Raw genomic sequence first — 65,117 nt, forward strand, 5'->3', positions numbered from 1 at the left:
TTACTAATTTGTTTGAGAAGTGGGGATATTTGGTCTGTCCAACCTGGCTACTTGTGATAAAAGTCTGTCTGTGCCTCAGAACCCCAAGTACCTGGTCTCAGGAGTTCATTGTCCGTGCTTTTCAGCAATTTTTTAATTGCTTAACTATGAGTTGGCTAATCTAATACTTTAATTTCACCTTTTCTGCAGGGTTCAGCTAATGTTGGGAAATCTGCATTCATCAGTGCTTTACTGAGTAAGTCAATGCTATTTCCCTATTAAGTGGAAATTTAAATGAGAGAAAGCGTGAGCAACAACTTGTATCTAGGGAATCCAGTTTCAAAGATAATAGGAAGGTCAAACTCGAATTATAACTATAAATTGTTCCAGAAGCATTATCTTCATCTTCCTTTTGAGTTAGGTTCATATCTTCCTTGACGTTAGACTTCACAGTGGGAGCTGATCAAATGTTTCGGTTTATTTATTTACTAATAATCCAACCCTGTAAGAGGGAAAACACACACAAACCCTCAAGCAGGATCCTTCTCTTCATTGATGTTTAAGATCCTTTGCAAGTCTTGTCCACTTCTTCCCTTTTTTTTAACTTGCATTCTTCTATACCTCAAGTCATTTAAAGAGATTTTTATTTTTACTTTTATTTCTTATTCGTTTTTCCCATAGTAATTGTTTGCCCAATCTTTTAATATTTGGTTATTGTTTAACATCAGAAACAATGGCACTTCGGGATCCAGCTGCTGCTGCTGCTCGAAAATACAAACCAATACAATCGGCTGTTCCTGGAACGACCTTAGGTCCAATTCAGATTGATGCTTTCCTTGGAGGAGGGGTATGCTGTTTTAGTCAGTACTTATATGTACTCTAGGATGCTTCCCTTATGTAAATACATTTTGTGTTTTGATAGTGGTTTTGGTGACAAGTTATAGCCTCTAATGGGCAGTAATGAAGTTTTTTGCTCTTATATTTGTTTAAATTAGTGTTTTTTCCAAGCCTATAACTCAACCTCTTTTTCTGCAGAAATTATATGACACACCTGGAGTTCATCTCCACCACAGACAAGCTGCAGTGGTTCATTCAGAAGATTTACCTGCTCTTGCCCCTCGAAGTCGTCTCAAGGGTCAATCTTTTCCTGTATGTACTCATCCAAATAGACTAAAACACTAGCCTTCCAACACTACACCATTTGAAGTTTATTAATGGCTTTTGACTGTGCTGTACCAGAACTCTAAGGTGGCCTCTGAAAACGGGATGGCAGAAAAAATCCAATCCAATGGCTTGAATGGATTTTCAATTTTTTGGGGAGGTCTTGTAAGAGTTGATATTTTGAAGGTTATACTCTGATCTTTTGGATTCTCTGTAGTCAGACTGATTTTCCTTGCCTGACATTTTTCTGGACTTAACATGCTGCAACTGTCGGTGCTTTCAGGTTCTCCCTGAAACATGCTTAACATTTTATGGTCCCAAGGCTCTGCAGATTCATGTAGTACCCACTGATAAAGCTGATGAGTTTTACCAGGTAATCGAAATTTGGTCTGAGTAATTATCACTCATGACTCATGCTTGTTTATCATTTACCATTCTTCTGGTGAATTACTTGCTGTGGGATCCCGTACTGTTTATTTTGGCATGGTTCAATGAAGACAGGAACGCTCATAAGGTTCTTTGTTTAGCCAAGTCAAATCATCAAGGGTATATACTTCTTTGTCCTTGGCTATTATTTGTCTTCGCATTTGACTTTCTTTTTATCTTGTAAACCAAATAGTTTTATTAACACTCTCTGTTGAACAATCTAAGGTGCACCAGTTATATGAATTAAATTTGATGGTGCATTAATAATCTTTGTGTGGTAAGATATTTTTTGCGTGTCATGCTGCACATAAGCTTTATCTTAAACTTCCTAGTGCCACTGAGTTTGAAGCGCAAATAGTTGTCCTGTGGTCATAATATGTGGACATCAACTCATACTAAGTGGTACTTCATATGTTGGGCAAAAAAATGTCATTTGGAAGACTTCATTCCCCCCCCCCCCCATTCGTTTATGTCCGCTGGATGTCTGGGTGGGCTTTTCATATTGCATCATTCAGAATTTACCATCTACTTTCCAGTGCTAATAAAGAGGCTTTACCTGCAGAAAGAACTTGGAGTTCTTTTGACACCTCCAACTGGAAAAGAGAGAGCACGAGATTGGAGAGGACTTGAATTAGAGCAGCAGTTGCAAGTAAAATTCGAGGAAGTGGAAAGGTTTAATCTACACTAATAATTGTTTGAAGACCTTTGGTTGCCTTTGCTTTGTAAAGCGGTCATCTAAGTCTATGAGTTTGTTCTTACCTTTTCCTTTGCGTGGACAGGCCTGCTAGTGATGTAGCTATATCGGGTCTCGGATGGATTGCTGTGGAACCAGTAAGCAAATCACTTAGGCGGTCCGATATAAATTTGGAAGAAACTATCAAAGAACTGCATTTAGCTGTGCATGTACCAAAGCCAGTGGAGGTTTTTGTCCGGCCTCCTTTACCAGTAGGCAAGGCTGGAGCAGAGTGGTATCAGTATCGAGAGTTGACAGAGAAAGAAGAAGAATTGAGACCAAAATGGCACTATTAGTGGCTGTGCCTCTTTGATGTGGTCTGTGCAATCAATGTGCACTGTTGGATAGATAAATATGTCATATTTTATTACAAATTTTGGAAATGTAACTTAACCGAAAATCTACCAACTTTGAAAGAAATTCGAGCTATTATATATGTAAAAAAAATTCCCTGCCAAGCTGGTTGTTGAAAGTCTTCTTTAAAAAAAAAAAAAAGTTGTTGAGGGCTGACCAAGTTGATCCCCCGTTGGATTTATCTACCTCTGCGCTTGACATTGAAATCTCTGTACCTACTTCGTCACATCCATCTGTAGCAAATCAGCCTTGATTATAAAATATTACGTAAAATAGATCTGACATTGACCGACTTTTCCAAACATGATAAACAATTTAACTCTTTTAAAGAAGAAAAAACCTGCTGGTTTTTGCCGCGCAGTTGATAAGAGGAGAGGGTAAAAATGCATCAGAGAACATTGTGGCCTATGATTTATTATTACTCTTTGGAATGGAAGAATGTAATAACGTTTTTGTTCTCCAAACAAAAACCAAGTGAACTGGCCTTGGGGAATTTTTCATGGATACATCTGACATTATACAACGACATAATTTAACTGGCTCGAAGGGGCTTTGACATCATTTTTATATATAAAAAAAAAGAAATAGTAAATTGACCTTAATGTCTTTAAAGATAGAAATTATAAGGCTAGGGGCTTTTCCAATCTTTTTATTTTCATATGGTTTTTTTGTCATTAATGCACCACATGTAGGCGGCTTCTACACCTTTCAGGTGACACGTAAGCAGCCTTTCAAGTCATTAAATGGGGCATTTCGTTGCGGTGTTTGATTCGCAGCAACATTCCTTTCTAGAGTGGGTGATGTGTGTGGCTAGAAAGTCGTCGTTTATCGCTGATAGCTTCTTCCTTTTCTTTCTTTGGCTTCTCTCTCTCTCTTCACATTGATTTTCGGACCTATCCTCTAACTTTTCAAATCAACCCTTTAATTGATTTTCCTTCACGTTTGATTTCTTTTCTTCTAATTACTATTTGCTCAATTTTTATGATTATGTAATTGTAATTTTTTTTTTAATTTACCCCCCTTCAATTTTTTAAATGGTCAAATCTCATTATTTTGGTTGTTATTTTATTTTTTTTAATTTATAATGATTTTTTGAAGTTGATTATTTTTTCAATTTCATCTTTTTTTTATTTTTTTCAATACAAAATTTGATCCCCATAAGATTTTAAATTGATATTTTCTTTTTATTTTTATTATTTTATTTTTTTCTTATGAAAGATTTTAAAATTAATATTTTATTCTTATTTCATACTTTAAATTTATTGGAAATTAAACTTTATAATTAGATTCAAATTAGAATTTTATGTACATTTCAAGTTTGAGATATTAACTTAAATTTATAACATTCGTTTAAGTTTATTTTTTTTTAAGTTTATATTTTTCTGATATTACCCCTTAATATTTATTTGAATAGAGATTAGGCTCAATTATTATTATTTATTTTTTTTTGGCTTTCCATGAGGTTTTTCTTAATTTTAATTTTAGCAATGGCCTTGTCTAGCTGATAAAAATACTTGTCTAGTTCGCTGGACCAATTAAAAATGACAAATAACAAAAACAAAAATCATTTTCCCGCTTCTTCTGCTCTAAATTTCAAAATGTATTCAGAACCCCTCCATCCAAAAAAGAAAAAAAATCTGCACACAAACAAACCTCTCCATTTCTCTCCGATCCCAACTAACTGATTTCCCGGGTTTCTCAACTCGGAAACCCTAAACCGTCCATACCACCACAATTCCATTAACTCACAGTACACAATTAAACTCCCTTTTCAAATCCAAGGTTTTTCTCTTTCAATTAAGAATGTATGTAAAGGAGATATGTTTAGAGGGGTTCAAATCTTACGCAACAAGAACAGTTGTACAAGGATTTGACCCCTTTTTCAATGCAATCACGGGGCTGAACGGGTCGGGCAAGTCGAATATTTTGGATTCGATTTGCTTTGTCTTAGGTATAACTAATCTGCAGCAAGTTAGGGCTTCGAATTTGCAGGAGTTAGTGTACAAGCAAGGACAAGCAGGGATCACTAAAGCAACAGTGTCAATCGTGTTCGATAATTCTGACAGGAGCAGGAGTCCTCTTGGGTACGAGAATCATTCTGAGATTACTGTTACAAGACAGGTTAGTTTTCTTCAAAAAATAAATTAAGGGTTTATAATATGAGGGCTTGGTGATTTTTTGAGAGAATGAAGTATTTTTGTGCAAGTAATAGCTATTCTTGTCAGAGGCGAGAGAAAGGTTTGGTTTTGTTCACGCAATCACACATTCTGATTAATAAGAGTTTCTCATTCATAAACTAAATAAATAAACATTTTGCAAGTGGGTTTTTATGGTGAGCCTGGTCAGCTTCCATAGGCCTTGTTTTAAATGAAAAATTATGGTTCCGTATGTTTTGCTGTATTTGGTGATCGCTTCAAAGACCAAACTAGAATGTTACAGAAGTGAACAATATACTTTAGACATGAGAGAATGGCACTGATACCTGGTGATTGCGTATCTTATGCTCAATAAATAAAGGCTGGTGGTTATCACGAGGTTATCGAGCTACTCATGGAAAAAAAGACACTTTCATGGTCATGACTCTTTGAATTTAATTCAACTTGTGTGCTTTGATGGGGTTGATTTGATATGTGAAGGATTTATATTTGTATTTGCAGATTGTGGTTGGTGGAAGGAACAAGTATTTGATCAATGGAAAGCTAGCCCAGCCTAGCCAAGTTCAAAACCTTTTTCATTCAGTGCAGCTGAATGTTAACAATCCACATTTTCTCATTATGCAAGGACGTATTACTAAGGTCTTAAATATGAAACCTCCAGAGATCTTATCTATGCTTGAAGAGGCTGCTGGGACAAGAATGTATGAGACAAAGAAAGAGTCTGCATTGAAAACACTAGAGAAGAAACAGAGCAAGGTGGTTGAAATTAACAAGCTTCTTGACCAGGAGATACTTCCAGCTCTGGAAAAGTTGAGGAAGGAGAGGATGCAATATATGCAATGGGCCAATGGCAATGCTGAATTAGATCGACTCAAAAGGTTTTGTGTTGCTTATGATTATGTTCAAGCAGAGAAAATCAGAGACAGTGCAGTTGGTGAGGTGGAACAAATGAAGGCCAAAATTGCTGAGATTGACCATAATGCAGATCGAATGCGGGTGGAAATACAACAAAAGGAGACCGAAGTATCAAAACTGACTGCTGAAAAGGAAGCCAGTATGGGTGGGGAAGCAAAAACTCTGTCAGAGAATGTAGATGTGCTCGCTCAAGATCTTGTGCGAGAGGTATCTGTGTTGAATAACAAAGAGGATACTTTAAGGTGTGAACAGGAGAATGCTGAAAAGGTGATGAGGCAATGCTTGCTAATTTGGATGTTTATTTCTATTTTATGTGCTCTAGCTTTGTGTATTTGCTTCTAGTAATTGTTTAAGTTTTCTTCTTGTCTTTTTGTTTTTTAATGATTTTTTCAATGACCTGGGAGTTTTCATATCACATTTACATGGCACTTTGATGCTACCAGATTGTTCATAGTATTGAAGACTTGAAGCAGTCTGTAGAAGAGAGGGCCACTGCTGTTAAAAAGTCTGAAGAAGGAGCAGCTGATCTCAAAAAGAGAGTTGAAGATTTTTCCAAGAGTTTGGAAAATTATGAGAAGGAATACCAAGTGAGTATTCATGCTTGCTTATTTACTTCATTTTACTCCATTGAAACAGATAGCTAATGCATTTTATGAGCAAACCAAGTAATGAATTGAGAGAGTTTTAGTTGCCATGGATAGGGTGTACTCGCTGGGAAGAGCAGTGGTGATGAAGAGAAATGCCTTGAAGATCAACTGGGTGAAGCAAAGGTTACAGTTGGAAATGCTGAGACAGAATTGAAACAATTGAAAACAAAAATTAACCATTGTGAGAGAGAGCTGAAAGAGAAAACACATCAGTTAATGTCAAAGTGTGAAGAAGCTGCTGCTGTACAGAATGAGCTTAGTGCTAGAAGGAAAGATGTGGAAAATGCTAAATCGGCAATGGAATCTCTTCCATATAAGGAAGGCCAGATGGAAGCTTTACAGAAGGTCTGCTTGCTTCCTCATGATGACATTTCGCCTTCAGCACCTATACATTTCCTTATAGTTAAATGCTTTTGTTAATCAAAACTTTTCTTCAGGATCGTGCATCTGAATTGGAACTAGTGCAGAAGTTGAAAGATGAAATACGAGAGCTTTCAGCGCAACTATCAAATCTTCAATTCACATACCGGGATCCTGTGAGAAACTTTGATAGGTCAAAAGTAAAAGGCGTGGTAGCTAAACTTATTAAAGTAAAGGACAGATCCACAATGACTGCCCTGGAGGTCAGGAATGCATATGTCTCATAATTGGTTTTGTCACAAAAAAAATTTGTATGAGTAAGCTCTTACTTGAGTTGATTATCAGGTTACTGCAGGTGGAAAGTTATTTAATGTTGTTGTAGACACTGAGAGCACTGGAAAAACAACTTCTTCAAAATGGTGATCTCCGTAGAAGAGTCACAATTGTCCCCTTAAATAAAATTCAATCACATACTGTACACCCTAGGATTCAGCAGGCTGCTGTTAGATTGGTTAGTTGTTGCTTTCACTACCTTTCCATGATTTAGTGCCATTGTTTTGTTCTCCTTATTTGATTTTTATCATTGTATTTTCAGGTTGGCAAGGAGAATGCAGAACTGGCACTTTCTTTGGTTGGCTATGATGAGGAATTGAAGGTGTGTCACCCCAGGCCTGCTCATCACATCAAGCGTGTCCACTTCATGCTTCTCATTTATAGTTTGTTGGTTATGTTGATTGTGGAAGATCCACAAATTATTCATGCCGTGAACGAGCCATGTCATGCAATTATTTGTGCACATTTTTTAATCTACCTCTACCTCTATCTGAATCTAAATCTCCTGTCTCTTCGGTACTGTTTCCCTTCCACTTTTGATTTTTGCTGCAGACTGCTATGGAATATGTTTTTGGTTCAACATTTGTTTGCAAAACCATGGATGCTGCAAAGGAGGTATGGCCATCTTTGCTAAAGGACTTGAAGTTTGGGGGGGGGGGTGTATTGTGATAACCTTGACCATTTAGAACCATTATCCTAAACTTTAGTCCACTATTACAGTGTTCCTGCAACTTTGTTTCTTCTTTGCTTATAGTTATAGATACATCTTTCTTCCCCATCATTCTCAGAGCAAACTTTACTTAAAAACTTCTTCTTAGGTTGCTTTCAGTCGAGAAATCCGCACTCCTAGTGTCACTCTTGAAGGCGACATCTTCCAGCCAAGCGGTCTTTTAACTGGCGGAAGCCGCATGTAAGTTGCTTTTTAGCTTACTCTTACAGATGAAATTCCTTACAGTCATGAACATGATGTGAAAGACCTTTTCTTTTGATTTGTCACCTAAATTTTAATTGTTTTCTTTTTTCTATTATTTGCTCCACCAAACCACAGCTATTGTTTATTTAAATTTGCATTAAATGAAGCTTTCAAGGTTATACACATTCTTTCTGTCACAAGGGTGGAGGCTATCTGTTAAGGCAACTCCATGAATTGGCAGAGGCTGAATCAAATCTTCTACTACATCAGAGAAGGTTATCTGAAATTGAAGCAAAGGTAGAGTTCATTCCCTTTCGTCATGCATAAAAATGAAAGGAATAGAAGAAGATAATTATTGTACTTGTAAAGATATTTATTCCCTTTGTTCAACATGTGAAGGATGCTTTCTTACTTCACATCACGTGGAATCTATCTGTCTATTTGAACCATTTATATCCTTTCTGAAGCGATCAATGGGCATATTGATGCACTATGTGTTGAATAAAATATGTCTCACTTAAAGCGATGATTAGAAATTGATGGTAGGATTTGCTGGAAACTTTTCCTCATTAAATGTTGATACAAGTTGCTCCATCAGCTGCTTTCTGATATGATTCCTATGTTGTAAATCAACTCTACTCCCTAACTATTATTTGTTTATTATGCCAAATTTGAGAGTTAATGCTGTGATTGATACATGGAGGATGCTGATTTGTGCTTCATTTTCCTTATGTAATAACACACCTTTCATTATCATTTTTAATAGTTTTGAGTTTTGACATTCAAGATTCACATTGCTTCTCATCTTAAAATTGCAGATTACAGAGCTCTTGCCAGTTCATAAAAAGTTTGCGGACCTTAAAAAACAGCTAGAACTTAAACTGTATGATCTTTCGTTATTTCAGGGAAGGGCTGAGCAAAACGAGCACCACAAGGTTTGTAATTTTTTTTTATTTCCTTCATAGCGTGTCTTAACCGGTTTATTTTGGTCATCATGCTGTCCCCTTCAGGTGTCAAGCATAAGTTCACTTACATTTTTTAGTTCTTGTTTGCTGGTTTGTTTTGTGGGGAAATAGCTTGGTGAAGTGGTAAAGAAGATTGAACAGGAGCTTGAAGAAGCAAAGTTTGCAGCCAAAGAAAAGGAAATTTTGTATAATGAGTGTGTTAGTGTAGTTTCAAAGCTTGAGAAATCAATCAAAGAGCACGATAATAACCGAGAAGACAGGCTCAAAAACTTGGAGAAACAAATTAAGGCTACAAAAACACAAATGAAGTCAGCTTCAAAGGACCTCAAGGTAGGTTTCAATATTGCTGATCTTTTACTGGACTTTTTGTATGGAATTAATCTGCTATTCTGCATATTTTATACCTTTTTAAATTGTCGCAACTCCATTATTTCTCACACCGCAATTAATTTCCCCTAGCCAAAAATCCTGATCAGCAATACTGTAGTTCTTCATGCCAGTTACTTGTGGAATTTATGATGCATTAAGCCTTTATTGGACATCAATATCCATTTGACCTTTCATATGTTTGTCTCATCAATTTGAACTTATAGTCCCTTTCCAGAAAGTATATGTGGAGATAAATCTAGTTGGACGTGTACTTTGGGACAGTTGAGGAAAGGACACTTGCTTGGATGGAGGAAAGAAAGGAAATTAAACCATTTTTTTGGCAACTGGAACTTGAATCCTATACATGCTGTCTTTTTTAGTCAATTCGGTGATTACTTAATAGCTCTTTAACACCTCATGCATACTTTTTCTTGCTATTAGGGGCATGAAAATGAAAGAGAGAGACTTATCATGGAACAGGAAGCTGTCGTGAAAGAACATGCATCTTTGGAGAGTCAATTAGATTCTTTGAGAACACAAATCAGCCGTCTCAATTTTGAAATAGAAGAACAGAAAGCCAAGGTAAACTTGGATATCTGATTTGGAAAATTTGTCAGAGCCTGCTGTACATTTTATTACAATTTTCCTTCTTCTTGCAGGTTGCTTCCACACGTAATAATCATGATCAGGCTCAATCTGAGCTCGATTCAATCCGTCTAAAGATGTTGGAATGTGATTCCCAAATTAGTAGCATTCTCAAGGAGCAGCAAAAACTTCAACATAAACTTGGTGAGACAAAGCTTGAAAGGAAGAAGTTGGAGAATGAGGTAATTTGTTTAGAGCCCTCCTTATGTACTGTCCAAACTGTGACATTTTATTTATGCATTTCTAAATTTATGCAATATGTAATGTTTTGAAATTTATAAGATAGGTTATTACAACAAAGCCCTTGGAGGCTTAAAGAGAGGGTATAAATGATTGAAGGGTATTATGGTAATTGAACAAAAATTGATAAATATAAATAGGAAGTAAAAAAAAAAAAAAAAAAAAAGGGAAAGTGTGATCTGAAATATTCAGAAACGTGAAAGAGAAGGGAGAAAGAAGAAGAAGAGAAAGAAAAGAAGGGAAAATAAGGGAAAAAGGAAGGGATTTGGAGGAAATAAGTGAAAAAGGTAAGATTTAGGTTGTTTAATATGTATAATATGTTAATTCAACTTTAATTTCAGTTTTGATGAATGTTAGGGTTTTGAGAATTTGTGTTTTGGTTTAAATTGATGAATTAAATTGAATGATGGAGGTTGATTGTTGTGTTTAATTGATTATTAGTTGATTTTGAGAGATTGAATTGAAGGATAATGATTTTGAGTTATGATTTTGTTTAAATGGTGAAATTGTGTAAGAAATCAGGGGAGAACAGTGGGGTTTCTGTTAAAATTCTGGATTGGAGGTTGAAGATGATGAAAATTCAATTTGGTCCCTCAATTTCCGAAAATTACAGTTTAGTCCCCGAACTTTGGAAAATTACATATTGGTCCCTGGAGCATATTCCGAGATTCTGAACAGAATAACATATGAATTATGGACAGAATTACTGTAATAGATAAGATAATTTCAAACTTTCAATTTAGTCCTCCAATTTGACAAAAGGTACAATTTGACCCTAAAAATTTAGTAAAATTCCAGAATGATCCCTGAAGCATAATGATACATCCTGGGCAGAATTGAGGATTAATTGAGGTCAGAATTTCAGTATATTCATGGATTTATGACAAATTTCAGTTTGGTCCTCCATTTGATAAAAGTTACAATTTGGCCCTAAACTATGGAAAAATTCCAGATTAGTCCCTAGCTGTAATATTAGCTTTTGCAGATTAGTTTGATGAATAATTAAGGGTTACTTAGTGAATTATTACCAATTTTATTAGTTGTTTTTATTATGGATTAGATTTCGGGAAAACCGTTAGATTTTGGGTTTTTGAGAAAATTAACTAATTAAATTTAAAAACATATAGGGCTATGGAATACACCCTTAGTTAAGTGTATTAAATAGGTTAAATGTTCTTTCGAGTCGTTCTTGAAAATATTTCCTTTGTATTCAGATAATCCTGATATTCTACCGACGGGACGTCAGTAGGATTTTCTTCAGTGTCTGCTTTTGGCTTCTATTTGCTTTTGAGTCAGGTGAGTGGATAATTTTCCATATGCATGAGAAATACTATAAATATTTGATTTGTTAATATGAATTGGATCATGCTTCTTGATAATATATATTGATTATTATCCTTGTTATGATAAAGCATGATCAATTATTGAATCTGAATTCTTGATATGAACCAGTATGTATTTTGAAGTGAATTCTGAATTGATAGCTCCTCATTTGATTGATGTCATGAGTTGAGCTTTGAGATATGAATATGTTTGTTTGATTATGATTATGAGCCTATGGTATGTCAGTCAGAATACCCATGCTAACAGGGTAGTGTTAGTCTTTGTGCACATCGTATCTGAACCCTAGTTGGTCGGGGGAGTCACCAACCTGTGTGGACTGATCATCCCACAGTACGGAGCCTCATGCTCATTGCATTTTGATTTTCTGACGAGTTCTACCATATGATATTCTTGTTATGGCCTATTTGATAAACCTTCGTATAAGAACTAAAGCCATACTTGTATATATATTTCTCATTGTTATATTACCTCGTGTGTGTATATTGAACGTTATCTACTCACTGAGTTGTTGAACTCACCCTCTCATTATTTATTCTTTTCAGGCTTATAGCTTGATAGCGGGTTACTTTTGTTGAACCTTCCGAACCTGCTTTTGGTTGTAATTTGTATCTTTCTTTTTTATGTCAAGTTAGTGCTCCAAAAACTATGAAATTATATTAACTCTTGTATTAAAACAATTAATTATATTATGAAGTTAGTTTTGTTATTAGTGCTGTGTTGAACAACTCTGATTGAGTTTTGAAGGATAAGATTGTATGTAAGTTTGGGTTCGCATAGGTTTGGAAACCTTGGAGGGGAACCTTGCCTATGTGCCGGTCATTGGATCCGGGATTCGGGTCGTGACAAACTTGGTATCAGAGCTTTTAAGGTTAAAGAAACAATAATATAATTAATTTCATAATAAGTGGAGCATTAGGATCCGTATTGTCTTGTTTTGTTGTTTTTTGAAATTTTAAATTCTCATCAAAGTATGTCTTCTTCCTTGTGATAGATATGATATCCTAAAATTCTGTGATAATCATCATGCTATTGTTCTAGCATGACTTAAGTGCTCTCACTTTTATTTTAGGAAATGCCGAGGAATAGATGAATAACTGATACTATTAGAGTAAATGACAATAAAGATGATGTCCTTATTGTGTAGTTTAGAATTGTGTAGTTTAGAAATGCAAGGTATAGGAGGTAGGGCAGTACATCCGCACCTCAACATGTTGTTCCTGTTTGATATTTTGAAGCAAAAGTTTTGTTTGATACGGGTGCAACTCATTCGTTTGTGTCCCCATATTTTTCCATGAGGTTAGATAAACAACCAACCTTGTTAAAATCCCCCATTTCAGTCTCCACTCCCTTGGATGAGTTAATATTAGTAAAGTATGTGTATCTGGATTGTGAAATAGAGATTGAAGATAAGATCTTTATGGGAGACTTAAATGTCTTAGATATGGTTGATTTTGATGTGATTTTAGGAATGGATTGGTTGGCTAAGCATAGGGCTTCGGTAAATTGTTGGGGTAAGAAAATAATGTTTGATCTAGATCAAGAAGTTGGGTTGGTATTTCAAGGAGATAAGATTGAGTCTCCATCAATTATGTTGTTGGCTATCTCGAGGAAAATGGCCCGAAAAGGGGTACAGTGCTACCTAGCATATATAGTGGATGTAGAGAAAGAAGTTCCCCAGTTAGAGGAAGTCCCTATAGTAAGAGAGTTTATCGATGTATTTCCTGATGACTTACCTGGATTGCCTCCGTATAGGGAGATTGAGTTTTGTATTGATTTGGTTCCGGGTACCGAACCAATATCAATGGCACCATATAGAATGGCGCCAGCAGAATTGAGGGAGTTAAAGGAGCAGCTGCAGGATTTGTTGGATAAAAAGTTTATCCGACCAAGTGTGTCCCCTTGGGGAGCTCCGGTGTTGTTTGTGAAGAAGAAAGATGGGTCATTGAGGTTGTGTATAGATTATAGGCAATTGAATCGGGTGACAGTTCGAAATAGATACCCACTCCCTCGTATAGATGATTTGTTTGATCAGTTACAGGGAGCTCAATTCTTTTCTAAGATCGATCTTCGATCTGGGTATCATCAGTTGAGGATTAGGGAGGAGGACATTTCAAAGACAGCTTTTAGAACTCGGTATGGTCATTATGAGTTCTTAGTGATGTCTTTTGGGTTAACGAATGCACCGGCAGCTTTTATGGACTTGATGAATAGAGTGTTTGGCCAATTTATTGATCGATTTGTGATAGTTTTTATTGATGATATTTTGGTGTATTCGAGGTCTAGAGAGGAGCATGAGCAGCATTTAAGAATGGTGCTTCAAACTCTACGAGATCATCAGTTGTATGGCAAGTTCTCAAAGAGTGAGTTTTGGTTGGAGAGTGTAGCATTTCTTGGGCATGTAGTGTCAAGGAATGGGATTGAGGTTGATCCTCAAAAGATTGAAGCAGTTAAGCAGTGGCTTAGGCCTACTTCGGTGACAGAGATTAGAAGTTTTTTAGGTTTGGCTGGCTACTATCGGAGGTTTGTGGAGAACTTTTCTCGAATTTCTGCACCATTGACTAAGTTAACGCGGAAAAATGTTAAGTTTCAGTGGTCTGAAGCTTGTGAGAAAAGTTTCTTAGAGTTGAAGGAGAGATTGACTACAGCGCCTATTCTAGCAGTACCATCAGGTTCTGGTGGTTACACAGTGTATTGTGATGCTTCGAGAGTGGGGTTAGGATATGTTCTAATGCAACATGGCAAGGTTATTGCCTATGCTTCACGACAGCTAAAGAAGTATGAACAGAACTATCCTACACATGATTTAGAGATGGCAGCTGTAATTTTTGCTTTGAAGATTTGGAGGCACTACTTGTATGGTGAAACTTGTGAGATCTTTACAGATCACAAGAGTTTGAAATACATCTTTCAGCAGAGGGATCTAAACCTGAGGCAGAGGAGATGGATGGAACTGCTGAAGGATTATGATTGTACCATACAATACCACCCGGGTAGGGCAAATGTAGTTGCCGATGCTTTGAGTAGAAAATCATCAGGGAGCTTAGCTCATATTCAGGAGGTACGAAGACCTCTGATTAGGGAGCTGCATGAGTTAGTGGATGAAGGAGTCAGATTTGATCTTAGTGAAGCTGGAGCAATGATTGCTCATTTTCAGGTTAAGTCAGATTTGTTTGATAAGATAAAAGCAGCTCAGAAGAAAGATGATTCCCTACTCAGGATTCGAAATGAGGTTGAGCAGGGTAAAGCTGCAGGTTTTGTGATTGGTGATGATGATGTGCTGAGATATAGGGATAGGCTTTGTGTACCTGATGTTGATGATCTGAGGAGAGAATTGATGATAGAGGCACATCAGACAGTTTACACAATGCATCCACGTTCCACCAAGATGTATAAAGATCTTAAGGTGTGTTATTGGTGGAATAGGATGAAGGTTGATGTAGCAGATTTTGTTTCTAGGTGTTTGACCTGTCAGAGGGTAAAGGGTGAACACCAGAAACCTCCTGGATTGTTGCAACCATTGTTGATTCCAGAATGGAAGTGGGAGAGGATCACAATGGACTTTGTGACAGGATTGCCTAGAAGTCAGGAGGGTTATGATTCGATATGGGTGATTGTTGACAGGTTGACAAAATCAGCCCATTTTCTGCCAGTTAAAATTACTTATGGATATGCAAAGTTGGCGGAATTGTTTATTAGTGAGATTGTACGGTTGCATGGAGTGCCAATCTCGATAGTGTTTGATAGAGGTCCACAGTTTACATCGCGGTTTTGGGTGAAATTTCAAGAGGCTATGGGTACTAAGGTGCAGTTGAGTACAGCTTTTCACCCTCAGACAGACGGTCAGTCTGAGAGGACTATTCAGACCTTGGAGGATATGTTAAGGGCTTGTGTTATGGATTTTGGAGTTAGTTGGAGTAAGTTCCTATCATTAGTGGAATTTGCTTACAACAACAGTTATCAGGCTAGCATAGAGATGGCACCTTATGAAGCTTTGTATGGCCGAAAGTGTAGATCACCGGTTTGTTGGTTTGAGGTTGGTAAGAAGAGGCTAATGGGACCGGAGTTGATTCAGATTACCTCAGAGAAGATTGAGGTAATTAGAAAGAAGCTTCAAACAGCTCAGAGTAGACAGAAAAGTTATGCGGATAGAAGAAGGCGTGACTTAGAGTTTTCAGTGGGTGATTGTGTGTTCTTAAAAGTATCACCTACAAAAGGAGTATTCAGGTTTGGGAAGAAAGGCAAGTTGAGTCCTCGATTCATTGGACCGTATGAGATTCTGGAGAGAGTTGGAGCAGTTGCTTATAAGTTAGCATTACCACCAAACTTGTCTGCTATTCATCCAGTATTTCATGTTTCCATGTTAAGGAAATATATGTCAGATCCATCACATGTATTAGAGGTTCATCCCATTGACTTGAGGGATGATATGGTTTATGAGGTGCAACCGGAAGCTATAGTCGACCGACAAGTGAGGAAGCTTAGGTCAAAGGACATAGCTTCAGTGAAAGTGAAATGGAAAGGCCATTCACGTGAGGAAGCGACATGGGAGCTCGAGGATAAGATGCGTGAGGAGTATCCTCATCTTTTCGATAATCTCGGTAAGTATTCAATCTTTTCTATTAAGTTTCGAGGACGAAACTTTTATAAGGTGGGGAGATTGTAATGTTTTGAAATTTATAAGATAGGATATTACAACAAAGCCCTTGGAGGCTTAAAGAGAGGGTATAAATGATTGAAGGGTATTATGGTAATTGAACAAAAATTGATAAATATAAATAGGAAGTAAAAAAAAAAAAAAAAAAAGGGAAAGTGTGATCTGAAATATTCAGAAACGTGAAAGAGAAAGGGAGAAAGAAGAAGAAGAGAAAAGAAGGGAAAATAAGGGAAAAAGGAAGGGATTTGGAGGAAATAAGTGAAAAAGGTAAGATTTAGGTTGTTTAATATGTATAATATGTTAATTCAACTTTAATTTCAGTTTTGATGAATGTTAGGGTTTTGAGAATTTGTGTTTTGGTTTAAATTGATGAATTAAATTGAATGATGGAGGTTGATTGTTGTGTTTAATTGATTATTAGTTGATTTTGAGAGATTGAATTGAAGGATAATGATTTTGAGTTATGATTTTGTTTAAATGGTGAAATTGTGTAAGAAATCAGGGAGAACAGTGGGGTTTCTGTTAAAATTCTGGATTGGAGGTTGAAGATGATGAAAATTCAATTTGGTCCCTCAATTTCCGAAAATTACAGTTTAGTCCCCGAACTTTGGAAAATTACATATTGGTCCCTGGAGCATATTCCGAGATTCTGAACAGAATAACATATGAATTATGGACAGAATTACTGTATAGATAAGATAATTTCAAACTTTCAATTTAGTCCTCCAATTTGACAAAAGGTACAATTTGACCCTAAAAATTTAGTAAAATTCCAGAATGATCCCTGAAGCATAATGATACATCCTGGGCAGAATTGAGGATTAATTGAGGTCAGAATTTCAGTATATTCATGGATTTATGACAAATTTCAGTTTGGTCCTCCATTTGATAAAAGTTACAATTTGGCCCTAAACTATGGAAAAATTCCAGATTAGTCCCTAGCTGTAATATTAGCTTTTGCAGATTAGTTTGATGAATAATTAAGGGTTACTTAGTGAATTATTACCAATTTTATTAGTTGTTTTTATTATGGATTAGATTTCGGGAAAACCGTTAGATTTTGGGTTTTTGAGAAAATTAACTAATTAATTTAAAAACATATAGGGCTATGGAATACACCCTTAGTTAAGTGTATTAAATAGGTTAAATGTTCTTTCGAGTCGTTCTTGAAAATATTTCCTTTGTATTCAGATAATCCTGATATTCTACCGACGGGACGTCAGTAGGATTTTCTTCAGTGTCTGCTTTTGGCTTCTATTTGCTTTTGAGTCAGGTGAGTGGATAATTTTCCATATGCATGAGAAATACTATAAATATTTGATTTGTTAATATGAATTGGATCATGCTTCTTGATAATATATATTGATTATTATCCTTGTTATGATAAAGCATGATCAATTATTGAATCTGAATTCTTGATATGAACCAGTATGTATTTTGAAGTGAATTCTGAATTGATAGCTCCTCATTTGATTGATGTCATGAGTTGAGCTTTGAGATATGAATATGTTTGTTTGATTATGATTATGAGCCTATGGTATGTCAGTCAGAATACCCATGCTAACAGGGTAGTGTTAGTCTTTGTGCACATCGTATCTGAACCCTAGTTGGTCGGGGGAGTCACCAACCTGTGTGGACTGATCATCCCACAGTACGGAGCCTCATGCTCATTGCATTTTGATTTTCTGACGAGTTCTACCATATGATATTCTTGTTATGGCCTATTTGATAAACCTTCGTATAAGAACTAAAGCCATACTTGTATATATATTTCTCATTGTTATATTACCTCGTGTGTGTATATTGAACGTTATCTACTCACTGAGTTGTTGAACTCACCCTCTCATTATTTATTCTTTTCAGGCTTATAGCTTGATAGCGGGTTACTTTTGTTGAACCTTCCGAACCTGCTTTTGGTTGTAATTTGTATCTTTCTTTTTATGTCAAGTTAGTGCTCCAAAACTATGAAATTATATTAACTCTTGTATTAAAACAATTAATTATATTATGAAGTTAGTTTTGTTATTAGTGCTGTGTTGAACAACTCTGATTGAGTTTTGAAGGATAAGATTGTATGTAAGTTTGGGTTCGCATAGGTTTGGAACCTTGGAGGGGAACCTTGCCTATGTGCCGGTCATGGATCCGGGATTCGGGTCGTGACACAATAGGTGAAAAGAATGGAAATGGAGCAGAAAGATTGCTCTACGAAGGTAGACAGATTGATAGAGAAGCATGCCTGGATTGCTTATGAGAAGCAGCTATTTGGGAGAAGTGGGACTGATTATGAATTTATGTCCCGCGATCCCACTAAAGCAAGGGAGGAACTTGAGAGATTGCAAGCGGAGCAATCAGGGTGTGTAACTTGCAAAGTTTTCAATTTGTGATTGCTCTAGTTATTACTGTAGTATCACTACTAATATTGTTATCTTTTGTGTCAAGAACATTTTTTTATCAGCCTGAGACCTTGAACCTTTTGATTCTCTGTCACATTTTCTTTTATCATTTGCAGACCAGAGAGCTGATTTCTTTTTCTTTTGTCTTTTTTTCTTTTATTTTTTATGCTGTATTTTTCACTGCTATGTAGGCTTGAGAAAAGGGTGAACAAGAAAGTTATGGCAATGTTCGAAAAGGCAGAAGACGAGTACAATGATTTGATGTCGAAGAAAAAACATTATTGAGGTTGTTTACCCTGAATATACAAGCATTGCTGTACCTTAGCTTTTCTATACTTGTGCTAATTTTGTGTTTACCAGAATGACAAGTCTAAAATCAAGAAGTGATTGAAGAGCTAGACGAGAAGAAGAAGGAGACTCTCAAAGTTACATGGGTTAAAGTAAACAAGTGAGGGTTTTTTTTTTCCTCAATGCAAGATTTCTTGCTTCTGATGTGGTGTTTTGATTTTACCCCAGCACTCAATTGTTTTCAATATTTGTGATGGATGTTCTGATTCTGGATTTTACAAATATGGCCATACACATGCTTAAAAATTTCAATATTTTTCAGTGACTTCGGATCTATCTTTTCCACTCTATTGCCGGGCACCATGGCAAAGCTAGAACCTCCTGAAGGTTTGCAGTTTCCTAGACGGTCTTGAGGTTCGTGTTGCTTTTGGAAGTGTCTGGAAACAGTCGTTGTCAGAACTAAGTGGAGGCCAACGCTCTCTGCTTGCTCTATCTCTAATCTTGGCATTGCTTCTCTTCAAGCCAGCTCCACTTTATATTCTAGATGAGGTATACTTAACTAAAATATTGCATTAATTTTTTTGGCTCTTGGAGAATTCCCCTTAACCTTTTTTACCCTTTTAGACACGTTGGATTTATTACTAAGTATATGTCATATTATGCCAGATAACTCCATACTTAATTTCCATAATAGGTAGTATAAGAAAGAGAACATTCTTTTTATAGTGGCTTTGTTGACAGAACATTGAAAGGCACTCAATGCTTGTGTACATCAAAAACACACATGCACAGGAACAAACTCACGATTTTTCTATGCCTAGCTATTTTATGGAATGCTTATGGTTTTATTTTTTTGTTGGCCTCATGCTTGCTGGATTGTAATAGAAAGTTTTTACAAGATTGATTTGTCAATGATCTGATTCTTGAGGTTGTTGACAGGTTGATGCGGCTCTTGATTTAAGCCACACACAGAACATAGGGAGAATGATCAAAGCTCACTTCCCGCACTCCCAGGTCCAGTGGTTCTCTTCCGTGTTTAATGATAAATGAAAAAAATTCTAACACTGATAGGGCTTCAAGTCTGAGTTATAACCAGCAATGGTCAATTTCTTTCCTGAAGTTCATCTTTATTCTTAAGCCTACTTATATCTTAAAGTTCTTTCGTTTGGATTGTGTATTGTAGTTTATCGTGGTTTCACTGAAAGAAGGCATGTTCAACAATGCTAATGTTCTTTTCCGGACAAAATTTGTGGATGGTGTTTCCACTGTACAGAGGACTGTTGCCGCTAAGCAGAACAAGTGATTGCTTTAATATGGTCAGGTTCAATTGGTTATATTGCTTTAGTGGTACTTACAATCACTCTTTTATCGTTTACAGGGGACCTTATTTTTTTCAATTGATGTTGCTACTGATTATACTTCGGCAGATAGTGTAATACTAAGTTACTATTTTTTTTTTCTAGAACAGGGATGAGGAGTTTCAACCTTCTTAAATTCATGTTCTGAAGTTGTGTTGTTTGTAATTAAATGTCACTCGATAATATTGATACGGAGTGCTTGCCTTTCAGTCTCAAGCAACTGTCAAACTAAAATCTGTGCTATATGATCCATGGGATTTAAAAGCTCTTTTTATTGAATAAATTTATGTCTTTGGGTTGTAGCGGTTCATTTTCCTCCATCAATACTTGACCATTTATTGTATTGTTTATCCACCATTACCAAAACTGAAATTGGAGAACAACTACATCAACATGATCCCTAGCAAGGGTTGATGAAATGATACAGTAATGATGATGTTACATGCACATTTGATTTCTCCCTTGTGAGTTGTGATTGCTTGTGTCCTAATGATTCAAACTTATGCTTGTTATGTTTATACAGCTTGTTTGTCCCCTAACTTGCCAATGGAGACTGCCATGGGGGTGCTGAAATTTAGCTGATTTTGAAATGCTGATGTTTTGTTTCAATGTCTCATCACACCATGTTAATTGTGAAAACATCTCGTTCTCTGTAGAATGTTGTATTTTGGTACCTCATAACTTATCTTTACTAATGGAATTTTCACTAGTCTCTTTCAATGTTGAAGCTAACCCTTGAACAATTGGGATTATAGGGACAAGTGCCATGGATGAGATGAAGCTCCGTTTGACAATCATTTCTTTTGATCAAACTGGACAGTCAATAACATCGCAGATCCACCCAGCAGAATCTGAATTTGAGATGATATGGATCAATTGGCTTGCTAACAACTAGCTGGTCTTACTACCTATTATCACGTGCTTGCTAATTGACTTTCTTCACATGCTTATCCTTCCTGCCGCATCATATTTCTTCCAAAACCAAGGTTCATAACAAAATTCTGTAAAAAAACCTCGGTTTTCTGTGTGCAAAGATGGTCACAAAAAGTACCTCCACCTTCACATGCACCACACGTTATAAGCCCAAGTGTGTTTTATACGGTATTTTCTTTTGTGTCGATGCTACAAATTGATCAACTTCTGATGGTTGCTGTCCTTCAAACTGAATGTTGATCGTTGTTTTACCAATTATTCACAATAGTCGACCGGCCACCATATATCATTGATGATGGACTATAGTGCCGGTAAACCGGACCGTGATGGGTGGCCTGCTGATGAGGTTCCATTAAAAGTCATTCTTATATCTTGCATGATAACCTAACTGTTAAAGTTAGTAAAATGACTGGGTATGCAAACAAATATTTTCCTAGTGTTATATATTTTGAAGAAAAGATAGAAAGAAAACACGTTTGTTTTTTTATATATTCTCAGTGTGTTAACAAGTTCATATAAATATGAAACATTACAATTGTTAATAAAAATGTGTTAAAAAACAATTATATTTTGAATCAAACTGAATAACTGTTTATTTAGTTTTATCCCAATAATTACAAATATCAAAATTAATTATGAAAATTAAAAGAAATAAATTCAAAAAAAATTAATTTCATTAACATATTGAGTTCCAAGTGTTATCTTTTTATATTATAAATATTTATATAATAACATTAGGAAGCCTACTAAAAGAGCTTGTCTATCATGACTTTTACTTAATTTACTACATAATAAAAATCCACACTTTTAAACATTTAGAAGAGAGTGTTTCTTTTAAATGCAGGATACAAATATTTTTCATTTTTATTCATTTACAAACTACACCAACATCAGCCTCACATGCAAAATTGAATCGTACACAAAGTCATGGTTTCTATTAGATCATTGTCTTGGCCATGTTACAGATTGAATCAATTATTTTTTAATGTAAAATAAAATATTTAGATATTGCTAATATGTTTTCTAGAATAAAAAACAATGTGAGGTTAACCTGATCAACTTGGTGGATCCAAATATAACCTGAATGATTAGTAAAAATATAGTTTAACTAAAAAAAATTCAAATCAATTTTTAAAAAATATTAAGATAACATATTGAATCGACCTATGTCAACTTACTAAATCCACGATCCAAGTTATAAGACAATGATAACCCTATAGAAAGTAAATCGAAATAAATTATGAAACTAAATCCTCAATAAAATCAATGTTGAAGAATGAAATTGAATTAAAAAAACAAATAAAAAAGACTAAAGAATCAAGGCTAACTTGAAAAACCCGTAACTTAAAACATGAGATCAAGATAACTTCATAGAAAACAAATTAAAATAAATTATGAATCCTAGTCTCAATCAACCTCATGTTGGGGGATAAAAAAAAAAACTAAAGTATTGTTCTAGTGAACAATCTATAATCATTAAAAAAAACACAAAAATATTACTTTATTTATAATATTTTAAATTAAATAATTTTCAAATAATTTAAAATTTAAATCAATAAAAAACAAAGGTGTGTGCCTACTTTAATTAAAAAGCCTAACATCTATATTTTTTTTATATTTTTTCTCAGAAGCGAACAATGTGTTGTCTGTTCTTTTTTTTTCTTTTCTTTTCAAAGAAGTGGTTGACATGTCACCTACTATAATGTTTTTTGATAACATCAAATGATAGAAAATAAATGTCCAAGTTTTTGGACCCTAAAAACTTAAATTTTAAGTTATTTGTACCTGAAAACAACTACAAAACACCATAAAACTTTCAAAAATCATTTAACAGCTCCAAAACACCTTAAAATCACTAAAAAAAAAATCAACTGAATTAAGACAGTGTTTGAGAGTGCGGTATCGATTGCTTTTCAAAGTATATTTTCCTCTAAAATACATGAAAATAATATTGTTTTTATTATTTTTTTAAAAAATATTTTTAAAATCAATATATTAAAACGATTTAAAAGCATAAAAAAATAAATTCAAAAAATCATGAAACAAACAACCCCTAAAAAGTCTAAACCAACCTGATCTACTTTTTCCAGCATGTTATTGAAAAACTCACCATTATTAAACTCTTTTTCATCTAATGGAATCCATTGACATGAAAATCATCTATTTTATTTGTTAAAATATGGACAATTATTTTCTCTTAGCCATCATTTTTTGCTTTCTTTTCTCAAATCCAGAGACTGAAAATGAGTAAAAAAACTTGTTGGATAAAAAATACAATCCTCAAAACTATCAGGAATGAAAAGTAGACAAAGTAAGATAGAGAGACTAAAAAACACTGATTCTTGAGAATTTGAAATTGACCATAAGGTTTCTCTTTGTTTTACTCTTTGGTATTTTTTGCTGTTGGATTTGTTCTTTCTTTATCAAATGATACAAATTTAAAAAAACTTGTTGGATAAAAAATACAATCCTCAAAACTACCAGGAATGAAAAGTAGACAAAGTAAGATAGAGAGACTAAAAAACACCGATTCTTGAGAATTTGAAATTGACCATAAGGTTTCTCTTTGTTTTACTCTTTGGTATTTTTTGCTGTTGGATTTGTTCTTTCTTTATCAAATGATACAAATTGTTCAATAATTTGTTCCTAAAAGGTTGTAACTGAAAAAACAAAAAGGTTTAAGGATGAAATTGAGAAACAATTTGGTTACTCTAGATTGCTACAATGTTTTACCTATACGTTTTAGTATATTTTCTAACTATAAAAATAGCATGCACTACACTACAGATCAAACTAATGTTTTCTTAAACATACAAAAGAATGTCTCGGCCACATAAAACTCCTTGACATTGCCATTAAATATGGCATAGCGAGTCAACCTTAAAATCTTCTAATCCCACTCTTTACCTAGCATGAGCTTAAAATAAATAGTCTAGGAATTGCTCTGATATGACCCACTTGATTTGAAAAATGTAAAGATAATGTAAATGACAAATAAATACATGGTTTGAGTTTTTTTTTTAAAAATCCAAGATGACATCTTTTTCTTTTTCTTTTTAATTTATTGAGACGATGATATTTGGATTGATTGAGTCAACCCATCAAACCTGCAAACCAAGTCATGGACACCACCGAGTTTAATAAATTTGTGTTTTTAAGACTATTTTTTATTTAATTATAAGATATAAAAAAATAGTCTCTTAAAAAATTAAGTACCAATCTAATGACAGAACATTTATTTAAGAACACAATAATCTTATGGAAAGCACACTGAAACAAATCATGAAAGTCAATTCTTAATATGCTCTTTTTTTTTTCTAATTGAGAATTGAAAAGATGCTATTTATGCTTTATAAAAATAAATTAAAAAGTGTATGAATTGAGAAATAAAAAAGAATTGTTAACACGAATTAAAAATTTAAGCGGGAAGCTAATCTTCATAGTTTAAATAAGAAATAGAAGTATATTCAAATGTTTTACATCAACTATCTCTTTTGTATTAAGTGTTTCCATTCATATTATTTTAGCAGCTATTTTATTATTGCCCATAACAAATGATTTTTTACTTTTATAAAAACTTTATACAAATATAGCTAATTTGTATAAAATCTAAGAGAAAAAAGATTCAATACAAAATCAAAACTAATCTTTTCAAAATATCATGTAATTAAAAAAATATAAAAAAAAATCAATCATTATTTAAAAAAAAAACAAATTTAATAGAAACAATTAAGTACAAAAAATAGAAAAACAAAAAAAAAAAACCAAACATTGATGAACTAGGCCTTAATAAAAAAGCCCAAGCGTGCCTAGGCCTGAGTTTTTTTTTCCTTGAAGTTTGCTCTTGTTTTTTTTATTTTTTTAAGAGAGTGAGAGGTTGCATGTAGTGAAAGGCGATCTGTCACTCGTTATTATGTTTCCTGGTCACTTTGAGTGATTGGAAATTGGTGTTCAAGTTTTTGGACATTAAAAACTTAATTTTAAATCTTTTTTACATGAAAACACCTTAAAAACACCATAAAATCCTCCATAAACCATTTCCATTCCCTAAAACACTAAAAAAAAAAAAAATCAACCGAATAAAAAAAATTTAAATGAAACCTGATCTACCTTTTAAGGCATGTTTATAGAAAAAACCATCATTATTGAACCTCTTTTATTGAATGAAATCTGTTGACACTAAGAACGATGGGTTTCATTATTGAGATATGATTTTTTGATAACCTTCTCCCTTCTTCACAATTTTCATGCTACCTTTTCTTTCATATCTCAAACTCAAGGACTAAAATGTTATAATGAAAAACTTTTGCACCAAAATTAAGATTTCACAACCAAAGGGATTATAGAGTAATAAAAAGAAAGTAGGTGAACTAAACAAAATTTTTTTTTTTTTTATTAAACTTGAGAATATTGACCTTGAGATCTCTCCTTGCTCACACTTTGGTCATTAAAACTTTTGTTTTTTTATTGAATTTGCTATTGACCTTGAGATCTTTTTTGTTCACACTTTGGTCATCTTTTGTCATTTTGTTTTCCTCAATAATTTTTAATAAATTTGTCATTAATTTGGATATGAAAGAAAACAAAATATTCAAGAATAAAAATAATTTTTTTTATTATGAATTATTACGGTGTTTTAATAAATTTTGTAATTTTATAGTTTACCATCACATTTTAACACAAGATTTTGAAAAAAAAAAAAAAAAACCTGTTTGTTAAAGCCACCGCATCTACAGTAACACTGTACAAGCATTTTCGAAAACAGTTTTGCAAAACACCCCTTTGACACACTCGACATAATGGCAAGCGCGTACCTTTTCTTTAAAGCCACCAACCATGGCCGAAAAGTCTAGACACGAAGCAGCCTTCTAATTGAATGGCAACGGCTTCGACTTCGAAATCGTCTTCGATGGACTTTGAAATCGTCTTCGTTCTCAGTTTTCCATCTGAACCAATTTTCTTCATACAGATACGTGATCAAGGAGTCCATGTTTGCTTATTATATATACGTATGTTCTTAGCAAATGTGCTTTGTATTCCAAGAAAAATGGCTTCTAAGAAATTTGCGTGTTCTTGGAATGTTTTCTTGACTGTCATGCTGCTTCTGGTCTCTGCAATGGGATCAAGGGATCTGCCAAAGACCACCATGCCTCGTATGACTCGTAAGTAGTATCTGCTCTCTTTCTTTGTTCTTTAGAATAGTAGAGTTCTTGCAAGTATATAAAAGAATACTTGAAACAGATTATTTGAACATCTTCCTAGTAACATATCTTATAACAGTGAATTATATGATTTATTTATTTGTGTTCATACAGGCGAAAAGGCTTATCATCCTAGGAAACTTCAGGGACGGCAGTTTCCTAGAGGAGGAGTTCCTCGGGATGGCCATTACTAGGCTTCCCTTCCTAGGGTTCAATTAATTATATTTTCTTACCTCCTCTCCTGATTTGTGCCTGGCATTGACTATGCTTAGGGGCTGAGCCTGATATCAAAAAATCCTGCCAGAATTGTAGCTGGAAAGAGAGAAATAAATGACTGAAGATAATATCTATTTTTTTTTTTAAATAAAAAATATTGCAAAATATGTCTCTCCTACCGGCTAAGATTTATTAATTTGTTATGATTTGATGTACATCAACAAATCAGAGTAGATCATGTTATAAAATCAGTTCAATATGTTTGAGAGTGTGATCATAATTGTTTTCATTTAAAAATATATCAAAATAATATTTTTTTTTATTTTTTAAAAATTATTTTTTAATATCAGCGCATCAAAATAATCTAAAAACATCAAAAATATATTAATTTAAAATAAAAAAAATAAAAAATTTTAAACTTTTTTAAATACACAAACACAAAAACAAAATAATTTCCTAACTACTGCCAATTTCTGAACCGAGAATTGATCGCTTGCATTGATGGATGGAAGACAACTATCTTTTTAATGGCACGCAAAACAACATGTTAAACTGCAGATTCAAGACTTTTCGTTGCATAATACATGCTTAATGCGCAACACACAGATTTTCCTCCGAAAAAAATATATAAATAATTTCAATTAGGAACGAGGAGTGTCCCCAGCATGCACCCTGCACCTTGCTCCGTCTCAAATGAAATGGAAATCTCTGATCTAGTAGATCACAGGCCTTCGTCGCTTATCAACTCTGTTTGAGTATGGAGATGGGGGAAATGGAACACAAAGTTATGCAACTATATAGCAAAATGAATGATTAAAAGCTGACTGATCTTGATATCTTTGTGGTTTTTAAACGTTTATTCCCCTGCTTCGTTAACTGGAGCAATGTGTCAACAAAATAAAGGTTTTCAATTTTAACTTCTCTTTCGGCCGGTGTCTATAAGATGTCACAGGCCTGCTATCTTCCCCTAAGGCTTTTTCTGTTAGAGTTTGCTTGGGCGGACAGGGAAAGAGCTCAGGTTGAGTCACTAATGGCAGCATCCGAGTCACCAAGCAGCGAAGGGCACTTAACATATGTCTTGAGAATGTTTCTGATAGTGCCAGATTCAAATTCAGGTTTTTTGTTCAATTAAGTCCAGTGCAGTGAGCCAAAAAGCTTTCGAATTACCAAGTTCTAGAGCTTGAATAATCACTACTGTTGAGCATTAACTCAATGCAAGGCCCTCTATTTTATCATTCATCAACGCATCATTGAGGTTTGTATGAACTTGTTCATCCTATTAATTTGAGTATCTTTCTTCTGTGTACAAATGACTTTAAATTATCAACCGAGAAGATGACATGAAATTGAAAGAAAGGGGAAGGAGATTACCAACAGGTTGTATCAGATCACATAAACACAAGCCAGAATGTTTTTTGCACCGAAAATGAGCCTCAAGAAAAAAAAGCTTGTTGGCTTCTTTTCTCAAGAGAGTTTTTATTTCTTCAAAGACCGTTTAAGCAAAGTAATAAAATGTTTGAAACGCTACACAAGTCAAGATGACAGGGCTGCAATTTTTATGTCTGAAACATCTTCGCCTCCTGTGAGCAAAGACGACTTTAATTTTGTAATTGAAAAGGAAACAGTGCCTTCAAATCGAAAGGAAAAGAGAAAGAAATTACCCGAGGGTTATCAGACACAACAGAAACACAGGCCCGCGTGCAATCTATTTGTGTACCAGAATATAGGCCGTCGAGAGAAGTTTTTATTGCTTGGGAGGTCGTTTTTTAACCAAGATAATAAATGGTCGAATGGTACTCTAGTCACAAGTGCTACGTCCAAAAAAAAAAACAAAAAACAAAAACTGCTGTTGATAAATTGATATATAATTTTGTTATCCCAAATTCCAAATCAAGTCATGTTCCTGTTTGCAGGTTTCATGACAATGAAATCAATTGTGATCTGTCATGTAAACACTCAGTATCTGCCGTGCAAATGAGGCCAAAAGATACAAAATTCAGAAAGATTACCAAGGGAAAGAATTTTGCCAACAGATTCTCAACTACGTTACTTATGGTTCTAGAGTGAGTTCATCCTTGCAAGTAAAGAAGGGACATCAATCAGGAGTACAGATCAAAATGAATAAATAAAAGAAATGATATCGGAAATAGCTGAAGTGCTGCTTAAGATTGGACCTTCCCATAGGCAATGAGCCGAGGGCGTGACAACTTGAGTTCTGCCTGACGGCGTCTTCTTTTGGCTTTCCTGGATAAGTTGCCAGTATCCACATTTGATTCGTCCAGCTTTTCTGTCTCATCTTGTTTGGAACCCAGAACTGAGGAAGGCTTGTCTTTCTTATGTTTTGTCTTGTTCTTCTTGTCAGATTTCTCCTGCAAGCGCTCCCTAATCATCATCTTTTGCTGGTGTTTCTTAGTACTAGGCACCTTCCATTCCTTATCCATATAGGGTGCAAGTTTTTTAATAGAAACATATTGATTCAACTCCTTGTCATCCATCTCTAATATCTCTTCCGTCTTCAACCCAAACTTGTTAGGATCCACTTTAGCATACTTAAACCTCGTCTTTAAATCTCCAATAGTACCCTCATAGTCCAACTTGTAGTATTCTTCCATCATTTCCTCTTTAACTTTCTGCACAAGTGACATTTTTCGCTTCCTCTTCCGCTTACTTTCCTCACTCCGTTCTTCTCCACTTCCATCTTCTTTCTCACAGCAGTCGTTCCCTTTCTGCTGCTTCAGTTTCAAACTCCTTTCCCTTGCAGCTAAAAACCCATCACTAGAGTCAATCATATCCCAATCTTTAGGAAGTCCAAGCAACTCATCCTCCTTATCAAAATCTGGCTTCTCCATCTCATCATTATCATCATCACTCCCGAACCCCGGCTCCACATCCTCTGCTTCATAATACTGCACATCGAAAGCCTTCTTCATCATCTTATCATACTCATCAGGATCAAATTCGTCCTCCAAATCTAACGGAAACTCATTATCATCCTTAAACCCTGCAACCTCCATGACTTTCTTCATCTTCTCCTTCATCTCTTTCTTCTTCAAATTCTTCAAATGCTTCAACTCCTCTTTCCTCTCCATTTCCGCAATCTTCATCCTCTCCTCCTTGTTCTTCCTCTGCTCTTTCCTCGAATTATCCTGCTTCCTCACCGACCCCTCCACTTTCCTCGAATGACCCAACACTCTATCCCCCACACTCTCCTCATACCTAAAATTATAACTCTCCTCGTACTTCTCTTGCCTCTCTACCTCCTCCTCATCTCTCAACAACTCATCCACCTCATCTTCCCCAACATCATCCCTTTCATCCTTACCAAGCCACATCTTATTCTTAAAAAAATCCCTCAAAAACATGCTTCCCTCATCCAACTCCCCTTCCCCGCCAAAATAATCACCCAGCTTCTTTTCAAACTCCACACCATCAGCATCAGCAGCATTCCCATCCCCACTCACCTCCTCATTCTTCCTCTCTTTCAACTTCAAAAACTCCTGCTCTCCATCCTCTTCCTCATCCTCCACCGCATCCAAAAAGGCCTTCCTTAACTCCTCTTGTTCGTCGTTATAACTCTTATCAGCCCTCTTAGTCTTAATTGACGACCCTTCCTCATCATCAAGCTCAGGCCCTTTCTCAATCAAATGCCTCGCCATCACATCCTTCAAATACATAGGTTTCTTTTTCGTATGTTTTTCATTACCATCCTTAATATCTTCCTCTTCTGTATCACTACCATCAGATTCAAAGAGTTTGACGTTACTATATAGAGAAGGATCACGATTTTTTACCTTGAGTAAATTATCAAAAAACTTGACATCAGTCTTCTTAATGTCTGTTTCATCCGACGATGATGACTCTGACCCTGATTCGGATTCATCAACCAGTCCTTCCTTTTGCAGCTGTTCGTATCTCTGGAGAGCTTCCCGTTTCTTGTTGTGCTCGTATCTTTTGGCGAACTCCTTGTCAATTTCAATCTTCGATACGACGTCGTCGTCGTTGTTCGCATCGTCGAATAGCTGCTTCAGCGGCATCCTCTTCTTGATCTGAATGAGGATTGTTTATTTGTTTTGGAGCTAGAAAAGAGGGAGGAGGGAACTGAGAGAGATAGAGCCGGCTGCTGATAAATGTTAGAGAAGAGGCAAAAGGAGAGATGTGGAGGGGTTTTGGCTTTTAAAGAATTAGGGTTTCTGCGCTTGCGCTTTTTTTCTCGGTTTTGTCTAAAGGTTGAATGGGGACCTTTCTTTAATTTTTCTTTCCTTCTGGTTTCTTCTATACCCCAGTACAAAAAAAAAAAAAACAGAGAGAAAGTGCTGACACGTGTCATATAAACCTCTTCACATCTCCGGCTTATTAAAATTAAAATTAAAAAAAAAAAACTAAAAGATTTACTGTTCTGGCTACTGAGAACACATAGAGGCACTTGAATTGCTATTGCCATGCCAAATTAAATGTTAAGTCAAATAAAATTATAATCCATCCTTTATTTATTTTTTTTAAAATTTTTGAACTAATTATTTTTTATATAATTTTAGATATTTACATTTTGATCCTCAAATTCATAGTTATTTTGGCTAGCCTTAACCAAAATTTTAGATGTTTTAGTTCTGAGACGTTGATGAGAAAATAAAAAATTATTAAAAACAAAAGATAAAAAAGAAAAATTTTGGCTAATCATATTTTAATTATAAAAAAAATTAATTTTAATGTAAATTGATTTGTCTTCAAGAGAAAGACTACAATAGATATAATTTTATCATTTAATTATAATAATAAAAAAAATTGAGATTGTAAAGTTTTTTTTTTAAGTTGAAATAAAGTTATTAAGTTTTAAAATATTTCAAGAGTTTTTTTTTTTATGAAATTTTTTTTGAGATTCTAAAACTCAAATCCTATTTCTAGAGATCATTGAAATTCATAGAAAACACATCATATATCTTATTTAAAGAAAAATCAAACCAGATAAGATGCCATCCACTTAATTTTTTTAAAAAAAAAAAACAGGCGCGCCTAGCCTTTTTTTCTTTTAAGTTCAAATGTGTGCATATGGCTTTTTTTTTTTTTTTTAATGTCCCTTTATCTTATTTATAACTTTTTCTATTTTTTTTTTAATTTTAAAATAAAATTCTCTTTGAATAAAATTATTAAATTGGTAGTTAAAAATGCATCCAATTATTCAATGGTTTTCAAATAATGTTTGAGCTTTCTATGATATTATTAACAATTATACATGAACCTAATAATTATGTTTTTTAAAAAACATTTTGCTCATAAATATTTAGTAAGAGTGAAATATTTATTTATTATTATTATTTTTCCTTAACTTTTTATTTAAAAAAACAATTCTTCTCATAAAATAAAACATGTTTTCATCAAAATAAAAAGCATAAATGCATAAAAAAAAAAGAAGTTTTGATTAAAGAGATATTTTTTTTCCTTTTGATTTGAATTATTTGATTTTTATGAATATTAATTTTAGTTGTCTTTAGCTTTTATTAAAGAAAATTACTTATAAAAAAATATTTTTGTCAAAATAGAAAAAGAGAACGTTTTCTTCAAATTTCTTTTTCTCTACTTTCCTTTTATTACAAATAACTATTTTAATTTTCATTGGATTAAATAAAAATATATTTTAAAAAAGTGCCTCTTGTGTTATGCACACAAACTAATTAGTTACTATTAAATTGTTGGTCGCACTACACTCCAAGTCAAATCAATATTTCTTTTAAAGCAAAATAAAGGGCAAGTGTTGCTAATATATTCTCCAGTAGAGAAAAATTAAACTGTGTGAGGATTAATTTGATATGATATAATTGATTTGATAAATTGAAAAACAACTTGAACAACCAAAACATGGTTTTTGTTTTGATCCCCTATTTTTTAATTTCACCCCTCTTATGTTTTTTGTTAATTACTATTATTCTTTTAATTAAAAGAAAATCATCTGCCTTCTTATTCACCCACCTTCTTCACCTAAAATCAAATCTATCCTTTGTTTCATCCCTTTCTCTCTTTGTTTTCACAAATTAAAAGAACAACATCAAAAAATAAATCCATGGTACACAACATCACACTTGTCTGTTCTTTGAAATTATACTAGTAATAATTTCACTGTTTACTCCCTATCTCCACTATACTGTTTCCTTGTCATCGTCTGGATTTGCTGCTTCCTTCCTCGCTTTTTTCTTTGATTTTTTTCCCAGTCCTTGCATGGTGTTGCTGACTAGGTTTTCATTTTTCAGACCAGACATCATAGAACAACATTCTTGTCAGTTGTCACGCTTAAAGCAGAAATTATTACTGCTGCAGAATGAGGCTTTGCAGGCTGGAACACGTTACAATGTACCCTTGATTAACCCCCTTGTGCTGTATATAGGAATGCAAGCAAGCAACTTGTTTCCTCACCTTGTTTAAGCTTGCTCTTATAATTTTTATTTGGATGCAGGTGTTTGTTTAAACTTTAAGTGCAAATACATGATTGCAAAATCCTCTCTCAAACTTGCTTTTAACTGAATGTTGATCCTTCCGCGAATTTTACTTCGGCTGGAAATTCTTACCTGAACATATACTTCGTAGTTCTCTTTTACTTCTATTTCGATGTTATTATGCTAAATCTATGGCTCATTTGCGGATATGGTGCAGACCATTCAGCAATGCTATTGGACATCAGATGACCGACAATGCTGTGTTACGATCCTAGTCTCCTAGTCTACTGATGGGGAAATCTGTTGAAGATATTGTTTTACGCATCTTTTGTTTGAATTAGTCAATAATGTTGCTGTTAAATTCCTTAGAAGCAGGAGTCAAAATAATTAGTTTGTTAAGTAACAAACTATGAGTACAAGTAGGCATAAACTGAGGAAACAACTCCTCTGATTCTCTGTATTTAATTCTTTGTTGGAAATGAAATAACACGCAGAATTCAATCCTTAAGAAAAGACCAATTGTCTTTTGGAGGCCAAGCTATCCTCGAAGTTAGTTTACATTCTTTTCTATATTTATTAGCCAGCTCAAGCTAAGAAATATAACAGTGGTATCAGAGCCAAACTTCCTCTGCCATCTTCATCAGTAACCTTTAAACCCAAAACCCCTCCCCTTTTTATAAATATGGCTAACCAAGACGCCCCAGGAACCCGTTTTAATGTCTTATCAGAAACAGTTTCCAGGCAAGGTTCCATGTTGCAACAAATCAACACCCATATGACCGATATTCAACAACAAATTACAGCCCTCACCTTATCCATTGAAAAGCTCTCCAAAGAACCACAACCTGTGAGAGAAGAACACAGTGTTAGACCTTCAGTAAGGCATTCACTGGCTTCTGATTCCAGCGGGTTACCAACAAAAGGGCTAAAGATTGATCTATTCAAATATGATGGCACTAAAGACCTTTCTGGCTGGATTTTACTAGCTGATCAATACTTCCTGCTACATCAGATCCATCCAACACAACGTCTCCTCTATGCTTCTTTCCACTTGAAGGGAGCAGCACTCCAATATTACAAATATTTACAACATGCAGGTGAGCTTAATGATTGGGTGTCGTTTATCCAAGCCCTTGAAAAGCGGTTTGGACCTACAGAATATGAGGATCCAGAGGGCGAACTGTCAAAACTTCGTCAAACTTCCACAGTTGCAGCTTATCAAAGTCAGTTTGAGAATTTGGCTCAACGAATCGATGGTCTTCCTGACAGATTTCTCACACGCACTTTCATTAGTGGTCTCAAAGATGACATAAGGACAAATGTTAAGTCATTCCGTCCCACTTCTTTAAAAGATGCCATCGGTCTCGCTCGTCTCCAGGAGAAGAGTTATTCAAGAGATCGTAGAAGTTTTCCAAGACCCCAAGCATCCACCCATGCAGTTCCAGACCCAAAGGTGAAAAAGATATCTTTTGAAGAGATGAAAGAGCGCCGGGAAAAAGGGTTGTGCTACAATTGTGATGAGAAATTCAAACCTGGCCATAAATGTAAATCTCTTACTCTCTTCCTTATTGATGGAAACGATTATTGTGATGAAGATATGGACTGCTCTGCTGATAGCGATGCTATTCCACATCCAGAGATATCTCTTCATGCAATTGCAGGTGCTGCTAACCCCCAGACGATGCGTGTCACTGGTTACTATCACAATAAACCTCTTTACATATTATTGGACTCTGGTTCTACTCATAATTTCTTGGATCCTTCAGTTGCATCAAAGATTAATATTCCTATATCTTGTAAGACCTCCTTTAATGTCATGGTGGCTAATGGAGATCGCTTATATAGTGAGGGGCAATGTCAAAATATATTCATTGACATCCAAGGAGTTCCAGTTACCTCAGATTTTTATCTCCTTTCCCTCGAAGGATATGATGCTGTTTTGGGTGCACATTGGCTGCAGACCCTCGGTCCTATTTTATGGGATTTCTCCAAGCTGACCATGGAATTCTGTTCCCAAGGGAAAACACATATGCTGGCTGGTATACCTACAAAGGAGTTGTTCGTCCTCTCATGTCATCAACTGGAGAAACTTTTTCGAGTCAGATCACCAAGTCTGCTTCTAAATGTTTCACAGATTTATGCCATCAACAACGTTTATCAGGTTCCACCCACCATTCAGGCAGTCATTGATGTTTTTTCTGATCTGTTTTGTCCACCATCAGGTTTGCCTCCTACTCGGTATCATGATCATCGCATAATACTTCCTCTAGGCACATCGCCTACTAATGTGCGCCCATACCGGTACCCGATGCTTCAAAAGGCTGAAATTGAATAATTCGTCAAAGAGATGCTCCATGAAGGAATAATTCGTCCCAGTCGCAGCCCATTCTCATCTCCTGTCCTGTTAGTTCGCAAACATGATGGCACTTGGCGATTATGTGTTGATTATCGTGCTTTAAATGCTGTCACAGTCAAGGATCGATTTCCTATACCTGTGGTAGATGAGCTTCTTGATGAGCTTCATGGCGCAACCATTTTCTCCAAATTAGACCTGAGATCAGGTTTCCACCAGATCAGGGTAGCTGACGAAGATATTCCTAAAACTGCATTTAGGACCCATGACGGCCATTACGAGTTCCTTGTTATGCCTTTCGGTCTCACAAACGCACCATCAACTTTTCAAAGCCTCATGAATGAAATCTTTCGTCCATTTTTAAGACAATTCATTCTGGTCTTCTTCGACGATATCCTGGTTTACAGCCATTCAGAGGAAGAACATGTCATTCATCTTCAGAAAACTTTGGAGATTCTTCGTCTTCATAAGTTGCATGCTAAACTATCTAAATGTCATTTTGGGTGCTCAGAAATTGATTATTTGGGCCATGTGATTTCTGCTGCCGGGGTTGTTGTTGATAAGAAGAAGATTGAATCCATTCTTCAATGGCCTTTTCCATCTTCGCTGAAATCCTTACGTGGATTCCTTGGCCTCACTGGATATTACAGAAAGTTTGTGCACGGGTATGGACAGATTGCAAGACCTCTTACAGACATGCTCAAGAAGGGGGCTTTTCAGTGGACTCCTACATCTGAATTAGCTTTCAACGAACTTAAAATGGCTATGACTCGGCCGCCAGTTCTAGCACTTCCTGATTTCTCAAAAAAATTTGTTATCGAGTGTGATGCATCAGGAAGTGGGATTGGTGCAGTTCTCATGCAGTCAGGACGTCCCTTGGCTTATTTCAGCCAAGCCTTGCATGGTAAAAATCTCCAACTTTCTACTTATGAAAAAGAGCTGCTTGCGCTTATTCTTGCTGTTCAGCGATGGCGTCCTTATTTGCTGGGTAGCTGTTTTATAGTTAGAACTGATCATCACAGCCCGAAATACTTGCTTGAGCAAAGGGTGGGAACTCCTTCTCAACAACGTTGGTTGTCCAAGCTTCTGGGATACGACTTTACTGTTGAATATCGCAAGGGATCACTGAATGTGGTGGCAGATGCACTCTCCAGACGTGATCCTGAAGTTGCTATCCATTCAGTTTCTCAGCTGGAACCAATTTGGATTGAGGCAATTGACAAAATGACTCATACTGATCCAGATATTATTGACAAGCTACAGTCTTATGCAAATGGCCAGCTTGATCAATCCAAATTTTCTGTTCACAATGGCAGGGTGTTCTATAAGGGAAAATTGTACATTGGGGCAGATTCATCTTTTCGCAGCTTGATCTTAAAGGAGCTCCATTCCAGTCCAGTTGGAGGTCATTCTGGTTTCCTTCAGACACTACAACGAATTCGACAGAACTTCTACTGGCCTCACATGCGCTCCTTTATAAAACAGTATATTCAGGAGTGTGAAACCTGTCAACGCAACAAGTCAGAAAATGTTCATCCTGCAGGTCTTTTGCAGCCACTTCCAATTCCACACCAGATTTGGCAAGATATATCGATGGATTTTATCGATGGGTTACCTAAATCCAGCGGTAAAAATGTCATTTTTGTTGTTGTGGACCGCTTGTCCAAATATGCTCACTTCATCGCGCTGTCCCATCCTTATACAGCCTCCTCTATTGCACAAGCCTTCTTTGATAATGTGTTCAAAATCCATGGTATGCCTAAAACCATAGTAAGTGATCGTGTTTTTCTTAGTGACTTTTGGCAGCAGTTATTCAAGTTACAAGGGACAAGTCTCCATTTCAGTTCTTCCTATCACCCTCAAACGGACGGCCAGACAGAAGTAATCAACAGGTGTCTTCAGAATTATCTTCGGTGTTTTGTTAGCCTTCGGCCTAAAGATTGGATGCAATTCCTCACATTGGCAGAGTATTGGCATAATACTAACGTGAACTCCTCTACTGGCTATACTCCATTTGAAGTAGTTTATGGATGTAAGCCTCCAAAGCTAATTCCATATATTGAACAGTCCTCTTCTTTACCTCAGCTAGATGAACTCCTAAGGACTCGTTCATCTATTCTTCAAATGTTGCGACAAAATCTGCTTGAAGCTCAAAACCGCATGAAGACTTTTGTTGATAGAAAACGCACTGACCGTGAATTCGAGGTTGGTGATTATGTTTATTTACGCCTACAGCCGTATCGCCAATGCTCAGTTGCACTAAGAAGATCTCTCAAGCTTTCACCTCGATATTATGGTCCATTTCAGATCAAAGAAAAGATTGGGGCAGTGGCTTACAAGCTCATTTTGCCTTCATCTGCAAGAATTCACAATGTTTTCCATGTATCCCAGCTAAAGAGGAAGTTAGGAACTGCAGACGTATCACAAATTTCCCTTCCAGATATTTTAGATGAGGGAATCCTGAAGCCCAAACCAGCTCATGTGTTGGATGGTCGCATAGTTCGTCGGGTCGACGCAATGTTACTGAAATCCTAGTTCAATGGGAAGGCACTTCTCGAGCTTCTGCAACCTGGGAGCGATTATTTGATATGAAGAGGCAGTTTCCTGAACTTAACCTTGGGGACAAGGTTAGTTTTGAGGGGGAGGCATTGTTACGATCCTAGTCTCCTAGTCTACTGATGGGGAAATCTGTTGAAGATATTGTTTTGTTGAAGATATTGTTTTACGCATCTTTTGTTTGAATTAGTCAATAATGTTGCTGTTAAATTCCTTAGAAGCAGGAGTCAAAATAATTAGTTTGTTAAGTAACAAACTATGAGTACAAGTAGGCATAAACTGAGGAAACAACTCCTCTGATTCTCTGTATTTAATTCTTTGTTGGAAATGAAATAACACGCAGAATTCAATCCTTAAGAAAAGACCAATTGTCTTTTGGAGGCCAAGCTATCCTCGAAGTTAGTTTACATTCTTTTCTATATTTATTAGCCAGCTCAAGCTAAGAAATATAACATGCTGCCATGGAGAAGTATTTGATGAGTCCAGCCTTGGACATTTTTAAAATCCTGAAAACAGATCTGGACACGGAAGGACGATATCTCTTCCTTAATGCAATAGCTGATCAACTGCGTTACCCCCGCGTTTTTCTTTTCCTGTGGTCTTCTGTTTCTGTTGTTTGAGGAAACAGATCAGGTGAGAACTCTTCCCCTGTTTCTCTGACGACTCGTTACATCCTATAATTGAGCTGTAGGCGAATTTACTGTCTAAATGTGTAAAATTTGTTCAATGCGCTTGTATAATCATGTGTTCCTGTGCTTTTGATGGTCAATGGCACATATTTTAAAATTTTTAACTAGTCAGTTTCACTTGCTAATTTATGCAAGGTTTTTTCCGATGAAACATCAGAGCACATGAGAGATAATGGGCCACAAATTTGGAAATTTTCCTCTTGCAATTAACATCCACAGACACCACATAGCTTGCTAAGAATTTACAGACATCATATATCATGGATAGTTGTCATTCTTGGCACGAAACGCTGGCTGGTTCTGATTTGCTGTTCTTATACGAGCGGGAAATAATCCAGGAACAGATAACTCGAATGCTCTTCGAACGGCTGATTGTCAAGTGTCAACCAACATCATCCCTGGAGTCCTCTAATTACCTTCATGGAGCTCATCAAGGTAATGTGGTCACTGCTTCCTTACCTCTAAGTCCCTTTTTATAAAATGTTATTTTGATTCTGGCTTGATGGTTTTATCAGTAAATAAAATGATTTCAACTTATTCCATGCAGAATCCTCGGTACAAATTTTGGATCGAGGTTTCACGACTTGTGAACCCGAGATTGCGAAACATCTCAGAGCACTTTCAAGGTCATGTGCCCGCCATAGCCTGTCGATGAGTCTGTCGTGTATGGTGGGATCTCTGACAATGTGCACAAAACCTTGTTCAACAATCTGATTTCTATGGTTCATGGAACTGCTCCTTGGATGTCATGTGTCAAAACTTAAATTCTTACCGATAGCTCAAGAGGAGTGTTTAAATGGGAGCCAATACTCCGCATCGGATTTTCGGAGTCTTGAAACCTACATGATAATTATTTTTTAGATTAATATAAATATTTGAGTTAGTTTGTGTGTATTTCAATTAATTTTATAGATTTTAAAAATTAATGATTATATTAATCTTTAATAACTTTAAAATTTATAAAATTTAAATTAATAACTTTTAAAGAATAAATTCAAAACCAAAGTGAATTGTTAGTAGATTGAAACAAGAATTCGAATGTAGACATGATGAATGAATTCTGTGCCAACAAAGGGAGCCTTTCATTTCTCATCGGGGCTGTATTTTTCGAAGTCGTCTGAATGATGCTGAAGACCGCAAATTTAATTAACTTGTTTTTCGATTTACATATTATAAAAAGATGTCGAAAAAGCCAATATATAAAATTGTTTTTGTAAAAAAAATAAATGTAGCCTGTGGAGTCGGGTCAAATAGCAAGTGGGATAATCATGGCTTGTAAATATCGGAGGGAAAAAAGAAAGCAGGAAATATGAAAAAGGAAGTGGATATGCCGAAGATTAGCGGAACATGAGATAATCCTGATTTCACATGACAGTATATTTCAGATCTTGACACGTATTGTGGCGGTGCACTACAATATCACTGCTTCAACGCGATTGTGATCTTCTTCGGTTAAATTCAAGTGTAGAGAGTAAGACCAGATCAGTTTATTTTCAATCAGAATCTGGGACATATTTTAAGGTTTTTTTATTTATTTACATGACTAGAAAAATGTATTGTGGGATTTGCATGAAGTATTGGTTTCAAAGTTTTATTTATTTATTTACTAGACACTTTTCAACCTTTTCTTGTTATTTACATTAATGACATTGGAGTCAAGGAATGAAATACTGACATCCATTATTTTATTATTGTCAATAACCATAAATTCGGACAGTTGATTTTACCTTTTACTTAAATTTTATTAAATAAATAAAGATGATATGATTTAAATTCATAATTATTTGATTATTAAAATTCTGATTTCATATTAAAAACCATCTCAACTTAATAACTTAAATTATTATATAAATTTTAGGATATAATTTTTATTATTATCTAATAATTATCATTTATAAATTATCAACATACATATTATTTTATAAACATATTTTAAAAATCTTGAAATCTTGATTCAATTATAAAGGAATTTGGAATTGTTGTTGATTTTTGTTGAGTTGTTGTTCCAGCCTCAATTTATATATAGCAAATGTTGTAGATAATTGTCTATTAAACTACCCACTCTCTACATTACTCCATATCTTGAGGATCCACGAATGAAACTTCCTAACTTCATTTACTTTAGCTAGTTTCTTTTATAAGTCTCTATCACATCCTTTATGTATTTTTTCCCTTTTCTCAATCTGTTCATAACCAAGTCTATCCTCATTTTTATCTAGTCTGGAATTTGTTTTAATATGGAAACACTTATTAAGTATAGCATATTATTTTATCTTTTTTAATTACTTAATTCAAATCACTTCTTCGACTAATTTGTTGTGTAACCGTTTGAAAAGAGAAGTTGGGGAAGAACTTTTGACGAATTACCCTATCCTCCTATGTGTAGTTCTGCAAAAGTCATTTGACGTGATTTGTTACGGGGTAGATATTTTTTTATATAAAAGAACTGTACATGCAGAATTTTTTTGATGTTTCTTTTACAAAAAAAATAATAATATATGTAAATTAAAAAGTTCATGTATAATGTAATCAAATAAATTAAGAATTATGTGTATTAATAAATAAAAATAAAAGGTGTTAATAATTACTAAAAATAAAACTGGAAAAATCAAAAGACATATATACATTATGATGTTTAATCTTGCAAAATAGAATATTTATATGATTGTATTTACTGAATTTATTTATTAAAATTAATTTTTTACTCAATCAAGTGATATTAAAAATAAAACACATATATTAAATTGATTAAATAAAATAAAAATGATGCAAGACTGCACATATCAGAAATATTATTGTAAAATAAACATGTTTTATTTTCAAAAATAAAGTTCTTGTATGTAAAAGACAAAAAAAATTATAGATGAATCAAAATAATCTTTTCAAAAATTAAATACACACAACACCAACAAAAAAACAATATTTATATAAAAAAGGCTAAATAAGCAAAAAAAAACAAATGAGGAATAATTGAAACATAAATTTAAAAATTATATATAAAAAAAAGATTTTAGTAAAAATAAGCAATATAAAAAAAATAATAGCCCGTTGTTATGGCTTAATTTTCAAACTTGTGACTTGGACCATGAACTCATTGGGTTCAATATGTTTTACTTTAAATTTATATTCAACAAAAAAAAAAAGGTCAAAAAGAGCCCAGACTCGCGGGGCTTATGTAATGGTGCATCTGGGTCACTAAAATGAAGGTCTTGTTTGTTTTTATGTTTCAAAAGTGTTTTTGAAAAAAATTAATATTTTTTTATTTTTTTTCTTTGCTTCAAATTAATATGTTTTTAATGTTTTTAGATCATTTTGATGCGCTAATATCAAAAATAATTTTAAAAAAATAAAAAAAATATTATTCTAAATAAAAAACAATTTGAAAGCAACCATAACCACACTCAAACAGGTGAGTCTAGGAGTGCCAGCAGGCTTGGACTTATTTATTTTTTTTAATTTTCTAAAAGGGTAGGTGACATTTTAAAAAAAAAGTTGGCAACATATCGCCCATCAAGGCAGATAACATGTCGTTTGTGAGCTCAAATCTCAGGCACCACAGTGGTGACTAGGGGTGTTCATGGTCCGGTTCGGTCCGGTTTTAACATAAAAATTCAACCGAACCGGAAAATACAATTCCTTGTTAGTATAACCCGAACCGAACCGAGAACCGGTTCAAACCGAACCGGTTTTGTTCGGTTCGGGTCGGTTTTTTAACCTTAGAAACCAGAAAAACCGAAATCAATTAAATAAGAGAAAACTTGGCCCAATCACAATCACTTGACAAACTTGGCCGAATCACATTCAAAAAAATCCTTGTTGAAACCTTTGAATCCAAGCTCTCCGGTTGAGATCTGAAAGATCTCCCTTAATTGAATCACAATCACTGAATCTATCCATATTAAAACAACTACATGTTAACAAAGATTTCAATAGCATCCCGTAAAGTAGAGAATAGAAAGGCAACAATATAAGAGAAAATGAGTTGCTTTAAGTCTTTCTTGTGCACAGAAGAGAGGGAGAGGGAGAAAGGGAAGGGTAAGGCCACTGGAAAAGGGGAAGGGGGGAGAGAGCAGGGAAGGAGAGAGCGGGGAAGGGGAGAGAGAGAGCAAGGAGGGAGGGATGAGTGGGGTTGCTGAAAAGGGAAGGGGTTTGGGGGGAGGGGGGGATAATTTATTATTAGGTTTAGTGGGGGGGGGGTTTAATTTATTATGGAAAAGGGAAAGGGAAATGGGGAAAAGCTGGAAAGGTTTTGGGGAGGGGGGCGGGAAAGTTTTGGGGGGAGGGGGGGATAATTTATTATTAGGTTTTAGTGGGGGGGGTGGGTTAATTTATTATTAGGTTTAGTGTTTCTTTTTATATATTTTTTTTTTAAATTCAATTAAACCGGTTCGGTTTTGGTCCGGTTTAATCGGTTTAAGCCTTCTTAAACCGGAATCGAACCGAACCAAGTGGTTTTAAAATTTTTTTAATCGGTTTATTCGGTTTTTTCTATCGGTTCGGTTTTTTCGGTTAATTTTTTCTCGGTTTTTTTGGTTTAATCGGTTGGTCGGTTTTTTTGAACACCCCTAGTGGTGACAAGAGAATCAAGTCACTAGTTTTTTGGTGGAAAAAAAAAAATTCAAGCTATTTTCAAATAAAAAACACCTTACCAACATCCTCATAACACCCCTAAACCATTTTATAAACTCAAAAAAATATCCCAAAAATGGTTCAAAAAAACCAAAATTAAACTGATTTAGTTTTGTCTTTCTTAACTCGGATATGTTTTTTCATGCAACATCGAGGCTTTAAATAACCACCATGAAGCCCCTCTCATTTCATGGAACCCGTGGATACAAAGAAAATCCATTTTGGTGGCCGAAAATAAAATGAACAGTGACTTTATCTCTTATCGCCATAATCCAGCAATTCTCATCTCTTCTCTCCCTAAAGAAGGATGGAAAATAACACAAATAAACTTGTGCATAAAAATTGATTTTTTAAAATACAAGAGGATCTAAATTGTATACATTGTATTATTTTAAAGATCAAGGACCAAAATAAATAGTGTTTTTTGTTATTTTGCATGGGGATCAAATTGAGTTATCAAAAAAAGTACAGCACCAATTACAATGTTTTGTGTATGTGTGAACAGTGTCGACTCCAAGGTAAACACCCCAACACCTTTGGCTATTGATTTTATAGCCTTTTCAATATATTCTTGATGATTATTGTATTGGAGCTTATTATAATTGGGCCGCAGGTTTGAAGTTGAAGTTAATTCTAAAATAACATGAAATTATTTTCATACAAATTTATAGGCAAAACCCAAACATGCGAGCTTGTCACATAAACAGCAGAAATTCGATAGACTTCTACGATGAAACTGATTATAACATTTCTATCTCACTTTCTTTTTCTTAATTATTAAAAACTTCATCAACTTCCACCAATTCGCACCTGGTCCTGCTGAGAGTACTGGCCTTCATATATAATATTAAGTAGGCGAGTACTGCATATTCAATTCTATTTAAAACCGCTAGGCTTTGATCTAAAATACTCAACCATATATAATTAAAGAAAGAAAAAAAGAAGATCCCCTCAAGCTCGAAGGTGAGATTTAAAATTTTGGAAGTCGTAGCATGTAATTAAATCTATGGATTTATAGGAACAGATAGAACTTGAAAGGTCAGACTCATTCTCCGGTGTTAGTTTATACGAGGAAGAAAAGATCTTTCCAAGATTTTATGCTGTTGTTATTTCTTTTGCAGAAAAAAGAATTGCCGACCAATTGCAGAGTGCATGCATTGGAAGCAACAAGGAGAGGCCTGATTTGACCTCTGGACATAAAGTCAACTGGGAGTGTAGGAAAATTGTTTTGACTCGTGATTTAAGAATTATTTGAGAATTGACAGTGTAGCTTGACTTGCAGTTCAGAAATTATTAAGAGGTGGTTGACATGTATAATGTCAACGGTACAGTTGTTTTAATCATAGTTTATAGGACGAAGGGACAGATGCAGTTCCAAGGAAGGGCAAAGTCAACAAAACCCATTAATTAAAGAGGAGTAATTGAGGTTGCAGACTGTAAACAGTTTTGATGACACATGAGGGGGAGGGGGGGAGGTGGAGATGGAGACGGAGGGGCGGTGGCGATGGATACAATCATGAAGAGAATAAACGCGTAAGGAATTCCTGAAGATTCCATGGAGGCCACCGATCTCTTTAGATGACGGATTGGGCCATCTAATAAAATCCCAGGAGACATGGAAAATCCCCTTCCTTGTGATATGCTACGCCAAATAATGAACCCTAGCTAGTAAAACGGTGATTTATATTGCTGATTTGTCTTCAAAACACAGTTAAGTGCAGGCAGAATCAAAACAAGTCCAGAAAATCAAGACTCAATCCTATCAATACTGTTCTTGTTATACGTATTAAAACGAAGGCAATCTAGATTCTCATAGGCTAATAATCACCAGGGGGCATGATCAAAAGTTTTCAAATATATAGTGATCCATATTTATTTATTTATTATTCTTTTTAATAATAATTGTAACACTATATTACAGATTGTTTTTTTTTTGTTAGAAAAGTATTCCAAGCTCTTACCAAAACGAGTAATTGGTTGTCATTGAGTGATACTTAATAGAATCTAGATTTCTATCAATATATATACCAAATGCTAAAGGACCATGGGGATGCACCAAGTATGTTTCACAATGAAATTAATATTTTGCTCTTGGTGGACAAATTACTATTTTCCATAATGAAATTTAAAAAGTTTTGCCTTTGATTTGGATTTTTTTTTTAATCTTTTACATTTGATTATTTAGTAGTTATTGAATGTCGTTAGAAAAAATAGGGTAATTTGATAAATGAGTGGATTAAAAAAAATAGAAATGCGTGAGTAATACCACGAGATTTGGATGGCATGTGTTAAACTGTTCGGTAACCAAAACCTTATTTCTAGGACAATGACCGAAGCATCTTACATGTCGCATAATTGTTATCGATTTAGTGCACGTGACCTTTTGTTTTTTGTTTTGTTTTTCTCTCTCCCCATGATTTTCATGCTAGCCTTTTGGATCACATGAACCCTGAGATATATTATTCTTAAGATTTCGTCCATATTTTTTTGATCAAATTTTTTTTATTTGGAATAATTTATGAAATTAAAGATTTGTTTTTTAATTTCATCCACCATGAGTTTTTTTATCTGTTAGATTTAATTTTTATTATTTTGATTGTGAGCTTAAAAGATTAACACGGGTTTACGAGGTTTACTCGGGCTTGCTTCCCCGCCCCCCCCACTCTTTTAATATGTTACTTGCTTCTTCTTTTTTTCTTTTTTTTTAAGCTTATTTTCCCCAATTTAATCCTCCAATATTCTTTTAATTCACTTTTTATGAGATTTATCTATGTTTTTAAAATACCACGGGTTGCCTCAAGTTTATTTTCTTGGTTTTTATTAAATTTAGCTTTTTTAAAAAGAAATTTTGCTCTTTAATTAAATGAAATTTATTGATTTCATTCTCCTACATTTAATTTTGCAAGTGTTGAGATTATTAATTGAGTTCAGGTTTACAATTTAATGGGTTATGAGTTTGAAAAATAAACCCGGGTTTACAAGATTTACCGGAGCCTGCTTGGTTTTTTTCTCCTTTTCTTAATCTCCCTCTCTCTCTTTTTTGGTTTCATCCACCTACATTTTTTTATTCTATTTCTATGTGGTTTTTGTGTCATTTCAAAATTGACAAGGGTTAACTAGAATTTTTTTCCGGCTTTGGTTAAATCTAGCTTTTTAAAAAGAAATTTTATTATTTAAAAAAGATTTTTTTTTCCAGCTTTTGTTAAACGAGCATGAGTGTAAGCATGGGATGCTCGTTTCATAGTTTTTTATTTTGTTTGTTTTCTGGGTCACTTCTCTAATAGCATGTATGAGCTCTTTTAATTACTAAAAATTTATGATTTTTATTATTTCTTTTAAAATATTGATGTCACATGAAACACTTTTTTTTATGTCAGTAAGTTTGGCTTCTCCTCTCTTATAATATTAATAATTAACTACTAATGTATATTAATTATATATGTTGTTAAAATTAAAGAGGGGATGGCTTTGGGTTTTTCCAAATGCATTGGATAAATCACCTAGGATTTTTGTAACTTCTTCCTATTTAAAACAAAAACCTCCTTCAAATAATTAAGTTACAATATTATTTTTAAGTTCAGCAGGGTTTCTTTATTTTAGAAAAAGGTTTTAAAAAAACAACTATAAAAGCTATATATATAAAAAGCACAAGGTTCTGAGAACACCGATAATTTTGAAAGAAAAAGAACAATCACGTCCAACAACGAAATTGAAGGACTTTGATGTTCTTGTTAATAAATTAGTATATATCTTTGTAACGTGCGTATTAATCACAAATTAATAGATGCGACAAATAATGTATAGTGCTATGTAAGTAACGTATTTTACTCCTACATATGTAAGCTCTCTTGAATGAGTTGGGATGAATGAAGTCATCATACATAAAGAAATCATATTTCCATCAATGAAGTTGACTTGGGGTGTGTATATATACGGGGGGGGAGAGGTCCAGACTCCCATGGTGAGTTAACGAAGAACAGAAATTAAGAGAGAGGAGACGGAGACGATGAACAACGAAGCGCGTCTGAATTGCGGCATTAACATGCCAGTCCTGGGACTGGGCACTTATTCCTACCCTAACGATAGGCAGACGACAGAGGTGGCCATCGATATGGCACTCAAGGTACTTTTTTTTCTGGCTCTTCCTATCTTTTCATTTCAAGTGCAGTGCATTGCGTTGCAGTCCATCTCCGATGGACACTGGAGCGCTAATGATTGCACTAAATAAAGCATGGCTAACCCACTTGATTAGAGCACTAGTTTTGGTCTTCAATGGCTTAATTACCTCTTCATGCATGCCTACGTGTATAGGTTCTGAGTAATTAATTACCCATATGGACAGTTTGCTTGCATAATAAATTCTTCCCAGAAATCCATTCAAACACCGGAGTAAAAGCTTTTTGTTCTGGTTACCTATGTTTTTGCGTGAAATGTCGAAAACTTGTTGGTTTGTGGCATTGCAGATGGGTTACAGGCATTTTGACACGGGCAAAGATTACGGTTCTGAGCCGGCGGTGGGCATGCTTTGACAGAAGCGATTCTTGATCAAACAGTAGACAGAGAGGGGATTTTTTGTTACATCTAAACTGTGGGGGAGTGATCATCATGATCCCGTCTCAGCACTCAGGCAAACTCTAAAAGTAAGTAGGAGCACATATATAGCCATCCTTGAGAGTTGGGTTCCATGCATCAGGTTCCTAGCTCCATTTGATTAGTACCTACAGTACCTTAATCAAATGAAGCTCCATTGAAATTGAATTCACTGAGTATATACGCAAATCTAGCTTTAGCTGCATGTGGGTGGTGGGGCTTTTGGGTCTAATCTATTTTGAACCAAGATCATATCGAATCTCTCATTATATATATATAGATCTAGCTAGCGTAAACAAGATGTAGAATATAAGATCATAGGCGGCCTCTAAGATGCAGGGGATCGATGAGGATCTTGAAAATATTCGACTAGGATCTTCTTGGGTTTTCAAGTGCTTTTTGCTTCTTGTTATAGGAACATGAGCATGGAATATTTGGACATGTATCTAGTGCACTGGCCGGTGAAGCTGAAGCCTTGGAATTACTCCGCCGTGCCTCCTGAAGATGACTTTGAGCCGCTAGACCTTGAGTCCACATGGGCCGGAATGGAAAAATGTTTGGACCTGGGATTGTGTAGGTGCATCGGCGTCAGCAATTTCTCCAGCAAGAAGATCCAAAACTTATTGGATTTTGCCTCGGTACCTCCAGCTGTCAATCAGGTACCCTATTAAAAAAAAAAAACGCGTGAACAGTTTAACTGTCTTGAGAGGATTTGGAGATTTTCTTTAGCAAACTTGTTCTTGGAATTTTGTTGTTATAAGAAACTAATTAAGTGAATTAATATTCAAATGAGAAAACAATTAATTACAAGCAGTAGAGAGGACAATTGGGGGGCTTCTTGTTTTATTTTGTTTTTTTCTTCACTGAGAAAACCCCAGAAAGAATATAATATCAAAATAATTTAAAATTGGTCTTGTCAAGCTTGTGAGTTAGGTTAATTTATTAAAGTTAATTTTTTTATATATATAAAAAAGACTGCTGAAATCAACTTGTAAAATGAGGTCTCTCAGCCATGTTCTATAAAAATATCAAATAAATTTGATCCATCTCATATTTTTTATCATTTATATATTATTTTTTATAGCGATTGAAATTACATTTTCAACAAATTTAAATTTTTTTTATTTAATTTTTATTTAATATTTTTAGATGATTTTGATGTATTATTAAATTTTTTTAAAAAATATATTATTTTAATATATTTTATAAGTAAAAAATTACCACTACAATACTCTCAATCAATCTAAATCTACTTCCAATGAGAATTATAAAAAAGCTTACTTATGATCATATGTACAGCTAATAATAATAATGAAAAATGTGTGAGGATAGTCAACTACAAGAAGCCACATAAACATAAATTAATGCCCTCCAAACGATATGAACCATCTCTTCTCTTACTTGATGAGCACATAAGGTGTGTTTTCTTTCCTTAATTTCATAGGTTTGGAAGGAGATACAGTAATAAATAGCAATCCTATGTTTTTTTTTTTTTTTTTTTTAATCGAGTATTGAATTGAATGATGAACTGTCTGGCAACGGTACGTGCAGGTGAAATGCATCCAATGTGGAGGCAAAGAAAACTAAGAGTTTTTTGTGCGGACTGCAAGATCCATGTAAGTGCTTATTCGCCACTTGGTGGCCCTGGAAATGCATGGGGAACAACCGCCGTGGTTGAAAATCCAATAATACAGTCCATCTCTCGCAAGCACAAGACGACCCCAGCTCAGGTAAAGCCCACGAATCTATCATAATAAATGAATTAATTCTGCTCTCATACATTAAGGGGCCTCTGAAAACAAGCTTTCGTCATGAATCTTTGAAGGTGGCGTTACAGTGGGGACTGTCAAAGGGATCAAGCATGATAGTGAAGAGTTTTAATCAGAAGAGGTTGAAGGAAAACATGGAGGCCTTGAATGTAAAACTGGATGCTCAAGATCTCACTGACATTGAGAAACTGGAGGAATGGAAGATCATGAGAGGAGAATTTCTTGTTAACGACTCAACGAGTCCTTACAAGACAATTGAAGATCTATGGGATGGTGAGATTTGACACGCCACCCCGCCATGCTTACGCTCCGCTGCCCTTGTGGCGGCTATTATTATGTATGCTAGCATGCCAAGACAGGCATGGCCGTTGTTCCGTTCATATTGCAGCAGATAGTTAATGTAATCTGTGCGACGTGGGAACAAAGGAAATATGATAATCTCAGCTCCATTTGATTAGTGTAAACTTAGCTAAGAGATCTCTATGCTTTAAGGAGTTGTGCATTCTTATATATTCACCCAAGTATTCAGATTTACTACCCATCGTTATTCTCACGAGCAAAGAAAATCTGTTGCCTGCATCTGCATTCATATATATTCACCCAAGTATTCAGATTTACTACCCATCGTTATTCTCACGAGCAAAGAAAATCTGTTGCCTGCATCTGCATGCATATATAGCCTCCAGAGCAATGACCATAGGACCATTGGAATTGAATCCAGAGGGTCGTTTTGCTACCTTACATACCGGTATTTTAGACTTTGCCCAGAAACGGACTTGAGGAACCAGGTTCTAATGCAAATTCGGGGCTGAAACCATGCATTAACCACAAGTGCGAAGAACAATGACAAAAGCCATATCAAAATCATCGACGTTTTAGATATACCTCGAGCCCCAGGACCCTTATTCCGTTATGCATGTGCATTGGATTCTTTCTTCATCCACGTTTGCATTTGCAGAGATATTTAATGGAGTATTTGAGCTAGCATAAAACTCCACTCGTACCAAGCACGCACGCAATGCAGTGGGAGGAATCTGCATTATTCTCCACTACAATTTCACACGCAAGAAACGCACAACCAAAGGAGATGATGAGACAGCTGAAATGCTTTTGAGATCTAGTGGGTCAGCTAGCTAGGAAAAATTAAGGCTTTTGACAGGAAACAATACGGGTTGTTCTCGACCCTTGAAATTAATAAAATACAGTTTCACTCTTTCTTCTCTCTTTTAACTATTTTCTTTTTCCCGCAATCTCTAAGATTAAAATTAAAAAGAAAGGTCCGCCGGACGGGGACTTATCCCGAGTAACGATGCACCACCAAATGCTTCGCTTAGTCAGAAACCGCATGGACTATTGGAGATTGGTTCCTGGCACGTAGATCTTCCATTACTGAAAGGACTGAAAACTATTGCATTATTACTAAAACACTTTCCAACCATCATTAATTAATCATGGTGACTAATGGGCTTTGTGAATTCTTCGGAAGTGGACTCCCACAGCTTCCCCTGCACCAACTTGATTAAGGCTAATTTTGGACTTCACCGGCTGAAAACCTCACCTTAGCTTTTGAGTAATTAGAGAAATGCCCATTTTGCTTGTATAACATCTTCTTCTTCTTATCAATCCATGCAAGCACCTAAAATTAGTTTTTACTTGTTACCATATTTTTGCTTGAAATGTTAACTTTTTTCTGTGGCATTGCAGATGGGTTAAAGCCTTGAAGGCATTCTGAGATTTCTTACACAGCAAAGATTTATGGTTGTGAGCCAGTTGTAGGAACAGAAACAGTTCTTGACCAAACAGCATAAAGAGGAGAAGTTTCTGTTACATTATTACATCTTAGCTTCAGGGGAGTGATCATCATCACGCTTTTGCCAGCTCCAAACAACTGGGTCATTATACCTGCCAAATTATGGCCAAAACAACAAATGAAAAACAAATTTCAAGTCAAAAACAAATTCAACCTGTAGCCAAACACATGAATATGGCGGAGCTTTGCCTGGATCTTAATTCACCAATGATAAATAGCAGACATATGCCGATTGCTGGAGGAAGTGCGAACTGAAGCAGAAGAACAAACTTATACAGTGGATCAGAGTGCAACAAGCCAAAACGGACTGCATATTTAATGATAAGTGCTCCCAAAATCGCCATATTAATAGTATACCGGACTGCCACTATTCCGACAAGCACCATGAGTGGCACCTTTGACCCTTTCAAACCTAAGAGCATCAACGGTGATCATTATTTCCATGTTCCCAACAATTCTACGAGTGAATGAGAAGGCGCTTGACAACATTCAAAATGGTTAAGCATACCCTCCAGAAGATTTGCTCCTCTTCTTAGTTTTGGACCTATCCATCCAGTTCAAAAATGTACATACTAGGCTTTCACGTGTTCCTAATATAATAAATCTGTTGTTGATCAATCAGAACCTCTTGCATTAAGGACTCTCTACTGCCTATGTTGTCACTCATCTGCTGCTGTTTCCTTGCTTTCCTAACACATCTTACTCTGTTGCTTTCTCACCCAAAGGAAGCTGCAAGCAATTTTTTTCGGCTGACAGGGGCTCATGCTTCTGAACTTCCCCTGCCGGAGCTGCTGCTATTTTTGTAGGCTTACTTTGCCTTTTGCTGCTATGCTTTTTATCTTCCAAGGAACTAAAATGACCAAGTGGTGACAAAGGATTTTATTCGACAGTAGAAGTTCAATATTGGTGGTGGTTTTTCACCTTTATCTTGCCTGGAAATTAAATTAAATGGGGTTGAGAGGCATTTTTTTAGACCAGTTTATGGTTTTTTTTGAATTAACAGATTGATTTTTGAGGTTTTTAAGGTGTTTCATGTGTTTTTTTTTTTTTTCAAAATCAATTAAAAAAAAATAAAACTTTGAACCCAAAAACACCTCATCCTGATTTTTCATCCACACGCATGTGGTTGGAAACTGGACTGGTACTCAACGTAATTTATTGTAATTTATATTTTTTATTTGATATAAATAAAATGTATTTGTTATGATTTATAGTAAAAAAAAATTGTTTGTAATTAATGAGAAAATATTAACATCTAAGATAAAATGTATATGCATAAATCCAAAAGAAATGTGGTATTAAATATCTCAATACTTATCTAAGTAGCATTAACTCTTTCACGGCTTTTAAAGTTAGTAAAAAACTAAATAAAGAATCACTGGAACAATTAAATTTATAATTTAATTCTTGGATGTGTGGTTTAAAAATATTGATTTGTTTGTGATTTATTTAAAATTAATGTTTCCTAAGAAAGAAAATAAATTATTACTCTTTTGCATTTTCAAGAAAAGAATTAAAATAAGAGTTTTTTCTTTACCCAAAGTCTACTCCAAATTGAAAGCAAGCACTCCTTTACTAAGAAGAAGACTTGACGATCACTCCTATAAATAAATATACTTTACTGCGCCCTCTCCCGCAAAATATCAATTATTTAGGGTTTTTTTTTTGAATCTTGTTCGTTTTTAAGTTTTTCTTACGTGCCCATATTTATACATATAAAACCCTAGCTAGTTTCAACATATTGAGATATCTGACGGTTTGCTATTTTGAAAATTTTCTGGTAGTGCTCTTTTCAGTTTTCTGTTTTGATTTTTTCTTCGCTATTCAGTCAGTTTTAGATTATCTTGCTCAAAAGAGATCAATCAATTAAGTCTTATCAGCCATGGATGCACGTCAAGATTCTGTGTATTCTGCCAAACTTGCAGAACAGGCGAAACGCTACAACGAGAGATGTTGGATCACTGAAGTATATTGCAAAGCTTGACGTTGAGTTGACAACCGAGGAGCGGAATTTGCTACGTATTGGATGCAAGAATGTGATGGGCGCAAGAAGAGAATCATGGAGAACGCTGTCATCCATAGAGGAAAGGGAACGAGCCAAAGGGAACGAAGGTGATGCGAAGAGGATCGAGGAGTATAGACGGAAGGTTGAGTCCGAACTCACAAGTATATGCAACGATATCATACAATTGATTGATGATCATCTGCTCCCTTCAACTTCCCTGTGTGAATCCTGTGTCTTCTATCATAGGATGAAGGGAGATTATTTTCAGGTATCTAGCAGAACTCAAAGGTTGGCATCGAGATGGAGAAGGCTGCTTCAGAGGCGATGAAAAGCATATGATATAGGCGTTAAAGCTGCATCCGAGTTGGCTCCTACAAATTTAGTTCGATTGAGCTTGGCTTTGAATTTCTCAGTGTTATTTTATGATATCATGAAGTTTCCTGAGAAGGCTTTCTTTCTTGCTAAGAATGCTTATGATGAGGCTATCCCAATACTCGACAATTTGAATAAGGGAATCACAGAAAGACAGCTATGTTGATATTGGAGATTCTTCTAGACAACGTCAAGTTGTGGAGTTTATGACATCTTAGAGAATTGATGAGATGATTCTTATAACAGTTGCAGGAGTTAGTTCTTAGTGTGATGATTTTTAGGTAAAATGCATGCTGTTTCAGTTTTTTTTATCAGATAAGTATGCAATTCTATTTGAGTTGTATCTCAGAACAATTTTGTTTTTAGCATTATTAATGGAAGTGTTTGAGCTTGAACATGATTTTCCAACCTAGCTTTTCTAGAGGACCTAGATTGAATAGCTGTAGGGCTCAAATTTCCCATTGCACGCACAAACTAGTCACTTAAGGTGCTAACAAAAAAAAAAATCACTGCAACTCTGTAAGATTTCAGGGAACTTTCTTTTGTTGTTTTTTGAACAATGAGTTGTGTTTTCAGCTCTTGATCTCGCTAGCAATTGTGACTAGAAGATGTTCCTCTTCTAGTATTTTTGCTATTGTTGCTTGTGGACTTTCTGCATCGGAAGGCCTTGAAATAGTTGCTGAATCTCATATTTCCTGCTGCCAATATAATGATTTGTGTATCAACAGTCTTGGTTATCTTGACAGTTACCTTAACACAAGGGCAAAATGGCTTTTTTATTATTATTATTTATTTTCTATATGGTGCCTTTTAAATTAATATTGTGACTGAGCAATAAAGAGTAAGGAATGGATTGCCGAGTTCCATGTTAAAAGCACGTAATGCAACCTGGCTCTGGCTGTCTTGTACGCTACTGGGAGCAAAGAGGTGGCTTTGGCTCTTGCAAATGAAACCTAGAGATTTGTGGCTTCGTGTTCCTCTTCATACTTAGCTCTGTGACTAGAACTTGCTTTCTATCATTCTCTGAATGACAAGATAGGTCCCAAAAAAATGAAAAGAAAAGGAGGAAATTAACTACAGAGGGCATTTCAAAATCACAAACATGTTGGTACTGAAATTTTAACATGGCATATCTATCTCTAGTTGTGAGAACCGAATTTGGTAAAAAATGTCTTTGATACAACAAATTATCTTAACCGAATTTGGTGGGCATTGCTTGAAGTTTGGTCCATCATATGGGGCGGCCAAATTACAAGAACTTGCAAGTGCTGCCATCACAAGAAGCTGCGGAAACTCTTTCGTTGTCTGATAGTAGCTTCCCATTGCCTGGTAGGTTTTTCATCAAAATTCTGCATCAAGTGTCATGGCAGCTAACTTATGCTCTGTACAAGAAGACAGGACTGTTCAAAGCACGCAGGTAAAAGTCGTAACCACGCAAGAGCTAGTCAAGTTATGTGCACAAAACCAAAAAACCACTCGTATGGGCAGCAAAAATCAGAAGTTATGAGCAAGATATTTTTTCTGGTAGGACACTGCTTTCCATTCAAAATCGATTAAATGCATTTGAAAGTGCATTGCATTTTTATACCTGCATGCAAGGCCCGATTCATACCAGTCCTGCTCAAGCTAACATTCTGCAGGTAATCTAATTTTGAGCTTGAATGTCTATCATTTTCACTGGACCCGATGAAATGCCAATGCTCAATACTCTGGATAGTGAAAACAATTAGCAAGGAGAGATTTTTAGAAAAACAAGATAAGCTGGTCAAGGAGATAACTAGAAGAAAAATCAACTGCTAATAAGTTGAGGGATCATTTTCTAATGTTCAAGGAAACAAAAACAAGTCAGCAAAAACTGGTGACACCTGATGCTTGAATGCTATTTCTTATTGTCCACAGTACTGGAAAGAAATGGATGACTAAATCAATCAAAGACAAATACTTCCTAATTTTTGTCAAACCTAACCATAATCTTTGGTGAAATGGCTACCACGTCATTGGAGAAATAAGAAAAGGAAAAATACGAAATAGAAAGAATGAAATGTACAAGATGAAAGAAGATGAGAACTGTTCAGAAGATAATGAAGCAGTAAATTCAACTGCTCACAACTCCAAGGACAGCAGCTTTTCAAATTCCTTGCTGATGTGGGAGGGCAACAGCAATACAATCTCAGAACAGGCAGTTGATCCCCAAGGCATTCCAATTTTCCAGGTGAAACAACAATGTTTGGTGGTCAACGCATTTCTGATACACAAAGCTGATTAGAAAACTTTACCTGAAGAAAAGATAGCCATGAAGCCAATCCAGTGTTTGAGGGAATGTTGTGGCTGATATATTGGCAACAGTCAGACCCTGTTCCAAGAAAAACTTGATGGATTTTAAGGCAGGAAAATAAAGGGTGGGAAATGGTACTTTATAGAAACTTTCAAACACATAATTAAGTTCAGAGAAGTCGATCTCAGTCAGATTCTGGTAGAAATGACATTCAGAAAAACAAATAACACTAAGAATAAAATTATACAGTCACCACCCGATTCTTTCTTGAGATTTAGTTTTGTTTTCTTCATTTCTTTCCTTTGAAGCTCAACTTACTAGTAAGAGCATTTTTGGACTAAATCATAGATTTGGACAAACCAAAACACGTATCTTTCAAACTGAAAAGAAGAGTCATATATCGAGTAATTGAAATAGATCACCCAGCCTCCTCACTTCAATTTAAATGAACCATTAATGCTCTCCAGCCAAAATCAAAAATCTTAGTGCCCAAGCATGACAATGATTCATGGAATTTGTATATTGCTATGGCCCAAGCATATGATATCATGAATAACAGTTCCCCCAATTTGTCGTCAGTAATTTTCGATGTGCAATTTTCAACAAAAATATGCACCTGATTTTCATTGACTTTATTGTCCAAATTAGCTACTTGGCCATGTCGTCAAATACAACAAATCTAAAAATAAGACATCAAAGCAAAACTTGTTCTCTATCAACATCATAATCCAACTTTTGAGCACAATATTACTAAATTTAGAATCAGTTATTTCAAAGTTATTAATAAAGAAGCAAAGCCACAAAACTCTATTGCATGCTGTTAACCAACAAACACACGTGGAAAGCAAACCTGTGACTTGAAAGAGCAAAAGGTAGTCCTGGAATGATTTTCAAATTGGTAATTAACCTATCCTTTTCCTGAAAACATAAAACATGTATATGTAAACACTCTGAATAATGAAAAACAAGACGATCAGATGAACATTTGTGAAAATCGGTGAAGAATCAACACAAGGATATGGAATGAAAGAAAATCAATCCGAAATTCTTTCTAGAAAATCTTGCCTCACTTTTGACCTGAACAAAGGGGCATAAATGTTTCTCTTCGATACTACTACAATATGCTTTTTTTTGTTACCAGGCAACTGCACAATGGTAAAATAATTTATGGGAATACCTATATAACCAATGTATTAAAATTTATATTTTGCTAAGAAAAAAACTGAAATAAATTTTATATTCTATATTTTTTTGTTAGCAAGCAAAGTGTTGAAACTAGAAGCTTGTTAGTGAGATGATACTAAGGTAGACTTTTATTTATTGAAGTGAATAAGGAGGTACATGTCCAGCCAGCTTCCATGTATTAAGCAAAACAAAAGTGTTAAGAGAGAAAACGAGAAGCTATTATCTGTCATCTTAATCCAGTCCAGAATTATTTGAACTTGGCAACAATCTTGGTTGCTTTGCAATTTTCTATTGTTGATCCACTTCACAGCGCACGAATATGTCCAGGAGTTACTGCATTTTCCATCGATGCTTGATCTTATTACCATTCATTGTTTCATCATGCTAACCATTTGTGCTAGAATTTTTCAAAATGCCTTCTATCTTTAAATTTCAAAAACTTGGGAAGTGCTTCAAAACAGAGTCATTGACCATTCAATTGACTTATGCTTCTATTTTTGTTTTTGCACTTGAATGAAAAAACCATGTTACTTCTTACAACTTGCACTAATTAACCACATTTTCAACCAAGATCTTATTAAGGTATTGGCTACCAATGAGATAGCCTCTCACATCCCCTAAATTCCACCCATCAATCCCCAGATATGCATGTACCTGACAATGTGAGGCCTCCTATTTGGAAACCCAAGTTTAATCATGAATTGTCTCGTTGATTGTTTGCTAATATTTAACCCTTTTAGTTACTAAAACTTGGTGAATAGCTAAGTTTTGACATTGGAAAATGACAATAAAGAACTCAGCAGCCTTTGGTACCTCAACAGGGCAATTTATCACTAAATAAACGAGTTGAGATCCACTCCTCAAGTAATGCCTGCACACGAAAAGAAAAGATGATAGACAAGACAAATAATAAGGATATAAGATTTAAATATGCAACCTTGAAAAAGGTGAAAAATAATGTGGGAGGGAAGTGGGACAAATATAATTCCACATATAGGGAACAATGTACCATCCATTTGATAAATAATGAGGGAAGGGAAGTGGAACTATATAATTCTGATATAGGAACAAGTACCATCCATTTAAATCAAGAATATGAAGAAATTTTTGACACATCAAGAATAGAAGCAAACCTTATGATCGAATTCAGCCATCTTCAGAACTATTGGTATAATTATTGGTTCAGGACCAGATTTTAAAGCTAACAGAAGTCTTATCTATCTCCCTCAAGACCTTTAACAGTTTCACCTGCATGAACAAAAAATCCAGGAATGGAAACTGTCACCCCCTTAAGTCACTCATGCATGCATTCAAACTTGTCATCAAGCAAAATTACAAGTTAGAACTTGTCATCAAAGGAAAATTATAAGTTAGAAGAGACTAATAGAATACTGGGCCTTGTTATCAAAAACCCAGAGTGAGAATTACCCTTTATTCTCAACAATGCTTCCAGCTTTATCTCTAGATCCCTGAGAATCCACAACTTTATTCACCTGGTTAACAGATTTCCCTTCTTCTGAGGCCAAAATCCCCCAAAGAGTGCAGTTGATATTTTCAGTATTGGTTTCTACTAACACTTGTGGAATTATTTTCCATCTGTCTAGCAGGATCGTACATCCTGGATCATTGAAACAGGGTTCATCTCAGATTTTTTCTGGTATTTTCGCTGGTAATTTATTTTTTCTTCATCCATCAAGTAAAATTGCTTTGGATCCAAATGTATCCCCTGTCATTATTTTGTTCAGAAACAACTGCAGATCAAGATAAGAGTCGCTTGGAAACATTTACCATGCCTATCAATCTGATAACAAGGCATCTCTAAAATATAACAAAATGTTCCACCAAAAAAAAAAAAGTTTGTGTATTAACAAGTCAGTTTAAACAGTCATTTCAGTTTTTTTGTTTTAGTCACAACCTAATTGCACCAGATCTGAACACAAATCCTCTCTTGCACTACCGTCAACTTAGGCAGCAGCATCAATAGCTGGTCAGAACTACACTTTTTTTTCTGACTCCCACAGGGAATAACAGAAGGCATAAAACTTTATTCATCTTTTCAACATCAATTAGTTCCCGAATCATCTTCTTTTCTTGATAAGTAAGAAAATATTTATTGAAAAGAGACTACAAGATTATGAAAGCAGGATAAGAAATCACCCTTAAGTGAAAGTGCAATTGATACAAAATCGAAAACATAATTAGCCCTCCTGAGCCATTAAAAGTCAAATAAGTAAAAGGCCCTTCAAAAGCCCCAAAAGGAATGTACAACAAGCCACTGGAGACTACACAAACATTTTTACAGTTTTCGTTTTATCTGAAGACTACAAATCATTGCAATGGTACCATACTTTTCATGGTATCAACAAATGATTACATAAGACCATTTAATGTATGGTTTGTTAGAATCTTTAGCAAAATGAAAGCGTGACAGCATGCGTGTGAGATGGTGGGAATATTATACAGCAGAGTGATCAACAAAGAAATAGGTGTTGACTGGAAGTTTTTGATGGAACCAGTCTAATCTAACAACCAACAGAAAAACAGAAAATTAGACATACCTTCAATTATTATTGGCCTTTCCATCTTTCATTGCTTTCTTCAAATCACCAGCCAACCTTTGATAGCAAGCATTAAATTAACAAATCAAAAACCCATGCGCTTGCAGAACATCTAGCCAAATTAAAACAATTTTCCAGGGGAACAAAGAACACCTTTGAAATCCAGAAAAAAATTACAACCACGCATGAACATGAACAAGTTGCGAGGGAAAAGAGAATTATTTCAAATAAGAAAGGAGATCAAAGAAGCACGATGGCAAAATTGACAGACTACCTTTACGAACAATTCTGCATTCTCACAAAATTCAGTGATTAACTCCTCAGAAGAGCTGAAATTCTCGTGCCCATACAGGAGTAGAAGCCAATGGTGCACTGACTCAGATAAATAAAAAGAATAAGCGATTTCGTACTGCAGAGATAAAAAGAATAAGCGCTAGCTAGCATGACAATAATCTTCATCATAGGATACAATATGTACTGGAGACAACAATATAGTGACAAAAAAATTGAAAACTAGTATATATATAGTTTTCTGAGTCCTTATTCCAGTCAAACAAATGTTCTATGCTTGTAAAATTAAGGAATCTTCCTTATTACAAAAACTTCCCTTGCTCCTTTTTTGGATGGCTCAGTATGCTGCTCGATATTCTTAATTCCTCTAGATAGAAATGCTTCTAACATCAGAAATAGAAACCATGGAATTAAAAATAGAAAGGGAATAAACATACTCAGTTGATGTTTCGCAGCAATTCATACACCATATCTGTCTGCGACATTAAAAATAAAAATAAAAACCCATATGTTTCAAAAGGCATCAGTATTGAACCCCAAACAAAATTGATAGAATGAAAAGACAATAAGGAAGGCGAGATGCTTCATGTTGCTAGGTGGAAGGCAGCACCTGTAAGACATTAGGCAAAATTCAGCCGCTTGTGCGAGTTGGGTAGCTATGGTAAGACTTCCCAACACAGGCAGTTCCACAAACAAGGATCACCAAGGGCACTCTTTGATGAATGAAATCTAAAAAAAAAAAAAAAAAAAAAAAAAAAAGCATATGACCAGGAAAAAAATAATTTTTTTCTTTTTTCAAAGTTAAAAATCAGAAAAACCTTTCATTTTTTGTCATTTAATTTGAAGAAAGTGATAATAAGGCAATTAAAACTTCTAGGACGGATACTGTGGGTTAGAGCTCTAAAGTACCTCGTCATCATTCTTGTAAAGATTTTATGTAATCTTCTTCCATACCCCCGCCGCTCCATAAGCTGCAAATAGACTCCTATGTATTGAGGAGGGAGGATTGGCGTATGAAACTAAATCCAATATTCAGAAAAGTCGTTCAAAAGTATTCTAGGTGCTCAGTGTTAGTCCGTCCATTACGGCCATAGAAAGAAAATGGCATGCTAAACTCCTCTTATATAGCAGATGATGCCACTTGCTATCCATAGCCACCTAAGAATTGTAAAATAAGAAAGAAAGGTCACATACCTTGAATATTGATTAGCTTCCAATAGGTCAGACTGAGAGCTGCCAAAATAGATACAAGACGGTTGCCCATTAGTTGAAAAAATCCATAGGAAAAAAAAAATGGATCAGTGAAAAACCTTCAAATATAGCCATGGTGTACATTTTAGACTTTACCCCTGACATAATTTAAAGGATAAAAAGAAAGAAAAGGGAAGATTGTCATTACACGTCGAGTTAAAGGCTGTTATCAATGAGCAGCTTCTTGAGCTCAAGAGCAATTTTAATAGCTACATGATTCGGTATCTGAAAATCACCCACACACAGATAAAACAAACCAAAACCTTAGTCACGATCATCTTTCAAAACCCACAATTCAAATGTAAATATTCGGAGAGAAAAACCCAACCAACTGTTCATCATCCACACTACATATATATATAGGTAATATCCAGGAAAAAGGAATTTTAATAAAATTGAGGGAGAAGTAAATAGTTTGGAGACCTTTAGTGACAGTCAACATTCTGCTGAGCAAGAATCTGGATAAAACATAGTAGTGATCAGCGTTTATCACCTAACCACACCCTCACTGTATTTATTTATTTATATATAACCAAACAGGAAATAATAAAACAATCAATTGAATTAGATTGAATTAAATAAGGGGTGGTGTCTGTTTTATTTTGGTTTTCAGGAGCAAGAACAAAGGGGGCTGACCTTGACAAAGTCATATTTAGAGGAAGCATTTCGGGGAAGAGAAACTTGGGAAAGAAGAGAATCGTTTGCTTGTTTCCGGAGTGAATCGAAGCCGTCTTCTTCTTCATTCATCTTCTACGCCACTTGTTGTGATTGCTGTAATTAGGGCTTGTTGATATCACCACTTCCTTCCCTTTTCTCATCTTCAATATTATTTCACTATCACCGCTGCTGTATAAAAATGTTAAAACAAGACTTCACTGCTTTCTGTCTCCGAATCTCCGATCTCTTTCTTTCCTCCTCTGCCCGGACGCTGATGTTAAAACTCCCTCCCTCATAAGAATTTTAGGCACGGTTGGTGTCAAACCTTCAAATTTTTAAACTTCACTTACTAGTTAATCAGGGGTGCAGTAGTGTGTTATTTTTTTTAAAAATATTTTTTAATTAAAAATATATTTAAATATATTTTTTTAATTTTTAAAAAATTATTTTTTATATTATCATATTAAAATAATTTAAAAATAAAAAATAATTTTTAATTTTAAAAATACTGTTTTGAATGACTTGCTCCAAACAACTTCTAAGAGAGATTTTTTTTTTTGTTGTTTTATCCAAAATCAAAACTTCTACTTTGTTTGGAATTTCACGTTGAACGTATTTTTTTGTTAAAATTTTTTAAAAAATGCTTTAAATTAATTATTTTAATATTTTTAAATTATTTTAATAAGTTATTTTAAAAATAAATATTTTAATTTATTTTAAAAAACAATTTTTAAAAATAATTCTTAATAAACGACCTCGAAAGCATAAGTAAAGATAGGATTGAAACAAGATAGATTTTTAGAGTATTTTAATTGATTTGTTTGTTTTTTTATTTTAAAAAAAAAATTATTTTTTTTGTTTTAATTTAATATTTTTTAGTGTTTTCAGATCATTTTAATATCTGGTATTAAAAACAATTTTTAAAAAATAAAAAAAATATTATTTTTAATATATTTTTTAAAAACAACCACGATTACACTTTTAAAAAGATTTACACCTAACCTGTCAATCCAAAAACTGGTTTTACCAAACTTGGTAAAATTAATTTGGTTTTTCCAAAAAGACCCAGCCAGATAGACAAACGAGGAAGAAGAAAACACTCGAAATAACTAAATAGAATCGACGATTTTTTTGGAGACTCAATGAATCATTTGATCGGCTATAACACACCCCTCTTTAACAATAAAATTCTTGTACATTTGTTCCTGACTACGAGATCTAAAAAAAAGGTATGTGGTGGCGCAGAAAAAGCACAGCATATTGTCTTTTGATTTAGAAATTAATAAAATTAAGACGTGCGATGATTCCTTAGAGCGTGTTTGTTTGTTTTATTGTGGTAGCTTTTGTGGTTGTGGTATGAAAAAAACAATTTAATAAAAAGTACTTTTTGTGAGGTTAATTTAAAAAAAAATTGGTATTTTGGTTAAAACTGTGGTTGAAGTTGTGGTGTTAAAAAAGCATATTTCTTATGTTTTAGGTTAAAAAATTATGGTTGAAAAAAAAAATAGTTTTGTAGATCACCAATAGTTCTAGATACTAAAAATGACACTTGAAATTACTTGCAGTCTTCCTGTAAAAGACTTTTTCTATGCCCAGTGCAACCCTGATGAAAATCTCTCAAGCACAGACTTACAATCATCAACGTTTAATCTTCCTGTGATCAAAGGAACTCCAAGATACCTTATAGACAATTTGCCAATTTAAATCCACACACGCCTAACAAATCGTTCGAGAGAGAAGAAGAAAAGTCAGCACTGAAAAATTTGCTTTTTGAAGGATTGCATTTAAGGCCTGATATACCATGTTAATGCCTGCAAAGAGCTGATTACACCCTGAACAGCAGAAGCACAACCAGCAGCGAAAATCAACAGATCATCAGCAAAGCAAAGATGGGTAGGACTAATTTTATTGCATTTTGGATGATAAGGAATAATTCAAGAGAACGCAACATCATTAGAATGCAGATAGGATCTTCATAGCAATAACTAGTAGTCAGGGAAGAAGATAAAACTTACAGCCTCACATTGTAATAAAGGTATGGAATACACAAAAGTGACATACACTAGTGCCCTGTAATGAGAAAAAATAAGCACAAAACCCCTTCTGTTATATACTCTGGCAAAATCACTTTATTTATCCGAGATGAGGAATCATAAGGATTGATGTAATCAAACTCCAGATCTGCTAAGGCCATAAGCTGCAGCAAAATTCTTCAAAATGTCAAAATCCATTTGCCAACATCATACACCTCAATTTACACAAGCGAACAAATGCCTGACTAATCCATACATGGAGCAATTCCCACACATTTTTCTTCGCATTTGTTTAGCAATCAATCATCGTCTAAAATCACCTTACTTTTTACAATTACTCCATTAAAAAGCAGAGGCTTTTTTGTTATTTATTAAAATCAGTCTTCACTATTTTTATTATCCACAGACAACAATAACTAACAGACCTAATCAAGTTGGAAAGTGAATTGATCAAAACCAAACAGACAAACAAGCAAACAACCCATTAGCATGAAGTGGACGACAAGCTGACAAATTTAGCTATGCAGTAACCTGTAAAAAAGCAATTGAAATCCCAGTCGAAATTTCTAACATTACTAAGTACCCAATAAGCATCAAAAATCAAAGAAAACAAAAGCCTATTTTCTCAAATTAGAAACAACTAACATTAAAAAAAAAATCACCAAATTTATTAACCAGTAAATTGGGTTCGAAGATATGACCTGGAAGATAACGATAACAAGAAGGGCGAATAGAAATGAAGAAGGCTATCAGCCAAACAAAAAGATCTCCCATGCTCCTCCTAATTACCTCCTGCTCTAATTTTTTACTCTCTCATCTTCTCCCTTAAGTACTCTGCTCCGTATAGCTCAAGAAGAGGTAGAGATGGGTGCTTATTAATCACTCTGGCACGCACGGGGGCTTTTGGTTCTTTTCTGTCTGAAATTGCCACAATTCTTGTTCGGTTTTCCTTTATTTATTACAGAGAAGAATGTGAAAGTTAAAAAAGCAATTTGCAATTGTCGATGATGAGAGAGACTTAAAAGCAAATGAAAGCAAAAAATATTGCTTTCATTTTTTACAACCTGAACCCGTGGTTATCTCTCT

General features: G+C 34.9%; 5 protein-coding genes, 3 long non-coding RNA genes and 3 pseudogenes across 10 annotated transcripts in view; 7 read left to right on the top strand and 4 right to left on the bottom strand.

The window, feature by feature from the left end:
- LOC118036030 (NO-associated protein 1, chloroplastic/mitochondrial) overlaps nt 1–2,757 on the top strand; it is a 5,392-nt gene extending 2,635 nt beyond the window's left edge. The window contains exons 7-13 of the mRNA XM_035041723.2: nt 190–235; nt 708–826; nt 1,015–1,128; nt 1,219–1,326; nt 1,424–1,513; nt 2,129–2,238; nt 2,346–2,757. Of these exons, the coding sequence (XP_034897614.1) occupies nt 190–235; nt 708–826; nt 1,015–1,128; nt 1,219–1,326; nt 1,424–1,513; nt 2,129–2,238; nt 2,346–2,595 (837 nt within the window). The 3' untranslated portion in view covers nt 2,596–2,757. The remainder of the gene's footprint in view (nt 1–189; nt 236–707; nt 827–1,014; nt 1,129–1,218; nt 1,327–1,423; nt 1,514–2,128; nt 2,239–2,345) is intronic.
- Nucleotides 2,758–4,141: 1,384 nt separating this feature from the next.
- LOC118036031 (structural maintenance of chromosomes protein 2-1-like) lies at nt 4,142–8,218 on the top strand. 2 transcript variants are annotated; one of them, XM_073404444.1, is made up of 10 exons: nt 4,142–4,774; nt 5,311–5,991; nt 6,168–6,311; nt 6,426–6,716; nt 6,809–6,994; nt 7,077–7,242; nt 7,327–7,386; nt 7,617–7,679; nt 7,883–7,974; nt 8,179–8,218. In XM_073404444.1, the coding sequence occupies exons 1-6, from the start codon at nt 4,457–4,459 to the stop codon at nt 7,152–7,154; spliced, it is 1,698 nt and encodes a 565-aa protein (XP_073260545.1). In that variant the 5' UTR covers nt 4,142–4,456; the 3' UTR covers nt 7,155–7,242; nt 7,327–7,386; nt 7,617–7,679; nt 7,883–7,974; nt 8,179–8,218. The 2 variants fall into 2 exon arrangements, with proteins under 2 accessions (XP_073260545.1, XP_073260547.1); XM_073404446.1 differs by lacking the exon at nt 8,179–8,218 and having other exon boundaries at nt 7,894–7,975.
- LOC140954289 (structural maintenance of chromosomes protein 2-1-like) lies at nt 7,623–12,208 on the top strand. The gene is made up of 9 exons (XM_073411580.1): nt 7,623–7,679; nt 7,883–7,974; nt 8,145–8,274; nt 8,796–8,912; nt 9,054–9,272; nt 9,753–9,893; nt 9,971–10,138; nt 11,411–11,492; nt 12,083–12,208. Exons 1-9 carry the CDS (start codon nt 7,623–7,625, stop codon nt 12,088–12,090), a joined length of 1,014 nt encoding a protein of 337 aa, XP_073267681.1. The 3' UTR covers nt 12,091–12,208.
- A 7,038-nt stretch (nt 12,209–19,246) lies between these two features.
- LOC140954238 (uncharacterized) lies at nt 19,247–21,655 on the top strand. 2 transcript variants are annotated; one of them, XR_012167893.1, is made up of 4 exons: nt 19,247–19,424; nt 19,815–19,889; nt 20,059–20,191; nt 20,989–21,655. It is a non-coding gene; the product is annotated as an uncharacterized lncRNA (long non-coding RNA). The 2 variants fall into 2 exon arrangements; XR_012167892.1 differs by lacking the exon at nt 20,989–21,655 and having other exon boundaries at nt 19,249–19,424; nt 20,059–20,539.
- Nucleotides 21,656–28,569: 6,914 nt separating this feature from the next.
- On the bottom strand, nt 28,570–30,836 carry LOC118036035 (protein kri1). The gene has a single exon (XM_035041726.2). It carries the CDS (start codon nt 30,615–30,617, stop codon nt 28,746–28,748), a length of 1,872 nt encoding a protein of 623 aa, XP_034897617.1. The 5' UTR covers nt 30,618–30,836; the 3' UTR covers nt 28,570–28,745.
- A 2,854-nt stretch (nt 30,837–33,690) lies between these two features.
- Nucleotides 33,691–35,343, top strand: LOC140955977 (uncharacterized). Its single transcript, XM_073411607.1, has one exon. It carries the CDS (start codon nt 33,691–33,693, stop codon nt 35,341–35,343), a length of 1,653 nt encoding a protein of 550 aa, XP_073267708.1.
- An 11,898-nt stretch (nt 35,344–47,241) lies between these two features.
- Nucleotides 47,242–49,958, top strand: LOC118036114 (NADPH-dependent aldo-keto reductase, chloroplastic-like; annotated as a pseudogene).
- Nucleotides 49,959–53,286: 3,328 nt separating this feature from the next.
- On the top strand, nt 53,287–53,991 carry LOC118036091 (14-3-3-like protein D pseudogene; annotated as a pseudogene).
- An 852-nt stretch (nt 53,992–54,843) lies between these two features.
- LOC118036033 (uncharacterized) lies at nt 54,844–55,443 on the bottom strand. Its single transcript, XR_004685297.2, has 2 exons — nt 55,370–55,443; nt 54,844–55,163 (listed from the first exon to the last, which is right to left on the bottom strand). It is a non-coding gene; the product is annotated as an uncharacterized lncRNA (long non-coding RNA).
- A 2,610-nt stretch (nt 55,444–58,053) lies between these two features.
- LOC118036092 (uncharacterized) lies at nt 58,054–58,491 on the bottom strand. Its single transcript, XR_012171321.1, has 2 exons — nt 58,375–58,491; nt 58,054–58,112 (listed from the first exon to the last, which is right to left on the bottom strand). It is a non-coding gene; the product is annotated as an uncharacterized lncRNA (long non-coding RNA).
- Nucleotides 58,492–63,998: 5,507 nt separating this feature from the next.
- Nucleotides 63,999–64,805, bottom strand: LOC118036076 (protein cornichon homolog 4-like; annotated as a pseudogene).
- Between the last annotated feature and the right edge of the window lie 312 nt (nt 64,806–65,117).

The sequence above is a fragment of the Populus alba genome, chromosome 1 (genome assembly GCF_005239225.2).
Source record: "Populus alba chromosome 1, ASM523922v2, whole genome shotgun sequence".
Classification (NCBI taxonomy): Eukaryota; Viridiplantae; Streptophyta; class Magnoliopsida; order Malpighiales; family Salicaceae; genus Populus; species Populus alba.

Excerpts from the sequence above, each read along its gene's own strand:
- LOC118036031 (XM_073404444.1), top strand. The coding sequence starts at position 4,457 with ATGTATGTAAAGGAGATATGTTTAGAGGGGTTCAAATCTTACGCAACA. Across the intron at positions 4,775-5,310 it reads AGATTACTGTTACAAGACAG|ATTGTGGTTGGTGGAAGGAA; the intron begins GTTAGTTTTCTT and ends TTGTATTTGCAG. Across the intron at positions 5,992-6,167 it reads AACAGGAGAATGCTGAAAAG|ATTGTTCATAGTATTGAAGA; the intron begins GTGATGAGGCAA and ends TGATGCTACCAG.
- LOC140954289 (XM_073411580.1), top strand. The coding sequence starts at position 7,623 with ATGGAATATGTTTTTGGTTCAACATTTGTTTGCAAAACCATGGATGCT. Across the intron at positions 8,275-8,795 it reads TATCTGAAATTGAAGCAAAG|ATTACAGAGCTCTTGCCAGT; the intron begins GTAGAGTTCATT and ends TTAAAATTGCAG. Across the intron at positions 8,913-9,053 it reads AGCAAAACGAGCACCACAAG|CTTGGTGAAGTGGTAAAGAA; the intron begins GTTTGTAATTTT and ends GTGGGGAAATAG.
- LOC118036035 (XM_035041726.2), bottom strand. The coding sequence starts at position 30,617 with ATGCCGCTGAAGCAGCTATTCGACGATGCGAACAACGACGACGACGTC.
- LOC140955977 (XM_073411607.1), top strand. The coding sequence starts at position 33,691 with ATGGCTAACCAAGACGCCCCAGGAACCCGTTTTAATGTCTTATCAGAA.